Source organism: Schistocerca piceifrons, chromosome 5 (assembly GCF_021461385.2).
Source record: "Schistocerca piceifrons isolate TAMUIC-IGC-003096 chromosome 5, iqSchPice1.1, whole genome shotgun sequence".
In the NCBI taxonomy this organism is placed as follows: Eukaryota; Metazoa; Arthropoda; class Insecta; order Orthoptera; family Acrididae; genus Schistocerca; species Schistocerca piceifrons.
In genome coordinates, this window is record NC_060142.1 from 566,176,608 (window position 1) to 566,248,696 (window position 72,089).

Consider the following 72,089-nt stretch of genomic DNA (forward strand, 5'->3'; position numbering starts at 1 on the left):
AGGCTGGCAATGGCAAGGAAAGCGTTTCTGAAGAAGAGAAATTTGTTAACATCCAGTATTGATTTAAGTGTCAGGAAGTCATTTCTGAAAGTATTCGTATGGAGTGTAGCCATGTATGGAAGTGAAACATGGACGATAAATAGTTTAGACAAGAAGAGAATAGAAGCTTTCGAAATGTGGTGCTACAGAAGAATGCTGAAGATTAGATGGGTAGATCACATAACTAATGAGGAAGTATTGAATAGGATTGGGGAGAAGAGAAGTTTGTGGCACAACTTGACCAGAAGAAGGGATCGGTTGGTAGGACATGTTCTGAGGCATCAAGGGATCACCAATTTAGTATTGGAGGGCAGCGTGGGGGGTAAAAATCGTAGAGGGAGACCAAGAGATGAATACACTAAGCAGATTCAGAAGGATGTAGGTTGCAGTAGGTACTGGGAGATGAAAAAGCTTGCACAGGATAGAGTAGCATGGAGAGCTGCATCAAACCAGTCTCAGGACTGAAGACCACAACAACAACAACATGTATACGCCGGGCACTCAAACATTCAGCAGCGATAAATAATTAAACTACTGATTTCACCATACGATGAGCTATTCCACTAGTGGTAAACGATCTTATATAAGTATAGGGATGGACGTAACAGAACGACTTCTAGAAATATATATTTTAGATTTCCTGGGATGTGTCTTTCCTGGAATGGGAGGAATCCGTGGCCAACCTTCCCATTCATTGTCTAGGGCGCAGCTGCATCACTGTCTTGGTCGATTTGTAGTTGTTCCTGGCAAAGCGTAGTGCCCAATGACACATCGCTGTTCTTCTCCTTAACTATCTGTTCCTTGTCCTATCTCTCAGACTCACGCCGGGCATTGGTCTCCATATTGCCCCTTGACGGACAAGCAGTCGATTTGCGCTGCTTGTTGGATCACTGTTTCGAGCCAGCATGTTATTACTGGCAGAATGCATGTGTGATAAACCTTCCTTGTTAAATTTATAGAAATAGTCGGCTCGGCTTACGGAGTATCAATATAACAAACCAAAATTACACACGTTTTCCTCATGTATGTCTCGTCTGTAGAGCGGTAGCAGACCGTGCAGGATACGTGTCCACACACCCCGAGGACACACGATCCTTTCTCTATAGGTGGAACATGTTTCACCCACATTCTCTGTTTTATTTATCTATTTATTTATTTTACAAATATTATATACAAGGTGTAGTCATAAAATTTTTGATCGTCATCTCCAAAAAATAGAGATGTAATAAATTCATGTTTCATTGCAGGTATATGACTGCAATCCTCGCCACAGTTCCGCAGCATACCACTACAAGATATAAAAGAAAATGGCGCAGCAGACTGATAAAACGGCGTATCGTTTCGTAATTCGTTTCCTGCGTTTGAACGGTAACAATGCTACAACAATCCATGCAGAGTTGGTGGGAGATTGCAACAACACTGCACAGTCAAAGGATACAGTCATTATAGGGCGCAAACGTTTCCAGTGTGGTCAAACGGGCCTCAATGACAAAGGACGAAGTGGAACACCATTTCTGTCTTAAGAATGGCTAGAGAAGTGAAGATCCTGCTGCTCGACTATCGGCGTGCCACAATCGAGGCGTCAGTGGAAAAAGTGAAAATAAATCACGGATCAGTTGTCAGTGTCTTGTACGACATTTTGAATCATACAACAGGTCACCGCGCGCTGAATTACGTGACTATTCACATCCACTGAAAAGAATCCACCGCACCAAGTCAGCAGTGGATACGTTGCAGCTTTGTGAGGCCAGTTCAAATCACGTCTTTAGCCGCCTTATCAGCGTGGACGAATGCTAGACAAAAGAGCAAAGCAAGCCGTGGAACGAATGAAAGACTGAAAAACAAAGCGAATCATAATCATCTACATTATTATTCTGCAATTCACATTTAGGTGCCTTTCAAAGGATTCATCAAACAACATTCAACCCACTTCTCCACCTTTCCACTATCCGAACAAATGGTTCAAATGGCTCTAAGCACTATGGGACTTAACATCTGACCTCATCAGTCCCCTAGAACTTAGAACTACTTAAACCTAACTAACCTAAGGACATCACACACATCCATGCCCGAGGCAGGATTCGAACCTGCTACCGAAGCGGTCGCGCGGTTCTGGACTGTAGCGCCTAGAACCGTTCGGCAACACCACTCGGTGCTATCGAACACCGCGCGGGAAAAACGAACAATTAAATCTTTCCTTGCGAGCTCTGATTTCTGTTACTTTATTATTATAATCATTTCTCACTATGTAGGCAGGCGCCAACGGCATATTTTCGCAATCGGAGGAGACAGTTGATGATTGAAATTTCACGAGAAGATTCTACCTCAACAAAAAGCATGCCTGTGTTATAATGACCGCTATACCAATTCACGCATCATATGCGTGGTAATCTCTTCCCTATTTCGCAATCAAATACAAAACGAGCTCCCCTTCTTTAAAATCTTCGTTGTCCTCCGTCATTCCCGTCTGATGCGGGACCCCACACCGCACAGCAATATTCCAGAAGAGAGCGGAAAGGAGTGGTTTAAGCAGTCTCTTTAGTAGACCTGTTGCATTTCCTATGTCTTCTGCTAAGAAATTGTAGTCTTTGGTTTGCTTTCATCACACCATTATCTATGAGGTGGTTCCAGTGGAAGTTATTCATCACTGTAATCCCTACGTATTTAGCTGAATCTATAACCTTTTAATTTATGTGACTTATCGTGTAACCGAAATGTAGCGGATTCCTTTTAGTACTCTTGTGGATGACTTCACACTTTTCATTATTTAGAATCAATTGCCACTTTTCGGCATCATAGAAATATCTTGTCTAAATCGTTTTGGAATTTGTTTTATTCATCTGATGACTTAAAAAGACGGTATATGACAGCATCATTTGCAAACAATCTAAGAGGGCTACTCAGATTGTCTTCCGAATCGTTTAGATAGATAACGAACACTAGAGGGCACATAACACTTCCTTGGGGAACGTTAGATATCAAGTCTGTTTTACTCGATGACTTCCCATCAAGTATTAGGAACTGTGACCTTACTGACAGGAAATCACGAACGCAGTCGCATAAATGAGACAAATACTCCACAGGCACCCAGTTTAATTAGAAGTCGCTTGTGAGGAACGATGTCGAAAGTCTTCTAGAAATCTAAAACTTTGGAATGAATTTGACGTCCCCTGTCGATAGCACTCATTACTTCATGAGAATAAAGAGCTAGTTTGTTTCAAAATAAGGATATTTTCAGAATCCATGTTGGCTGTTTGTCAATGAATCGCTTTCTTCGAGGTAATTGTACGAGCACATTATAAGTTCACAAATTCTACTGCAAATCGACGTTAGTAATTTGGGTCTGTTTTTCAGCGGATTACTCCTATTGCCCTTCTTGGGTATTGGTGTGGCTTGTACAACTTTCAAGCTTTTGGATACGGATCTTCCGACGAGCGAGTGGTTGTCTATGACTGCTAAGTACGGAGCCACTGTATCAGAAAACTCTGAAAGGAACCTGACTGGCATACAATCTGGACCTTTCTTAAGTGTTTCGAACTGCTTCGCTACACAGAAGATATGTAATTCTAAGTTACTCATGTTGGCAATGGTTTTTGGTTAGAATTCTGTCATATTTACTTCCTTCTCTTTGGTGAAAGACTTTCGGAAAACTGTGTTTAGTAACTACTGTGTTATAGTGGCATTGTGATCAACATCACTACTGTTATAGAGCAGTAAAGGTGTTGATTGCGTCTGGCCCCTGGTGTACTCTACATATGACCAAAATCTTTTTGAGTTTTCTGCCAGATCAGGCGAGAGTTTCGTTGCGGAAACAATTATAAGCATCTCGCATTGGAGTTCGAGCAAAATTTCGAGCTTCTATACAATTTCGCCAATAATGGGGATTGCATCAACCCATGTGATGCTGATTTTTGTTTTTTTGTAACGGACTGCCATGGGATGGTGTTAATAGCTTATCCTGTTAAGGAGAAAAATGTCGCAGGAGCATACTACCGAAATATTCTGACGAGGGTATGAGAGGCTGTCAAGACGTCAAGACGGCGCGTCAGAGAAGCTGCCCAGTGGGTATGTTGGGGGGAGGTGGGTGGGGGGGGGTTGTTTGTGCTCCACGACAACGCCTCAGCTCATTTCGTTTGTATTAGACTCAGTAACACGTGCTGCTTCGTTTGACCACCAATTTTTACCGCATTCCTAGTTTTATCCCGACGTGACTTCTTCCTTTTTCCTGTGATGAAGAAACCACAGCGTGGCAGGCATTGCGAGAATGACGACGAGGTGATACTAAATGTGAAAATTTTCCTGAACAGCCAGAATACAGATTTCTGCAACCGAGATCTCCGCCAAGTCATCCATCGTTGAGAAAAATGGATCGCGCGAAAGGGTGAAAGTGTACAAGAGGCGAAACACCGCCGCCAGGTTTCATGATCGCAGGCAATAATTACTGTTATTCCCACCACGTGACAAGTAAAACTTCATGACTAAGCATACGTGCATGCCACTTTGAACCGCGTGCAGGAACGGGTAGTGGGTTAGAGGGAATCTTTAAATGGAAAGCTTCGGCAGGGGCGCAGGACTCTGACAGAGAACACTTGTTTCTGGAGCATTACAGCGGCGGCGTGATGGACAGGGTGGCGTTGGGCGGCCGGAGCGGTCGCGATTAATTCGCGAGCCAGGAGCCGGTGGGGCCGCGCCGCGCCGGGCCGGGCCGTTACAAATGCGCGCTCTTCTCCATCACACTAATCCCCAATTGCGCGTTACGGCGCCGGCGCTAATATTTTACGTAATTTATTTGTCTTGCGTCCGCAGTTGACTACGGCTTGTCCCTTCCGCCGAATTTATCTCCGCCGCAGTATTAAACACACAGTCAGTTTGAGCCGGTTAGCACGGCGGATCGCTGCCACTAGAGTGCAATGCATGTGCACCGTTATGTCCGCCGACCGCGGCGCTTCAGTGTAATGGCGTTTCCGCCGTGTTGGCGTGCAACAGCGTAAAATGCATTTCCGCGTTTTAGCATCCTACACACACTCCTCCGACATCTAGCTACAAATTACCTGCCCTTCAACGACTACTTTATTTTATTTCTGGCAATGTTTGAAGTACTGGGCGAGCCATATTAACCTGAACTACTTCAATTGGTCACAATTTCCTCCGAAACCTCGTGCAAACGGGAAAGTTATTTTAACGATCTCAGTAGCTCTGGTAGGACCAGAAGTTCCGCCCATTGTCCGTTATAATACCGCGGTTGATCGGCTCGTATTAGTTCGTTCATAGCCTCGTCGGTCACGGTGTGTGAAGTCTGTGAGTGTGTAGTTCGTGCCGCGCTACCCTAACGAGTAGATAAGTAATCCGTTTGCAGTCTTTTGCTGGCAATAACATGCAATACACACTTCGAGAGCTGGTTTTCATTGTGAAATCATATTGGAAGACAGACTCATCGATTACAACGCTACGGGTATTCCGGAGTGAATTCAATGCGCGCGATTTTGTCGACTGTAAGGAAGCTAGAGATAGCTAATGTCCGAATCAGTGACCGTTACTGTCGATGGTTTCATGGGTTTCTTGTTCAACGTCTACATAACTTGGTTTACAGATGGGGCATGGTACCACCATCTGTCAGGTTACGCCACCTCACAAAACAACAGATACTGGGCTGGTACAAACCCCCGTATCATCCACGAAACACCACTGCGTAATGGAAAGGTTGGAGTGTGGCGTGCGGCGTCAGCTTCCAAGATTGATGGCCCCATTTTCTTTGATACGACCTTAGACACTACAGTTTATACGGCCATCTTCAATACATTTGTTGAGCTGCTGGATGACGGCGAACTTACTGAAGGTTAGTTTCAACAAAATTGAGCAACATGGTATACGTCCAACGCTTCCACGCAACTTGTAACCAGTTTCTTTGGTGACGGAATGATCCCAAAAAAAATTGTGTCTCCTCCAATCATCTGATCTCACTCCTTGCCTGGATTTTTTCTATGGGAATTTTAAAAGCCGAGTGTATAAGAATAGAACACCGACAACAGCAGAGCTCCGTGAGGCCATTACACACGAAATAAGCGAGATGCACCTCACAGAATATCGCGGATTATGGTGAACAAAGTTCAGTTGTGCATCCTTACTGCTGGAAACGTAAATGTGTCCCATTATTAGTTCAAATGTTATGGCTTATTAAAATAGTTCACTATGGCGACACTATTACAGAAATAAACTAGTAAGAAGACTGTGCAAGAAATCGGAACAATGTATTTATCAACGAATGCAAAAGATAGAACGGTATGGACTGCTGGCCCACATTTAATGTCATCTTGTCGTTTTTCAAAGTACACCAACTGTGAACTTTACAATTACGTGGCATTCAGAAATAAATTTCTTATTCCGAGTAGAGTGCACGTTGTCTTTATTATGTGAGAGGAGTTAAAAGTGTGCGCCGGACATTTCGTAGGCAAAGCGCTACCGACCGTGTGTCCAAGCATAGTTCACGGGCATACCCAAATCTTCCAGCTGTCGCGGGCTCGCCTTCCCTCCTAACAAACTCTAGAAAGACTCTTCCACATACACCTCAGAGAGTTATGTGCTCGGGTGACGTCGCTGATAGCACACATTGTGTGAGAGGCACGACTCCCGTTTCCGTGCGGCACATGGTTTTATCTTGTCTCATATAATCATTACATGGAAATTATATGAATGGACTTCCCAAAGACGACTAGTATACCACTTCAATTCATGCCTACATTGAGGATGAATTTAATTTGGAGACCGAACTGACGGGTAATAGTTCCTACACTACCGCCAATATTGACTCGTAGCAACAGTGACACGTCAACATCATTATTCTGCCGCATAGTGACGTACACCAGCAGTTGACGCTAGCTAATACAGTGATTCGGTACACACGACATGACGTACTTTGTGTAATCCCTGAACGGTGTGATTGTATCTCTTAAGTGACGGGTGAATTATAGGTAGCGCTTCACAACAGCATCCTTTTGTTGTGCTCATGTTGTCTAGTTGTCCAGTCTCTCTTATCTCTTATACCATTTCAATGCAGCGAAGAAAACAGTACTAGTTGGAAATCTGGTATCTTATAGTTGACTGCTTTCGTTGAAAAGCTTCCACAGCTACAAAACAAAAGGAAACTTTGCTGTGTAATTGAAATTTTAATTCCGACTGGCATATACTTTTACAATATTTATTCTACAAGAATACAGATACTTAACTTTAATTTCGTTCTGGGTCTAAGAAAAACCTACGGCGGCGCCCTAGTTTTTCAAAATGTTTCAAATGGCTCTGAGCACTATGGGACTTAACAACTTAGGTCATCAGTCCCCTAGAACTTTGAACTACTTAAACGTAACTACCCTCAGGACATCACAAACATCAATGCCCGAGGCAGGATTCGAACCTGCGACCGTAGCGGTCGCGGGGTTCCAGACTGAAGCACCTAGAACCGGTCGGCCGCACTGGCCGGCTGCACTACTTTTTATTTTATTTGCTGTGCACCTATCTAATCAGCGACCTAGGTAACCACAGCGGATTACGACGTTTTATCAATGCTCTTGTTGTTATTGCTCACAGAGTGCAGGTATTTTCTCTGATATTTCAATCAGTTCTATGCAGTTACACGCCACTTCTACCAGAAAATAGCGAGAGTCGTGTTTCAGTTGTTAACGAGTTTTGAGAGGCAAGAGGGAGGCGCAAACACACAACCCACTCATCTTCAACAGACCTGAGGAGGCTGTCGCCTTAGCGTCCCCGTACAGTCCCTGAGGCACAGGGGAAATGTTTGTGTATAGAGGACGTTGGTCCATTGTCTGATGATCCCACAATACTCCACCATCTCTCTTCGCCTTTCTGGCCAAATTATTAACTTTTTTCTACGAGGCCAATTCAAGCCAATTGCTGTAGTATCAAATACCACCAATTTCACTGGAGGTCGGTATTTTTCCATGGTTACCGCGGAAGCGCGTATAGATATTATCTAACTGTAAAATAAGAAACAAAAAAACGAGGCAGGTAGGACTATATCTTCAATAATATTTCTCTTCCAGACGGGTGTCCAGCATTCAATGTGTGTGGAGATAAGGTTACTTGATGGTACGCGCTAGGTTCCAATGAGCGTATATACATCTTTGTTAGCTGAATCGGACGTTATTCAGAATTCAGTTGGCCGTTTCGTTTATTGGCGTTTGGTTACAGATCATGTAGCTGTCATAAGATTACATACGGTAATGGTACTGACTAAAACAACGTGATGTAAGTAGGCCTACATACAGAGCACGTAACAGCTGACAACGGATCACAATGACACATCATGGCAACATCTAACAGACAAAATTGTGTCACATTAAAACACGTTTATGAGCAACATTCAAAGACTTTGTAACTCTATATATCTCGTAGCTGATACATGTATGTTTATACTAACATTTTAGCTCAAAACTGTTCGTAGAAGGGAGGTTATAAATGTTTCCAGTCTACATAGGGATGACATAAGTGTGACTGAACTACTACGACATTCGGTAAATACGTACGTTTATTTATTAATTATGGCGGACGTGTAAGAATTCTACAGTTAAGAATTTCACAAACGACGAATAAAACTGAATAGCGAATTGTTAGAAAGTATATCTTTTAATAAGTTAAAGCCAAAGAATATAATATAGAAGTCGAGTCTCGAGATTAAAAAGACTCTTTCCCTGCGTTTCCGATGTGTAAGAAGTGACCAGATGTATTGAAGAGTGTCCGTGCATTCAGTGAAGCTGATCAGCGCTTATGAAGTCCAAAAACGTGTACGGTTGTATAACAAATTAAAATGTTTTATTCACGGCCAAGATTGCAAGAAAACTTGATATATTGTGTTTACAGCATTTTACACATTTATCAACTACAAATCCTTCCGTTCAATGACTCACCGCCGATCAACCATCCTTCAAAAACGCATTCAAATGAACATCGTTAAGACTTGCTTGATGCGAATTTTGCCGGCCGCGGTGGTCTCGCGGTTCTAGGCGCGCAGTCCGGAACCGTGCGACTGCTACGGTCGCAGGTTCGAATCCTGCCTCGGGCATGGATGTGTGTGATGTCCTTAGGTTAGTTAGGTTTAAGTAGTTCTAAGTTCTAGGGGACTTATGACCACAGCAGTTGAGTCCCATAGTGCTCATAGCCATTTGAACCATTTTTTGATGCGAATTTAGTGAGTTCCTTCGACGTTTCATAATAGAAGAGAAAAGATGATTTCCTCATTAAACGTCAGAGACGACGGCCCAATCGAAACAGTGGGCGACAAAAGCTGAAACTGTACAGAAGCCATTGTAGGCTGTTAGGGGATTTTGAGAGGCTTACAGATGAAGAGCATCGCTATAGATTACTTCAGTAATGAACAGATGGAAAGAAGCTACTTCAGGCTTTTTCGCCACACGCCTCGAGTAGTTGTTGGAAAACTGAGTAACCTTCGAAGTAGTCCCACATCTGACCTTTCGGTTCCAAATCCGAAGAAATTTCTGAGGGGCGACACTTCACGTCAAATGAGGAGGTTAGTGCTGAGACAGTGTATTCTCCAATTTCTAGGACCACCACATATGTGACGACGCAATAAAACTTTTGTAAAACACATTTCAATTGCCACCAAATAGCTCTTGGCAGCTTTACATTATTGTGAAACACTCGTACGTATTATTTTACCTTAACTTTAAAACGCGTATAGAAATCAAACTGTAATAGCTTCCACAACTTCGTCTAGCTATATGAGGACTTGCAGTGGCTAGCTCCAACTCATCCTCTACTCAAGTATGACCCTAATGGGAAAAATTGACTTCCAGCGTACTCTGACGTAAAGACGAGGGCTAAGAAGTGTTCATCGTTTCAAATTTAAATATTATGTAATGTGGTTAGGTATTTATTCAACTTATTACATGCGTATTTGTTTACTTTATGGGTACTTCACGATTTGAACTTTTTTACACAGTATTTTATAATTTTTAGTCAGTTAATGTGAGCACTGACTGGCATAAACTTTATAGCTAAAAATAATGTTCTAATTGATGTTCTTTCCCAGTAACATGGCAAATATTAACAAGAGGCATAAATGGCACCACTGGAAAAGCTTATTTTGCTGATGGAGTTATAAAGATGGAAAAATTATTGAACTAAATGGATGGCGTTAAAATTGTAGAAAATAAACATTACCTACACCAATTAAATCTTACGTATCTTTTCAGGACGAGATATTTTTGAAAATTCGATGTAGTATCACCTTTTCGTTTTGTAATTGCGTTGTGAATAGTTACGCGAACCAAGGAATTTTGACCTTGTCTTTCGCTTGAAATGATGAGGACACAGAATTTTTCTTTGCTGAATTAAATTCGAGATTTTTCTCATAAACTTCAACAGGTGCTTAGGTTTCTGTATCCTCGTCACCTATAAATGAGCAAGGGTGTCAGTGGCCGATTTTATGTTGAAGGTCACGCCTTTTCAATAATACACAAGTATATATAGAATATTATGTACTAGTGCAAATATTTCTTTTGTGCTGTATTATTTGTTTGAGGTACTCCTTGGACAGCGTGTAGCGGTTGGAGTGCGCCAGCAGAAGCAGAAGCCTCTACGTCACAGCAAGGGCAGACTGGATCTCCAACAGTGTCCAGAGATTTGCGGATGCCGGAACTTTTTGGACACAATAATTGCACCCTTCCCCCATCCTCAAGCGCTAGGTGGCTCCCTGTCCCTGTGCCTGTCCCTCAGTCGCTCGCTGTACTTTGGCCTCTGTCCCAATCCTCAAACACAAATCCCTGTCCGTATTTTTCCGAAGATCCTAGTGTGATTTATTAGTATGGAAGTTGTTACATCGACCAAGGACAGACCTTCTGCTAGTTACAGTAGATATGCCCATATTACATTTAGGGGATCTAAAGAGGGTGTTGTTACGTGCATGTGCTTCCGCAAGAAATCGGATCACTGCAAGGGGAAAATGGAGAAGTGTTTCACGTGTCCGAACATTCTCTGTGAACTACCTGACGACGCAGCTCTAGAAATAAAGAAGCTAATGAAGGGGGGCGAAGAAGAGTGATCCAGAAGAAAGTACCAATTTATCCGAGATATGTGTGGATGAAATGGGAAATCGCCCTAATGAAGGTTATAATTTCGTTACGGATCGCCTTACTCAGACAATATGAAGAGGGCCTTGCATTATCAGCGGAGTTAAGCACGAGGTAACCTACATGATCCCAAGAACTGTTTCACGAAGGCCTCTAAAAATTGATGGCGGCTGTAGTTTTCTTCTGGAAGATGAGAGATTAGAGGAAAGGATAATCAGTGTTCGTGGAAGCAAATGAGAAGAAATCTTAAAAACGTGTTCCCATTTTTTTTGATGGACGGAACATTTAATAGGTGCAGCAAGCAGTTTGCGCAAATCTAAGCCAACAAGGGCAAGGCTCAATAAAGAAACGAAGATTCCTCTAGTTTTATTTGCCACGCTCCCTAATAAGAAGCAAGACACCTATGTTCGCCTGCTTCGTCGGATTAAACGAACAGTTTCTCAGTGATGTCCAAGAAAAATGAATGTTCATTTTGAAGCGTATGCGATATCAGCCATTCGTCAAGATTTCGCCTCAGATGAAATAAGTGGAAGTTCCATATGAAGATAAGTTTATGAGCAAATGAAATAACTGGAAGTTCCATATAAAGATAAGTTTATGAGGCAAAGTTCAAGATCTTGGTCTAACTACGAGACTGTCAGAACGAATATTTAGGACTTCACGTCAGCATGTGTGCTGCGCTGGAACTTGTAATACCAGAGGACTTAAGTAATGGATGGGTTGATATTCATGCGGAAGCTCCTGATACCGAATGATTCTCTCGATTTTTTGACTGTTTTGTGGATACCTGATTACAGAATGAGGATATCCCCATAGCAATATGGAACAGTTATGGAAAAAGCCACTGAACGACAAATGGTGTGGAAAGAGTGGCGCAACAAAATAAATATAATTGAAAATCATTTGAAAAAGGAAGCGGAGCTCACAAACTGAATGTACAAAAAGTTGGAGATTAATCTTGAAGTGACGAATAGACTGCAAGATCAGGTTATGTCTGACAGCCATTACCCACATTCACAAAGCGGACTAAGATCTATTTACAGTGACATACTAAAAGGCCGTAAAAGCCATCGAGTCATCGCAGATTATTTGGTTAAAATTATTAATTAAAATGTACTGCAGTTCTAGCATAAAAATAATAAAGCCTGTTTAGAATGACTTTAAACACTCCAAAGTCGAAAATAATTAATTATGATTTTGACTGTCCAAATCCTCTGCATGTAGCGATGAGAATCAGCTTGTATTATTTGTAACAATTAAATATTGTTTCCGATCTCGGAACAGCTTTCTTAAACAGTTTAACGAGGAAACTAACTGGTCGCAGTTCGGTTCACTAGCGCTTAATCAGTAATGCTTGAAATTTTGCCCTGTAGTTCGACTGAGTGTGGATTTACGATCCACTCGATCTGAGTGTAATAAAAGTGAATCGTCGTGTACAACAGTGAATGGTCTCTGTAAAACCTCTTTCATAATATTTTGCTATATCTTAAATTCACTTTCCATGTCTTTATCACCTCGAACTTCTAGTGCGTTTAATAAACCATGCTGGGAGAAACATTCAGCAGATAAGTACTGTATATGATTATCAGCGACGAATCCAGACATTCCCGAATTAATGTTTGCATTTGTTTTACTTGCATATATTCCATTTACTAAGTATTTATGTTTCCTCCACCTTCCCCACGCGCGATTGTGATGTTCTAATGTTGTGCTGCTATCCTTCTTTCCCGTTCCTATCTTCTTTGAATGACAGAACGGGTGAATGCGTCTGGATATTGGGTTCTCATTGTGTCTGGTGGAGGGTACACGTCTTGTCTGCTGTTGTGGCAGTTTACTCAACTTTTGAGCAGGCTTAGAGAGAGGCAAACAGGTTTCGTTTCTTCAGGTCGAAGGTGGCTGGGTGTGGACGAGTTTTGTCTGACGGTTACCGCTACCTGTGAGGGGCCCCGCTTTGGCTAGGGTGCTGCATACTCGTCCCTGGGATTTTGGTGAAAGACGTTGGACTTGGGAGTTCGTCCGCATTAGTGAGCAGGGTAACTGAATTTACGTAAGTTTTAGCCTAGGTGAGGTCTTAAACCGTCCCTTTTGTAGCTTCAGACTTTAGAATATTTCATTCAGAACAGGAAGGGCGTAATTATTCAAATTTACTAGTAGTTTCTTTGTTCAACCATAAGCTAGGACTGTGGAAGCGTCATGTGCTAGTTATGTTTCGTTTCTGTTAATATTCGTGTATCTCAGTGTAAATGTGCATGTGCTTCGTTTCTTATATTAGTTATTCTTCTGTTTAGTTAGTTTAAGCTTTAAACAGTAATTTCCATCAGTTAGTAGGTGTGCCTTTGTTTTTTCAGTCGCAGTTGTCCGTCGTTGATTTGAAGAGCCATCGGCCTGACGACAGGTACAGCAAACATTACGTTTTTATATAAGTATGTAGCGCTTTTCTAATTGTTTATGGTAATATGAATGTCCAGTACTAGTTAAGAGAATCTCAGTGTTACTGCTGCTAAGTCTTCTCCCGCATCCCAACCTTTGTCCCATAGGATACATACTACAGCGTTTTCCCTTGTGCATATATATCTGAAGAAGTAATCAACCTAGGAACAGATAGACTGTTTGATTAATAATAGATTTAAGCCATGAATCGTATACTCTCAGCCTGCTCCACCAACCAAGGAACTAATATTTTAATGTGGACTAAATATTGATGAAGGGCGTACCCTTCCCTTATTAAATTCAAACTATTTACTGTTTACTGCTGGAGTTACTCTGAATTAACCCTACGATTCATCCAAAAATTGCACCACTAGATCATTTAATCTATTAATTTTTAATAAAATATTTGATCTTTCTAAAAATTGACAAATTGAGACGTGTTCTCAGGCTTTCGAGAATCAGTTAATGGAAGATATCTTCCGCAAAACCTGTTGTATCACTGCGAATAGGAGATGTTTCTGGCTTTCAAAACACCTTAATATAGCTTCGGATAATTTCTTAAAGAGGAACCTAATATGAAAATTATACAACTAAAAAGATCGATAGGGGAAGGGACGGAGAACTTCAAGAAATTTTATGAAGTGGTCGAAAATTTCTTATTTTGCATCAGAACCGAGTTTTTTTACGTAGAGTTTTAGATTGCAAATTTTAAAAGTGTTTTCAACTGAAGCAATCGACTCGAAATAAATAGAGAGCAATCTATCCCCGATGTATGAAAACAGCGGCGAGTTCAGTAGTTATATCGCATCATCATGATTACATTTTTATAGGAAATATTCGGAGACTTCTGTAGCAAAGTAAGTGTGTGCGGTTAATTGAATTTAAAGCAGCATGTTATTTCCAGCAGCCGCAATGCTCGACTCAGTGCAAAGCCGGGTAAACACTGGGTAATGCCGGCAGGCCCTCTCTGAAGGCTGGGGTAACGACTCGGGTAACGCGCGCTGAGCCACGATACGCCGTGCGATCCCATTACCCGGCGCATAGGTGGCCGGCCATGCAAATAACGGCACGGCGACGGACGCTGCCCTGACGAGGCGAATTAAGCCCTCTCAACGGCAACACCGGCGGCGCGCTTTGAGGGCGACGGTTACGGCCCGCCTAAATCATTTAGCGGCGGACGCGCTTTTCGCACCTGCACCAAGTCGTTCTCGTTTACCAGAAAAATCTCAAAAGTGAATCATCAAACTCGAAAAAAAGATTTACACGAATCAGTCGGAAGAGACTGTCGCTAATATGAGAACAGCGCAGGCTAGGAACATGCATTTTGTTTGTGGATGTCTGTACCTACGAGACAAGCTCTGCGCCTGCAATCTTACAAGTATCAATTTAATTTTATATGTTAGAAAGCCTACAACAGTAAAAACAATGATTTTCTCTCTTATACAATAATACTTTCTGGTATCAGTCAGTCACGATTTTCCTTTATTTATTTCTTGCACGATGCGTTTCGGGGAATGATTCCCGTTACCAAGTACGTGTTTCATGTATCACGGATATTTTGAGCGTGAGGTTTGCCATCTTTATATCTGTACATAAAGCTGAATCAGTAATTACGACATAGAGTGTCTTTATAATGTAGTAAAGGCACCAGAATAATGCAGCAGCTCGCACAACACAAACGTCATGCCAAAAAATACGAAAAAAACGGTTCAAATGGCTCTGAGCACTATGGGACTCAACTGCTGAGGTCATTAGTCCCCTAGAACTTAGAACTAGTTAAACCTAACTAACATAAGGACATCACAAACATCCATGCCCGAGGCAGGATTCGAACCTGCGACCGTAGCGGTCTTGCGGTTCCAGACTGCAGCGCCTTTAACCGCACGGCCACGTCGGCCGGCTAATACGAAAAACGCAGTTGATAATGGGATTTATTTCCCGAAACGCATCGTGCACCAAATAGATAAAGGACAATCGTGATCCGTGACAGCAAACGTTTATAACAAACAAAACCATCACAAGTTTTATTTCCATTCCTCGGTATCGTATAATAGGTGAACTTTGTTATGGATTGCCCAGGACGACCGACTGTATTATATTTTAATCCAGAAGTACATCGCAAAGATAGGGGATTTTATTAATAAATACTGCTGAACGGCCAGGCGAACTACAAACAGGGGGCTTTATTGTGTGCTAATATTTGCGACAGTGTGTTGCAGAAGCTGTATCTTGCAACGAGCTTTACAGTGAGCGGATCTGCTGCGAGATGTGATTGTCGCAGGTCCGATGTTGCGTGGCAACAGCAGCCGCCATACAACGCCGGCGCGCCACTGCCGTCGAACGAGAAACAGAAAAAAATCTAGTACTCTACATTCGTTCTACCTACCTTCTTCCGAATAGACTGATGTGTTGAAATTATTACTGAAATTATTTTGAACTATTTGAGTTCATTACAAAAAAGTTAGCGAAATATGGCGCATTGCCTGTATATTGCGTTTTATGAATATTTTAAGGATATCGATAGAGCAGTCATACTTTTCTGATTTGTAGTTGAACTTTAATGATGTGAAAGTATTTCAGCGTGTATCCTGATTTGTAAGGTAACATGCTCAACGCTTTATTTCAAGTGACAAATATTTACGTGAGTGACTCCTTGGAATTAATAGTTATTAACAGATATTTGCAAATTTTAAAGATCGCTTCGAGGGATGAATATTTTAACTTTTTACGCAGCAGATACACTTATCAGTCAGGGGAAACATCGCAACTGACCTGGGGATTTATTTTAGGCCCCTACTGCCGGTGATCGCGTCTGGAGCTGACTTACAGCCTCTGACCGTCCAGGATCGGGAAAGTGCGAAGTTAGTCCAACTTCGTAATTCCATTCAATAAATCACATTTCGATAGGGAGGCCGCCAAAACTTTCAGGCCAGCAAGTGGATGTAAGCAAACTCTAGTTTCGTAATCTTGTTCGAGTAGCTTCCATCACTAATCTGAAATCGCTTAAAGTAAATGCTTGGTTCCTTTGCAAACATCGCGGCCAATTTCCTTTCGAACAGTTGCAAAACTGAGCTACAAGTATGTCTTTAAGTGTTCTCGTCGTCGACGGAATATCGAATTATAAATGTCCTCCCTCCCTCCCCCCCCCCCCCCGGGCCACCTTGTCTGTGCTTCAGTTTGGTTTAATGTCACATGAAAACCTGAAGCAAATGTAAAACTGAAAACCAGAACTGTAATCCTCCAATAAACTTTACACCGAAACATATCTGACGCTGCGGAAATCAAATACTTAGTAACTAGAGACTTTTTGTATTAGTAAATATAATATCCTAAAACTAGTGGCTCGTTGGCTCAATGTCATCAAATCTAAAAGTATGGATTTCGTTACCCAGCCGGGTCTGGGAGTTAACTGTCTCGTCTCTCTCTTCTTCTTCCTCTGGAAATTTTTTGCTAACGAGAAACTGCCAAGCAGTACCGTGGTTCGGAATCCACGATAAATTTTACCTTTGCCTACCCTTGGCCTGGCACATAATGATGATGGGTGGTTTGTGGGGCGCTCAACTGCGCGGTTATCAGCGCCCGTGCAAATTCCCAACCTTTGAACAGTCCAAACTCGCCACTTTCATGAATGAAATGATGAGGACAACAGAAACACCCGGTCATCTCGAGGCAAGTGAAAATCCCTGACCCCGCCGGGAATCGAACTCGGGACCCCGTGCTCGGGAAGCGAGAACGCGACAGCGAGGCCACGAGTTGCAGACGGCACGTAATGAAGAACACGTCAGTCTATTCGGAACAAGGTAGGTAGAACGAACGTAGAGTACGGTCAAACAAAGACATACCACCTTCAGCAGGACCATGCGTAGTAATAAACTGCTGCCTTCAAACCAACCTTTGGGTTGAGGACAGCTTTTGCTTTAGTTTTGTACAAATTATACGTGTTAATAATGAGTGCTAGAAATGTTGGGAGCACGACGTTTTGTAAGGACACTGTGTAGTTTAGAAACCAAATGTTCTGTAACTATCCCTTCTCTGGGAGCCTACTCGTATTATGAAGAGGTACGCCTTTATCGCCATTAACTGAAACACTCGCCTGCCATATTTAATCAGATTCTTTGACAATTGAGCGTCAGAAAGATGATGTGGAGGTCAACATCGAACTCTGACGAGTCTCAACGCATCAGCAGAATACCCTTTTCGAAAGGTCAATCGCCGTTTCGAAATACAGGTCGAGGCGACTAACATGTTACTCATTATAAATATCATGTCTTCCCATCTAGAATCGTAGACGAATCTTGACCAAGCGTTCATGATGTAGAGATTGACACGTTTTCGCAACTTCATTGATCACCGAGATACACCATTAACTTCGTTTTTGTTAAACGTAACTGTGGTTGTTTGGTGACAGAATAACACACTGCAGTGTCTGGGCTAACTATTTTGCAGGTCTGACAAGAAATTTCGGAGTAAGAATACGTTGAGTATAGGGATTTGTGCGCTGCTGCCGTGTCATCTTGAATAGCGCGGTGCCCATAAGTTTACGCCACTTGCCACAGAAACAAGCACCGCCGAGGCAAATGGTGCGCCGTGTTGACGCCTGTCTCGAGGGAGACTGGAGTAAACGTAAGGGCGGCCCAACATCTAGACAGCCTCAACAACAAAAATTCCCATGAAACTTCCTGGCAGATTAACACTGTGTGCCGGATCGAGACTCGAACTCGGGACATTTGCCTTTCGCGGGCAAGTGCTCTATCATATGAGCTACCCAAGCACGACTCACGCCACGTCTTCACAGCTTTACTTCCGCCAGTACCTCGTCTTCTACCTTCAAAACTTCAGAGAGACTCTCCTGCGAAACTTGCAGAACCAGCACTCCTGGAAGAAAGGCTATTGCGGAGACATAGCTTTGCACTTGCACGCGAAAGGGTAGGAAGTTTCATATTAGCGCACACTCCGCTGCAGAGTGAAAATTTCGCTCTGGAAAAATTCCCATATTCAGTGTATGTTTACTCCATAATTTCTTGTCAAACTTTCAGAACTCTGCCTATGTAAAACTAGGTTACAAATATCCACTATTATTTCTCATATACGCAAACGACCTTTCATCCAATATACAACAAGCAGTTCAATTACTTTTTCAGATGACATTAGTATTGTAATGAGACATACATACGTACAGTAAGAAAAGAAATGTTAAATAATGCTCTTGAAAATATTGTTGAGGTTGTTTTTTCTTTTTTTTCTTTTTTTAAACGGTCTCACTCTCAACAGCAAGAGACATAACATGATCAGTTCTGCACATCTAGGAGTATTACTCCTATGGTATATGTAATACATGGTGAGGTAACAACAACTGTCGCGCGGGATTAGTCGAGCGGTCTAAGGCGCTGCAGTCATGGACTGTGCGGCTGGTCCCGGCGTAGGTTCGAGTCCTCCCTCGGGCGTGGGTGTGTGTGCTTGTTCTTAGGATAATTTAGGTTAAGTAGTGTGTAAGCTTAGGGACTGATGACCTTAGCAGTTAAGTCCCATAAGATTTCACACACATTTGAACATTTTTGCATCAACAACTGCCGAAAATTTAAACGGGAGAAAAAAAAACTGAACAACTGTGCCTAGGATTCCGTACAACCTTAGCTAGGGTGATTCAGCTGCCCCTACATCTGCCATGAGCAAAATTTTTATACGAAATTTAATGTAGTCAAATATGGTATTTGAAGCTTTTGCAGGTTGCATATCAAATCCAACGGTAGAGGCAGCTGAATAATCCTGTATAGATATTTTATCTGTCCCGGGAAATAAGAATCTCATCGATTTTTTTCTGATATCGATATGAGTCCCAGGAATTAAAAGACTTTCAAGGATGTTTTAATTTTATGTTTAAGTTTTTTGTGTAATTTCGCATACCTTATCGTAAATTTTCATTTAGTTTAATAATTCTGAAGTTATATACACATGCTATGCTAACTGGCAATTACATACGCGCTGACTTCATCTGCTCTCGTCCTTGGTACGATTATTGTTAAGATTTGACGGCAGTCTCCACAAAAGAAACCGGTACACCCAGCCGTAGGGCAAATTGTTACGTGAAATGCTTCAACGGATATTTTATCGGATACCGGAACGTCATTCCACACCATGGAAGAGCAATCCACATCCATTATATCCATTACCGGTATTACTTTGCTCTGAAACATCACAAATGCTGTACATGTCGTTGGCATAGACTATCAGGGAATGTTTGTAGTGACCCGTCCGTAATGACCTCTGGTGTCAGCGCCAGCGACGTGACGTGGTAGTAGACCTGCCTTACGCCTGCCAATGCTAGATGGCAAAAGCATCGTTTTCACAATGGCATGGGACTTGACTTTATCGCAGGTTAGCCAGTTAGCCCAACATGTCAGTAAATTATATACACAAACCTTTCTCGTCAATTACTCTACCTATTACTGAAAACCAGACCAAAATTCCTACAGCAGTTCCCGCAATTTTTGACGGACTGCGAATGCAATGTAAGTTCGTAATGGCAAAACATTTTTATGCCATATTATTACAAATTAACCATTTTCCGATTTTGTTCTTTACTTGTACTGTGAAACCATGCCCCTTGCCAAATTTCATTATTCTATGTCAATGGGAAGAACCCTACAGGTCTTCATGAGTGAGTTTGCGATTGCCAAAATATGTGACATAAATGGTCGTATCGTTTGATTGCATAATACTAACATCAACGTTGTCTTTGGTACAAAAAAGGGTGCACAGTGCTGTCACCTAAATTTTTGGTCCCTTAGCCAACGGCATAAAAGTGTGACAGAGAACACAGTTAAATTTGAAGACAAAATGAAATAGTTTCTCCTTGACAGATTCTTTTACTATGTATAAGATAGGGGGTAAGAATTATTAATCCATGTCGTAGGTGTTTCAAATACTTGTAAATAATCAGCATATGGCCACATTCATACATGAATATAAAATGACTCGTGCCACATCATTACGATTAATTGTGTACATGTTCCACAAAACCAACTTACTAACAAGAACTTAATTAAAGTGAATAATTTAAGCGCCTAATTCCGTATATAACAAAATGTCGCCAAGAGGAAGGAAGCCCCGGTCAGAAGCATTAACTCGTCCTCGCACGGACCATGAGTTCGAAGGACAACGTACACGCGGTACACGCACCGTATGAAGAAGACAGACAGTTTCTGCACGTTAGGCATGCCGGCCGCGGTGGTCTCGCGGTTCTAGGCGCGCGGTCCGGAACCGTGCAACTGCTACGGTCGCAGGTTCGAATCCTGCCTCGGGCATGGCTGTATGTGATGTCCTTAGGTTAGTTAGTAGTTCTAAGTAGTTCTAAGTTCTAGGGGACTAATGACCACAGCAGTTGAGTCCCATAGTGCTCAGAGCCACGTTAGGCATGCACGGAATGGCAGGTCCTTAGGCGACATTTCTGGCCAAGTATCTAGGGGCACGAACCTTCGCAATGCATTCAGGAAGCAGTGTCTCCAACAAGCGAGAGACAGTTGCTAAGTTACCGCAAAGGTCGTAAGTTGCAAGGTGCTCTACAATGTCTACAAAGCTGATTTCCCGAAATCGCCGCGGGTCAGTAGAAATGTGTACGCTTACGACACTGCGCTCATTACTAGGAGCAGATGGTCTGCAGCAGTCCAGAGAAGATTACAAGGCGCGTGGAACGACCCAGAATAATGGTTGGCTGAGTGGAGCATAGGAGTACAGCTTGGCAGGAAAATCGTGAGGAGTCAGAAAGAAGCCGCTGCAGAGCGTAGACGCCGTCTGCCTGCTGCTCAACAAAACTTAACCATCTCCGTAGATTGCAGATCTGGAATCTATAGAAGCCACGTAAGACCACTGGTGGATTATGCAACTCCAGTATGAGGTATGGCAGCCAAAATCTATTTAGGCAGGTCCCAGAAGCAAGAGTACGTCGATCTCTGAAGAATACACTACTGGCCATTAAAATTGCTACAACAAGAAGAAATGCAGATGATAAACGGGTATTCATTGGACAAATATATTATACTAGAACCGACATAGATTACATTTTCACGCAATTTGGGTCCATAGGTCCTGAGAAATCAGTACCCAGCACACCCAACTCCAGCCGTAATAACGGCCTTGATACACCTGCGCATTGAGTCAAACAGAGCTTGGATGACGTGTACAGGTACACCTGCCCATGCAGCTTCAACACGATACCACAGTTCATCAAGAGTAGTGACTGGCGTATTGTGACGAGCCAGTTGCTCGGCCACCATTGACCAGACGTTTTCAATTGGTGAGAGATCTGGAGAATCTTCTGGCCAGGGCAGCAGTCGAACATTTTGTGTGTCCAGAAAGGCCCGTACAGGACCTGCAACATGCGGCCGTGCATTATCCTGCTGAAATGTAGGGTTTCGCAGGGATCGAATGAAGGGTAGAACCACGGGTCGTAACACATCTGAAATGTAACGTCCACTGTTCAAAGTGCCGTCAGTGCGAACAAGAGGTGACCGAGACGTGTAACCAATCGCACGCCATACCGTCACGCCGGGTGATACGCCATTATGGCGATGACGAATACACGCTTCCAATGTGCGTTCACCGCGATGTCGCCAAACACGGATGCGACCATCATGACGCTGCAAACAGAACCTGCATTCATCCGAAAAAATGACGTTTTGCTATTCGTGTACCCAGGTTCGTCGTTGAGTACACCATCGCAGACGCTCCTGTCTGTGATGCAGCATCAAGGGTAACCGCAGCCATGGTCTCTGAGCTGATAGTCCATGCTGCTGCAAACGTCGTCGAACAGTTCGTGCAGATAGTTGTCGTCTTGCAAACGTCCCCATCTGTTGACTCAGGGATCGAGACGTGGCTGCACGATCCGTTACAGCCATGCGGATAAGATGCCTGTGATCTCGACTGCTAGTGATACGAGGCCGTTGGGATCCAGCACGGCGTTCCGTATTACCCTCCTGAACCCATCGATTCCATATTCTGCTAACAGTCATTGGATCTCGACCAACGCGAGCAGCAATGTCGCGATACGATAAACCGCATTCGCGATAGGCTACAATCCGACCTTTATCAAAGTCGGAAACGTGATGGTACGCATTTCTCCCCCTTACACGAGGCATCACAACAACGTTTCACCAGGCAACGCCGGTCAGCTGCTGTTTGTGTATGAGAAATCGGTTGGAAACTTTCCTCATGTCAGCATGTTGTAGGTGTCGCCACCGGCGCCAGTCTTGTGTGAATGCTCTGAAAAGCTAATCATTTGCATATCACAGCATCTTCTTCCTGTCGGTTAAATTTCGGGTCTGTAGCACGTCATCTTCGTGGTGTAGCAATTTTAATGGCCAGTAGTCTATATCGTGTCTCTCGGAACTCACCAGCCAACTGCCTTCATGAGGATGCCGTCGATCGATTCCAAGGTCATGCCACGAACATTCATCGTAAAAACAGTTCACAAATTACCCACTAGTTCGATGCCTGGTACGTCGAAATGAAAAAGGAGATTACTAGCGAAAGGATAGATGGTAGTGCAGCTCACAAAAGGACAAATTGGCTGAAGATGAATAAGTGCTCAACAAGAAAAACAATAGGTACAGATGTGCACAAAATCTCACCCTAGAATAGCAAGCAATACTCCGCAGTAAATCCCACACCATACACGGCCAGCGAACCTCACCCCCTAACAAGAGAGTCGTGTGGACTGAATGAGAGTCAAGCAGCACGGCGGACATTACGTTTAGAGGCCGCTTGTCGACTACGGCCTATAGAGAGGAGTATCGAGGAGGCAGGCGCCTGAGCGCCGCCCGCGAGCGTTTTACGAAACGCGCAGAAGGAGCGGGACCCGCGCGGCGCTCGCGGCCGCCGCTACCTGCCCGCCACCGGCCGCCTTTGAATTGCAAAGTGCGGCTCGGCGCGTGCCGTAAGTCTTGGCCCGCAGGCAGCCAGCGTTTGCATAACGGCTCCCCGGGGGCAGATCGCGGGGACCGCGTCTAATCTCCTTACTCCGCTCCCATTCTTACCTCGTTCAATTTCGCTGGTCCGCGTCGCCTCGCTACGTGACGTCTTCGAAAGGTCCTCATTAAACTCTTCCGTGTAGTAACAAGCAGAGTTCGCGATACCGCCTCGTAAACTGCGCCGTCATCGTGTCGAACGACCCGCTCAAGAAGCTTGTTAACTAAACGTATTACCAAACTCAGACGTGCAGAACTCACGTTAGTGGTTTTCTCGTGCTCCGTGACCAACATTATTTAGTGCCGGCCCACTTGGTCAATCTGACGAGATATCAATAATAGTAACTTTTCGCCACTATTTTAACGGTCCACGAATGGTCACAATTTCCTTGTACGAGGCGTTGTACCGCTTTGAATTTCGTTAGACCAACTCTTCCGAAAACGCGAAACCGACCTACCGGAGGACTATCTAAAGAACTGCATTCGTCATTCACCTGGCCCTCACTTCATTTTAAATACCAATTGTATTTAGCCGCTGTACAAGCGAATGAATTTAAATGTCAGATCCGTTTGGAAATGCCGTTCACTGGTCAAGCAGCCCTGGGTATCATCTTCTCACGATACCCAGGGAAATACATTCGACATGGTGTTCTGCGCCAGGCTGTACCGTTCTTCCTGCGGAACATGAAAGGATGGTTTCACTGACCATGGGACTGAAGATGGATCACGCGACGCTATCCGATATATGGAAAGGAAGTGGCTCTCACTTCTTTCTCGGAAACACCCTCTCATCACTTACGGCCAGCCACTCTTCGACTTTTTTTCGTAACGGACAATAAAACAAAAAATTAAAAATTACGAATTCTCAAAAAATCACCTTTGCAGATCTCGGAAATCCAATTTTCAAAATCAGTTTTTTCGAGTTCTAGAGCTGCGCCGTACTGCCTTACCAAACTCCGCGCACTGGCCTTGAAATCCTGCAGCTACGAAGAAAACCTACGACAGCAGACCAGACCCTGAGAGGCCACCGTCAGTTGATCATCTTGGCTCTAGTCAAGACATGTACCCGTTTCTGAATGATTGCGGCAATGAGGAGGGCATTTTGAACGTTAGGGGTTTCGGCGAATATTAAACGAAACACATGGTCCTATTTATTAATTTAAAAAAGCAATGGTGGATGTTTCTTTTAAGTTGTATAGTAACACTTTTTACAGCAAAAATTACTTCACGAGTCAGCACGGGGCCAATTCGACGAAGAAATATGTTAACCAATGACAGAACGATACTTGTAAGCACACTGAAGTATCGCCGCCCGTCCTGTGTGCCCTCAACACTTGCCTCACTGGTGAGCGCAGAGCGTGGTTCTAGAGTCGTGGCTTACATTCCGCGTTGCACGTATCGTGCAGTGTTGAGGCTGTTGCGGCAGAATGTGAATCACGGTAATTCTCAAAGTAATCAAAATTCTTACCACGACAGTTGTTTATTTTATACCACTGTTCAAGGCTCAGTATTGGTGATTTATTTAACAAGTGAAAAATCCGATATCGTGTGTCAAATGGTTCAAATGGCTCTGAGCACTATGGGACTCAACAGCTTAGGTCATCAGTCCCCTAGAACTTAGAACTACTTAAACCTAACTAACCTAAGGACATCACACACATCCATGCCCGAGGCAGGATTCGAACCTGCGACCGTAGCAGTCACGCGGTTCCGGACTGAAGTGCCTAGAACCGCACGGCCACCGCGGCCGGCAAATCGTGTGTCGTGTCGCTAGATAAACAATAAACCGCGTCACGACGGTTACAGTACAAGTGACGTCGATTACATTAAATTAAATCTCAGTGAACATTCTCAGTGACAGAGAGGCATAGCCGGCCGCGGTGGTCTAGCGGTTCTGGCGCTGCAGTCCGGAACCGCGGGACTGCTGCGGTCACAGGTTCGAATCCTGCCTCGGGCATGGGTGTGTGTGATGTCCTTAGGTTAGTTAGGTTTAAGTAGTTCTAAGTTCTAGGGGACTTATGACCTAAGATGTTGAGTCCCATAGTGCTCAGAGCCATTTGAACCATTTTTTGAACAGAGAGGCATATAATCAATCCGACTAAATACTACGGGCACCGGATATTGTACCGCTGAATCATCAAACAGCCGCGTTGCGATAGTCACGCGTACGCTCGTGAAAATAAATGGTAGTGCCACTAAACGGATTAATATAAACTGAAGAACTCTGGCACCGTCTAAACTTATAAAAACCTGCTGGAACAGCGGATTTCTTGTGTTTGTGCTCCAAGCATCTAAACCGAGTAATGAACAGTTCGACAATGGATTTCAGTACATTTCTGCTCACTACGTGGCTGAAGTGCCAGTAAATGAGTACATCGATTATTTGAAAATATTAGCTGCGAACAGTGCAGCTCAGATTTAAGGCGTTTTAATAACTCTATGTATTTGGATTTTACCAGATAACGCTTGATCTCATTGTGTGAGCGTTTACTCAATCTGTCAACAGATAAATATTACAGGATTCTATCTTTACCATCACCTGATGAAGAAATACATCCACGGTAGAGGTGACCACACAGATTTGGCACAACTTTGAAATATAGGAACATTTTGATCGCAAAGTTCTTTATTAAGCGTTACGCGCTTCAAAATTTCATCATCAGACTAAAGATTTAACTCAAACTTTAGTAAAAAGCTCAAGAAAGTGATCAGATAGTCTAAATATAATACAGATCTCATCTCATATTGGCCTAGTTGATACTGCCGTTGTCTATTCGCAGAGAACCAGTACCAAACGGAGTTCTATTCTTAGCTGACGATGGGAGTAGCCGCGAGCTACACAGTCAATACAAAGGAAGACAGACAAAAAAAAAAAAAAAAAACAGTACTAGTGCGCATACGTTCGTTGACCGTGAGATAAAAAGAATTCTCATTCAAGGGAAGGCTGGTGTATCAAACGCATCTGTCTAGCATTAAACACTAGAGTGTAGCAAATAGGCTATGCAGTACATGCGAGAAAGAGCAGGTACAGACTGAGATTCTCGTACTTGCCTAACAACAAGTGCCAAGATATTATGACAGGAAATTTCGCCTATTTCTTTCACATCCACTCTAAGAGCACAGTAAAAAATAAGTGGCCCAGACAATTCTAGCGCACCGAGTTGGAAGACTGTACTGTAGGTTAAGCCAGGAGCATAGTGCAGTCTGTGTAAACTGCTGGTTTCTCGTCTACTCATAGAATAAAGATTTTTTGTAAGTTATAGAGGGTAACAATTATTAACATAATGTCTTTCAGTCGACCCGGGTTCCCGGGTTCGATTCCCGGCGGGGTCAGGGATTTTCTCTGCCTCGTGATGGCTGGGTGTTGTGTCCTGTCCTTAGGTTAGTTAGGTTTAAGTAGTTCTAAGTTCTAGGGGACTGATGACCATAGATGTTAAGTCCCATAGTGCTCAGAGCCATTTGAACCATTTTTTTTTCTTTCAGTCGACACCAGTCTCTTTTGCAACTGGCTTATCCCCTAAGTGGTCTCGTTTAAGAAACAGCCTCGCATATTCTTGTTCATATGTAATACACGAAGTACATTTATTTGACAAATATGTAATAATATATGCAGGAGGTTGTGACTTAATATCATGAGTGCCAACGATACTGTTTTGCGAGAGAACAATCCTCGTATGTGTTTTAATCGTCCACTGGCAATAGTTTAATCAACTCTCAATGCAGCGTAAATAATTAACCCAAAATATGTATAGTAATTTGTATTGAGAGAAGTAAATGCTCTAGTGGTACTCATTCCAATATGTTTAACCTACGTAATGTGAGAGTGACACGCTAAGAGTTATGTTATTCAAGTAAATATCTTCATTTGCATAATGTTGAAAGTACTAATGCAAGATTCTGGTTTTTTAATTCAAAATTATAAGATTCCGTCAGGTCCAATGAGCCCTTTTCTCTATTAAGTGAGTACTCAATTTTTAGTACAATTTATGATTAATAATATAATATTTCATTTGCTACTGTGTGTAGATTTGAGTACTGGCATTATCTCTAAGAGTTAGCTACACAGCATACGTCAACAGTCCTGGTTTGGCTGGTGTAGTAGAAGCTCACAGCAATAAAACTAGAGCCGGCCGTTGTGGCCGAGCGGTTCTAAGCGCTACAGTCTGGAACCGCGCGACCGCTACGGTCACAGGTTCGAATCCTGCCTCGGGCATGGATGTGTGTGATGTCCTTAGGTTAGTTAGGTTTAAGTAGTTCTACGTTCTAGGGGACTGATGACCTCAGATGTTAAGTCCCATAGTGCTCAGAGCCATTTGAACCATTTTGAACCAATAAAACTAGAGAAAAGTTACAGCGTGTTTTGTATAGGTATGACACTCTCTATAAAAATAAAAACTTGATATTAAAAGAAAACGCATTGACGTTTTAAGTTAATAGTCTCTTAATGTGTGGGTCCACATCCAATTTACAGAAAGTCTCGTGAACGAAAACATAATTATATCGATTAATTGTGACCAAGACCTGCTCTAGTATCCTACTATACTCAGTCTTTCTCGTAATTTCGTCGCTTATTTACTTCCAAGAAACACAATTAAAAAGTTGTGCATTCTCTCATACTTTTTAAGGCTTCAACGCCTTTGATACATTATGTTTGTACCTACGACATTTTCTATAAACATTTAGATTGAATGTAATAATATCTTTGACAAAGTCTGTGTTTGTTTTTGGATAGGAGTCTTTAAGTCTCTGGCGATAGGGCCGAGCCGCTTAGCTGCTGACACGCATACATTTTAGAACGCTGACCATGCCATGTGTGTTTTCATCTCTGTAGTTACGGTAACGTATTTTGAAATACTGTGTGTGCTGGCACAGTGACAAAGTCCGCATAAGCGTTGCAATATTTTCTATTTTACGTATGAATTTCATGTCTGTGATAGTAAGTCATTCTTCGATAGTACAGTACGAAATGAATCTGATGATGTGTTTTTGGTATGAACTACACTGCTTGAGAAAAAAAGTACAGCACCTAGAAGACGTCAATATAACTTCGTACATGAACACACACGTCAATGACTAGAGTTGCAATTCTCTGTGCCAGGTAGAACAGCCACCAAACTGCATTAGTGTTGCTTGTGTTTAGTATCGCTACCAGACGACGTACGATACGTGAGGAGAGTGAACAGCGCCAGACGTTGAGCAATCACAACACGAAGATGCCGTGCACTCGTCTGAGACAGCGTTATCAGCTCCTGACAGCGTTTTAATGGCCAAATCTTGCAATATACACATTTTTAGGGTTTTTGGATATGACAGCGGCCGGATGTTGGATTGCCTAGGAACGTGAGGACAGGAATACTCGTCTCGTCAACATTCCGATCGACAACGTGTGACCGCCGCAAGACAGGACCGCCGTACTGTGTACCGAGAATATCGTAAGCCCTTCACATCTGCGCCAGTCAGCCGAGAAACAGTAACGGACTCCATGCAGCACAGTGTTATCCCGCACCCTTTGTCGGGGCTACCAGCAGCCTTTACCGCCCCACGCACAGGCCGCCGTTAATGCCTGGACACGAACGGCTGTCTCTGGAGTAGTGCCGTGACCGGTGAGCACGGGCTGCTGCCGGATGGCGTCTAGCGACGAATCGCTCTTCTGCGCTGCCCCAGATGGCCGTCGTCGATGAGTGTGGGAGAGGTCCCATTCTTCCAATCAACAATTTGCAGAAGCACAACGATGTTACTGCCGACGTCATAGTTATTAACGGGGAAGCTTTCTAAAACGTGAAGCTATCGTTGTGACAGCGGAAACAAATGTCTAAGAAATTACAATTACGGTATTAATCTTCAAACAACAGCAAACTTCCTTCTGCTGTGCTTGCTGACTTGAACAATGGCATTCTGGTAACCAAGTCCAAAGAGGAAAACTTACTTTCAAAAGACACTCGAAAGCACAGCAAAATTGTTGCAGAATTGCACGTCGGCCCGAATTGTGACAAGAAAAGCAGCACTGAACAATTATGTACATGGCGTATGCAATATCTGAAAACTTTCTTAATTGTTAAATGAGACACATGAATAGCTGCTCGTTTGCTTACTCTCAACAGTGTCATTAAGGGTGTTAATGCATGTCCTCGTAAGGGAAATAATAAATTTTCTTATTAATGTACTCTCATTTCTTTTATGTCACCAAGACGTCTATTCCTGTGTTGATTATTGTCTTTTGTCTTCATTCGACGCACGAGCACGATCTGTAGTAGTAGTAGTAGTGTTCTATCATGACGAGACTCTCCCCCCCCCCCCCCCCACACACACACACACACAAACCTCCTAATTTTAATTATTTAATTATGACAGCATTAGTTTATTTCGTGATTGTTACTAGCAGGATGTGTTATTAGGTCTCAAACTTGTAATTTGGTGTCGATGTGTCGTAGTCCAGTCTGGTAAAAAAAAAAAAAAAAAAACAGAAGTAAGAAGAATGTGGAAGAATTATAATTCTGTACTTAAGAGCTTGTGCGTACAATGGGCAACAACCGAACAGTATAGTCTCAGCAACATTTCTTTGCATTCAGAGACTAGATACGTGATGCAGTCTCTCTGAACTATTCTTAACAGCATTAGAAGTAAAGTTACCCAACATCGAAAATTTTTGTGCACCTACCCGAGAGCGCTTTTCTGTACCCACGAGGGTTTTAGAGCATCTTGTAATATCTTCATGTGCAGAAAAAACTCCCCTGACAACGAGAACATTACAGTAAAGCCATTATGCACCATAAAGTCTGCGAAGTATATGGCGGTTTTGCAGATATTATGCTTCCAGAACTCATAGTTCTAATTTTTCTCATTTTTCTGTGTTCTTCGTCAGGATAACCAGCTGCCAGAAGAATATCAGAAACATATTTTGAATGGTTTTATTTGATGGTGCACTCGTTTCTTTCCAAAGCTTCTTCGTCTCAGGTCTATCTACCGCCTGCATACCCCCGTCTTTTGCATAATCTGTCATTTTCATCTGCCACTCAACCCTGATTACCAGGCCAAGCAGCGGTTTAGTCCATTCCCCCTGTATACTAGTCGGACTCCTCCTTCGGTGTGCCAAATATGTTTTCAGGGTTGTGATAAATCATTTAAGGATGATAAGACGACAGACCTTTACGTTCAAAATCCTCCTCCTTTCTTCTCGAACTGAAAATATTTACGTCCGCGCCGCAATATACCCTATCATATACTTTCTATCCTTTGCAAAGTCGCAACGGGGATACAGCTCTTCCCGTCTAGCTTCGTTATTGGCGAGTATGACGTATAATGCTTTGCATAAGTCTTCAATCCTGCGTACACATCTCATCAACTTCTTACTGTGTCAAATTGTACACAAACGACAATTATGATCCACAGTTAACTAAAATACATAAGTGACTACGTTATTTCAAGATCTGCACCAATTTTCCTCCAGCTGTTATCATTGAAGCTATATCTGAACCTTTATTGAGGAACTTAATTCCAAAGCGTCTTAACTTCATAAAATAGAGAAAAACATAAATCACACCTTTTTGAACTGTAAAAGATGTCGTTCGGTTGCAGCTATAGAAAGTGGAATTATGTTTACAACCGTTTCCCGCTTTTTCAGACTAAATTAAAAACGTATTAACCTTCTGGAAAGGTTAAAAGAAAACACTTTCTACTGTTAAGTTCTCTGGGAACAAGAAACCGTTTAAATATGATTTAGCTAAGGTAAAATTCATTTAATACATTCCAGTAGCCAACACTCACTACACTATAGCTGGTTTAACATTTATAAGGAAGATATTTAAACAAATAAATACGAAACTGACAAGAGAGAATAAAATTGTAATTTTATTGTAGTAATTTAACCATTTGTAACCAAAATAAGATATTCAATTACTTCTGTTCACACAGATATATTACACACATCTGAAATATTTGCAAACGTGTGTAGACTTATATTCTGGAATGGTGGTCAGGCATGCAGTAAGCGCTAACTGAGGATGTTAGGCACGTGAGATAGTTGAAGTAGGAGCAGGCAGAGTTAGTATCGCGGTCTTTTGGTTGCTGTTCTCGGTTGGGCAAGGTGATAAATGCTTGAACGGCCTATGAGTAGCGCGTATGTAAAATTGTTGGCGTGAGGTGCACCTAGATCAGACATGGTCATTTCAGTGCAACAGTTTGCAACTTGATAATGTGCGTTCATTGTGAGTTAACATAGACTTTTGATACTGAATGTTACTATTGACCACTTGCTATTCGGATAGCGTACTAAATGTGGGGAATTTGTTCATTTGACGTTCTGGTGTACTGGACAACGCTATTGGCTCTGCTGGCTTTGATTGCACTGCGATTTTATATCGTATTTTTTTCACGTAAACGTTAGCCATTGTAAGGCCACCATTCAGTATAGCTTTTTTCTTGAGCTAAATAAAACTGAGGTGGTTGTAAGAGTACATCCTACGCCTGAAAGACTGTTTATATATCATGTTATTTAATATTTCACATTTGTGTATGTTTTGCGATTTATTCACTGACTGTTTCTTAGGCTGGGCTTTTATGATTCAAAAGATTTCATTAAGGCACAGTGCAACATTGCACAACCACACTCGTACTAGTAGTCGAGCAATTAAATTAGTAGCCTATATGATTACACGCCCGCCCGCGATGGTTGGAATGTAACAAATAAGTTTCATCAGACGACTTATTTTACTTCAAAACTATGTTACCATAAACTACCCCAGTGCATTGCAATTAGTCGGTCTCGTCTCGCATTAATCAGTTGTAGCCTGGTATGCTGCAAAACCATGTGTTCGTACTTTTGTCAAAAAAACGTTGGTGTGACACTAAGTCAAGAATTTCTGTACACCCTTTCCAGGTCGTCATGTGAGAAGAGCGTTAATTGGGTTTCGTATGGCCACTACATGTAACGCAATTTTACTTGCCCGACGGAAGAACATGTTCACTTTATGCACTACATTATTATTATTACTATTATTATTATAAATAGAAACGTTTCCTGATCTGGAAAATTATATTTCTTTGATCACAAGCCACCTTTCGCCTTCTTAGGGCATCTTCTGGTGACATCTGGATGGCACCAACATAGACACAATTACGTACGACTTTCACAGATATAATTACACATAAGATGAAAAAATGATGACATGTAGAGTTTTACATAGGAGAGTATTAGGTATACCTGTATTTTTTGCCATACAGATGTTATTACATCAAATAAAAAAGGAAACAATGTTATTTGCGGAGGTAATTTAACAAGCGATGAAAAATAATTTTGAATTTAGAGTTTCTCTTATTTGTAACTAAATTTTAATTTAAAAGAGGAGAAAAAGAAAATTGATTTTGATCATTTAATACTAATTTGTTATTCTGTATCGTATGTTTGTCTACTCTTGTTTGCAGAATGTAAAACTTCGCATTCTACATCATACGAATGGTTTTATGGTAAAAGATGATCGGCAAAAGCTGAATCATATCTCTTAATCTCCACCTTCTGTCATGTTCAGAAAAACCTAATTGCTATAGCTCTGCCTTACTGAGCAATATACAGGATGATTCAAAAAAAGTCATGTCCCATACGACAAAATATGTATTGGTGATAGACAAAGTCGTATTCAGGGCATGACAAGAATGATCATTTGAAGCAAAAACACCAGTAAACATGGGCTTTAAAATGCGTACCTTAAGAGCGGTGAGCACTACCTCATCTCCGATAGTGTGAAACAAATCTCTTCTACGATAAGCTCTTTTTAATATTCTGAGAAGCCGTAGTACGGACCAAAACAAGAAAAAGATGTCCAGTAAACAAGGGCTCTAAAGTGCATACCTTAAGAGCTATGAATACTTGTTCATATTCGCTACTGTGAAACATGTCTCTTCCACTGAAGAAGTGTTCCCAGCTCTTGAGGTATACACATTATGGCCAATGTTTATTCGTCTTTTTTTTTTGTTTCGAATGATCGTTCCTGTCATCCCTGAATGCCATTAAACCACCAATGTACATTTTGTCCTAGGGGATATTACTTTTGAAACACCCTGTATATTTCCACCAAACCCTCCTCACCCGTCCCTACCCAGTGCCAAGAGTTGCAGTATGTCTTTACTATCGAATACAAGTTTTTATATGCTATTAGTATTACTAAATGTAGTACATAGGTATGTAGCTGTGAGATTTCAATTTTTTCCGAGGTTACTGAAATACTGCCAATATATGGGATGATGCATCAGTGTTCCATTACCCGAATGTACGTTTCAACAAGAACTACAGACCATCAAATACATCGTTTTAAATAATGGCTACTGCTCTTCCCTAGTTCATAGTATACCATAAAATCACAGCACTTGTGTACGCAGGGCAAAAGGACCGAGTCAGTCGTTACAGAAACTGTTGCATCATCCCATATACTGACACAATTTCCATGTATTAAGCGGGAAGTCGGGGTTCGAGTCCCGGTCCGGCACAAATTTTTAACTTTTCACCATCGATTTCTTTTGATGTCAGATTGCGGTTAGAGTCGGCCTCTCCTTTGAAATTAATACTAAACGATAGAACTCAATTTCTTTTTCCCTCTCTTTTAAATTAAGTTGAAAGTAATAGACTGAAACTGTAAATTCAAAATTATTTTTCACCTGTTGTTAAATGTACTTCCATAAAAAATGTTGTTCCTTTTTCATTTAATGTAGTTATTTCTGCGTGAGAAAAAAATGTAATACTTGCCTATATGAACACTCTACATGTCGTCATTTTTGTATCTTTTGTATCTTATTTGTAAATAATATCTGCGCGATCCGCACGTCACTGTGTCTGCGTTTGCGACGTTCAGTTGCCACCCTAAGATGATCTACGAAGCCCAAAGTCAGTTAGTGCCCAAAGAAATATAATTTTGCACAACGTAAGAAAGTGTGCTCCCAAGCACCAACGAAAAAATTTAATTATTATTATTATTATTATTATTATTACCACCACCAGACAAGTATTAGTCATTTCCTTAAAAAGAGTGCATTAGTCGCTTTGGGGTGCTGTTGATGGTGTAGAAGAGGTATCTACATATATCGAAGACTGCTGAACATTTATTTAAATAGTTTAAATAGTCAAAATATATTCAGAGAATGTCTAAGAGCTGCGTTGACATACACACACTTCGGAGGCGTTACCGAGTATGTGACGACAGTAAAAAAAAAAAAAGGAAAAAGTAAAAAGAAAAAATACAGCAGTCTTCGAATAAGTAACAGAAATGAATGACAAGTTCGACAACTCGCTGTTAACACACAAATACAACTTGCCATGACCAAAAAAGAACAGAAATACCGCGCTTTTTGGTCGCAAGGGCATAACAGTGGTATTGCTTTATACCCACTTTTTGTTTCATGATGAAGGTGGAATAAAAAAGAATGAAACTGCTTTGTTTGGATTGGACGAACTTTATGTGGACAGTAACATGGAACTTATTCCAGACAACTCTTAACCGCACCACTTAATTTTCATCTTATGCCTTGGACAGTCTCACAAAACACAGCTTTGTTAAAGGCCGTCTGATGCTGACAGTCAGTCATTTCGCCTTGTCAGTGATATTTTACAACAAAAACATCGAGCACTAAACTTCCGTACAAAGTCACGACCAGCCTCACTCCAGCACGTTTTAGTGAGGGAGAACGAGTCGAAGAGTACGAAACGACAGCAGTACCATCGTTGTCATATTCGCGAAAACCGGGAACGAAGGAAGGCGTCACAACCCTTACCTAACAGTGGCGCCTTATTCGGAAAATATTCAATCCGCAATCGCCACATTAGTTTCTTGTCCGTTTCTGATCTCTGGTGCGTATGTGCCACTCGTCGGTATGAAACACTGCAGGAAGATGGGTCGGCGCGGCGACGTCACACAACGGCAGAAGGGAAATTTGTGGAATGTTCCTATGGGACCAAACTGCTGAGTTCATCGGTCCCTGGGCTTACACACTACTTAATCTAACTTACACTAACTTAGGCAAAGGACAACACACACACATTCATGCGCGAGGGAGGACTCGCACCTCTAACGGGGAGAGCCGCGCGAACCGCGGTAAGGCGCCTCACACCACGCGGCTACCCCGCGAGGCACGGCAGAAGGAAACTATCGTGTTAGAACGCGAATAAAGTTGCTCTATTTCTTTGTTAGTTAGTTACGTGACATTTGAACGATTCTTTTACGAAATGATGTCGAACGAGTCAGTTTAAGCATATGTATACATGATTAGTGTTGACATTAATGAACACATTAGTTTTTAGTCCTATTCACCAGCAACAGTTGAAAACAAGGTTTTCTTTTTTTTTCGGCTACCAGTTTTTACACTAAATTTCGTCGATGGAGTAGGAGTTATCTAGAGGAAAAAACTTTAGGTTTGATTTAAAACTTGCTTTGCTACCGGTTGACATTTTACATTATTCAGCAAATGATAAAAAATTTTAGTTGCTACGTACTGAACTCCTTCCGAGCCACTGATTCCTTTAATTATGGGTAAAATAGGTAATTTTTTTCGCTAGTCTTGTAGGTATCCACATAACTGTTCTTCTCAAATTGTGATGGATTTTTATTTATGACGAATTTCACTAGCGAATATATACATATAGTGAAGGTGCAGATAAAATGTCTAACTCCTTGAAGAGGTAATTACGTGACGGCTGCGGGTGAAGACTAGACGTTATCGTTACCGCTCGCTTTTGTGCAATTAATACTTTCTTTCTAAGTGATGAGCTATTCCAGAAAACATTACTGAGTTGGTGTATCAAAGCCAACAGTCCAAGGTGACTACAAGAAATGGTGTACCACTCGCAGCCACGCGATGCGGCGTACAAATAGCGGTCCGGAAAAGGTCCTCACCGACAGCGACCGGAAATGAGTGTAACGCTTTGCCAGTGACAGTCGGTTTCATACTCGTCAGGAACTGCAGCTGGTAGTGAATGCAGGTACACTTCGAGCACTTTCGGAGCTAATATTGAGAAAGGTGGTGCGTGAAACGGCCATTTACAGTCGAGTGCGCTGCAAAAGGCTATAGATCACAGCGGTACATAAAGTTGCACGTCTTCCATGGGGCAAACAGCAGAGAAACTGGACTGTAGTATCCGACGAGTGGCGATTTTGCAGCCTTTCAAACGATGAAACGCGCAGGGTGCACCGATGGCCCAATGAAACGATTAACTCGCTGTCTGTGTGTGGAGAGTGTAGTTCCTGCTGAAGGTGGTCCTGTGAAGTTTGTGAGTGTTTTTCATATCATGGCTTAGGGTCACTCACTATGGTTACGTGATCGTGAACTATGATGTTTATTTCAACATTCTATGTCATCTAGCGTTGCCCTTCCTTCTACAGGGTGACACAGAATAACGGGAATGTATGAAATAAGTAGTGGCAACCATGGGCAGCTGGCAGCACTGTGAGTTAGTGACAGCGAGTAAACAGTCCACCATTTCAGTAATCATGGATCAGTGGAACGGACAACTGCGTGTGTTAGCCATAGAAATGTTATATAAAAACAATGATAGTTTGGTAGCGGCGCAGACGGAGTTTCGACGTTTTTCTAATTTAGGACGTCACTATGCCGCTCCGTCGAAACACGCGATAAAATACTGGATTAATAACTTCGAAGAGATTCGGTCTGCCTTCGAGAAGAAACCAACAAGACGACCAAGAAGTGTGCGTTCTCCAGTGAACAATGATGTTGTACGCGAGTCTGTTTCTCCGGAGCCCACGGCGTTCAATTCGTAAGCAAGTAGCAGTGGTTGGAATGTCCCAGGAAAGCGTTAGCTTTATTCTTCATCTTGATTTAAAATTTCATACGCACAAACTACAGATGCTGCAACAATTGAAGGACAACGATTAGCGGTTACGATTAGGATTCTGTCAACAAATGATAACAAAAATAAACAATGGCGATGAATTTCTAAACAAGTTGTGGATGTCAAATGGTTCAAATGGCTCTGAGCACTATGGGACTTAACATCTGAGGTCATCAGTCCCCTAGAACTTAGAGCTAATTAAACCTAACCAACCTAAGGGCATCACACACATACATGCCCGAGGCAGGATTCGAATCTGCGACCGTAGCGGTCGCGCGGTTTCAGACTGAAGCGCCTAGGACTGCTCGGCCACTGCGGTAGGCTGTGGATGTCAGATGAGGCACATTTTCATCTCACAGGTTATGTGAATAAACTAACCAAGCGTTACTGGGCAAACACAAATCCTAATGACTTTCATGAGCGCCCTTTACACGTTAGCAAAGTGACGATATGGTGTGGTGTTTCATGACATGGCATTATCGGACCGTAGTTTTTCGCAAATGAACACGGAAACACAATAACTCAATAACTGACAATGCCAATCGTTACAAACTTTCGTTACACCTGCATTGAACAACTTTCCAAACGTTCAAGAAGCCTGATTTCAACAAGACGAAGCGACATCACATACTGCACGGCAATCAATGGCATATGTGCGAGAACTGTGTGGCAACCGTGTGATCTCACGATTCGGTAACAATGCCTGGCCCCCTAGATGGCCAGATTTATCCGTCTGTGATTTTTTGTCTTGTGGGCCTACCTCAAGAGCGAAGTCCACGCGACTCGACCAAGAACCCTGGATGAGATAAAACAGAAAATTAGGGATGCCATTCACAGTATCCCAGCGGTCAATGAGAAATCTCAACGGCAGATTTCACGAATGTATTTGTACAGGACGACGCCATTTAACGGCCGTAATTTTAAAAAAATGATAAATACCATAAATGTTTCTAAATGGCAAGAGTTGTAAGGTTTCAATTACTACGAATGCAATTTCTTTTCTTCATCACTTCTAGTTTTATTCCATTGTGGAAATGTTCCCGTTTTTCTGTGTCACCCTGTACATATTCGTGACGACGCTCCCGTCTTCCCAGTGCTGCACAGTGATGTTGTTGATTTGACGAACCTGTCGCACCTAGAGTGGCCAGCTAAATAAACCGATTGTACTCCCAAATTAGCTGTGTGGGACTGTTTGGAACAGCGGCTGAAATGCAGCAATAAACATGCCGATCATTTGGTATCCCTACGGGATCCTTCAGTGGCTCCAACCGGTGTGGCACACGTGAGGAAACTCGTGGACTCTCTTACTCGCCTAAATGAGGCTATTACCACGGCTAGAGGCGGTATTATCGTGAGATATCCCGGGATTGACTAATTTTTTGTCGGTACGATTAAAAATTGCGAATACGAGGGTGATTTGATAAGCCTGGTAAATATCTATGAAGGAATAGAAATTTTTTGTTGCGCCCTCATGGTTGGTAAGCTTGATTATTCCAAGGATCGTATAAACAATTTCCACAATGTACAGCGTACATTTCATTGCTGACAGCCGTCTGAATTGGTCAGCGTGTCAACTGCGGTAGAAAATGGAGACAACAGGCTTTCAGGTTGTTATTACACATTTTCATTCGAAGGCTTGGACTGCCGCACACTATCACTGCAGACCATTTACCAGTGGATTGATGAAATTAAAGGGCGTCGGACAAACACCAAAGACGAAGCGCGCTCCGATCGTCGAAATGAAGGCACCACAAGAGAAGCCACTGCAAAATACATGACATGGTTCTGCAAGACCGCCGAATAAAAATTCGTACGACTTCTGAGATTGTAGCCATGAGAAGTGTGCGAGTGCATAACATCCTGCACTGAGAATTCGCTATGAAGAAGCTGTGTGCGATGTGGATACCGCGTTTTCTTACAGTCGGCCAAAAGCACATCCGGCACAACATTTCAACACAATGTCCGACGATGTTTTGCGCCGATTTGTGACTGTTGATGAATCCTGGATCCATCATTACACACCTGAGTCAAAACGGTAGCCAAAACAGTGATAGCCACTGCTTTTTGGGATTACCAGGGAATAGCCCTAATAGACTACTTCGACAAAGGCAGGACCATAACTGTAGCCTACTATGCTCCATTGCTGGATCGTTCCAAGCTTGCGTTAGCTGAAAAAAAGGTTGGCACGCATAACAGTGCTCTTTCACCAGCGTAATGCACCATCCCACCTGGAGCTTCGAATTGCTTCCTCATTCACCCTGTTCACACTTAAAGTAGTACAGGAGTTTTGCTATTTGGGGAGCAAAATAACTGATGACGGTCGAAGTAGAGAGGATACAAAATGTAGACTGGCAATGGCAAGGAAAGAGTTTCTGAAGAAGAGAAATTTGTTAACATCGAGTATAGATTTAAGTGTCAGGAAGTCGTTTCTGAAAGTATTTGTATGGAGTGTAGCCATGTATAGAAGTGAAACATGGACGATAAATAGTTCAGACAAGAAGGGAATAGAAGCTTTCGAAATGTGGTGCTACAGAAGAATGCTGAAGATTAGATGGGTAGATCACATAACTAATGAGGAGGTATTGAATAGAATTGGGGAGAAGAGGAGCTTGTGGCACAACTTGACTAGAAGAAGGGATCGGTTGGTAGGACATGTTCTGAGGCATCAAGGGATCACCAATTTAGTATTGGAGGGCAGCGTGGAGGGTGAAAATCGTAGAGGGAGACCAAGAGATGAATACACTAAGCAGATTCAGAAGGATGTAGGCTGCAGTAGGTACTGGGAGATGAAGAAGCTTGCACAGGATAGAGTAGCATGGAGAGCTGCATCAAACCAGTCTCAGGACTGAAGACCACAGCAACAACAACTCACCCTGTTCAGCAGACTTAGCGCCAAGTGACTTTTTCCTGTTCCCTAACTTGAAGCTTTGGCTTTCTGGGAAGAAATTTTCATGAAATGAGGAAGTGATAGTTGCTGTTAACACTTATTTTGCAGAGTTTGACGTAACTTATTTTTCCAACGGGATGAAAAAGCTGGAAGATCCCTGCACCGCGAGCATACCTCTCAAAGGAGACTATTTCGGGAGGTAAGATGAGTTGTTTACGAAACAAACATTTTTCTTGCTTTTTTAGCGGGTTTATTAAACCACCCTCGTAAAGCTAACTTTATCCATTGCATCTTTACCTATTTTGATTCTCTTTCGCGATCACATCGCTGCTTCGGACGCCGTTCCTTCAGCGTGTGCCACTAGAAGTGAAGTCTGCTCCCGCACGCACGACGCACGGGGTGATGTGGGGCGAAGGGGGGCCCCGAGGTGAGGAGGGCGGCGGGACCCGGAAGATGAGCGGAGCGGGGCCAGAGCTGGTAGCTGGTAGGCCGAGTGCCGGCAATCGAACGATGCGCAATCGTATTGATCCCCGGCGCCGCGCCCGCCGTGCCGGCGTAGTCCGGGCTGCAGCAGCAGCCGCAGCCTCTGCCTCTGCCAGCACGTGCGGACGCGGCGCGGCCAGGCGAGCCGCAGCGACACGCCGCACCGTCTCGTTCCAGGCGCGGCCAGGCCCCGTGGTCGCCGCGTGGCTCTCAAGAGGCCCACTCTCCGTTGGTTTCGGGGTGATTGGTTGATTTGGGAAGGGGACTAACCAGCGAGGTCATCGGTCCCATCGGGTTAGGGTGGATGGCGAAGGAAGTCGGCTGTGCCCTTCCAAAGGAACCATCGCGGCATTCGCCTGAAGCGATTTAGGGAAATCACGGAAAACGTACATCAGGATGGGCGGACGCGGGTTTGAACCGTCGTCCTCCCGAATGCGAGTCCAGTGTGCTAACCACTGCACCATCTCGCTCGGTCGTTGTTTTCCGCCTGTAAAACAGTACATTGCCAATGGACTGCAACAGCAACTGTCGAATTCAAAGAGACTAAAGTTTCTCTAAAAAGCTAAACGTTAAACTCACACTTTCACGAGTGAAAGGAAAAAAGCGATGTGATTCTCTAACTTTCCTCCGACTAGATGACTGACGGTACGTTTCGCCTTTCCAGTCGAGCTGACGATTCGACTTTCGCGCAGAACATTTCGACGACTCAATGTCGTCTCCGTGGAGAAGGTGCGAGTGGAGACGGTACTTGTCCTTGCTGCGTATCTCCCGCCAGAGTGCAATGTAACTGGTATCACGCAGTGTCCAAATAACATCGCCGGGCTACATCTTATAGTGAGTCTTTCTTTTGCTCTACGTGTGTTAGTACCCCTCCAAGTTCTAATACCCGCCCTGACGGATGACACGCGAGATTTTAATAAATTGAGAGCCGTACTCCTTTTTGTTCTGAAACTGATACCAAGGATTCTCTTCGATAGACTTGTCGATATATTACACGATTGGATATCTAAGACTATGTAATGTACAACGCTACATGTTTTCTGATCACTTGACAACCAAAGAATAGAAGTTAAGTGTATCACCATGTCTACGTTGAGGTCATTAAAGACGAAACACTACCTCTGTTTCACAAGTACGACTTAGAGACTGTCAACCGCGGCACCATAAAGGGAATCATTACATTATTTGTCTGAAATAATAAAGGAAAACCACATAGTCTCTGAAGTACAAAGACTGAATGGTGATCTGAACTTCTCTTCTTAAAAACTCGTTTGCAGTGGTTTAACTTATTTCAGTCGGTAACTCTTAAGAGAGGGGAACTAGTGTCACTATACAAGTTATAATCATCGTAATGATAGCCACAGAGTGTGCGAATAAGAAACAAACCGTTTCCATCTACAAGAAATAGTGCCAAAACAGTCCTTTTTAACGCCTTTCTTTTTATACCTTTCATCTCTTATTTATTTTTTGTGCTACAGTACCACAGTGAAGAATTGGTTCGATGAATATCTTATCGCTCCCAGAATCTAACGACAGGCAGAACAGACTGGACTGTAAGTAACATAGTGTCGTTCATATCATTAGGGAGTCTACATGAATAACAACATAGCACGACCTTGTAAAGAGGGACGAGTTTTCTACTTCTGTTATGCTTCGGATACAGAACTAAGTTTGTTAAGATCTTGTCGGCGGTCTCGTTAGTGCACATAACACCGAGGGGATATGTGTTTCAAGGAACACAGCGGAGTGGTTAAGACGCCGCATTCCATTTCGGGAAGAGCGAAGTTCAAATACCCATCCGTTCACCCTGACTTAGGTTCTTCACGATTCACCCCAACCCGGTTACGGCGCATACTGAGATGATACCTTTAAAACGAATGTGGCATTATTCCTTCCCCACTCTATAGCAAACTCACATTTTTTTCGCTCTCACAGTGTCGTCGTCGTCATTGGAAGGTTTAACTGTAGTAGCTTATTCCTTCTTCCTTAACTCTGCTCCTATTCTCGAAGTATTCTGCTACTTTCGTTTTCTGCTGGCAACGTCTCTGTAGCGTGTCAGAAATGTAATTTGGTTCGACAAGTACTTACTTGACCAAACTACTGCCCCTGTAAGCTCGAAAATATCCGCAACACTTTGGTATGTATGAAGCTTAACACTAAGTAAGTTACTCATGCACTATAAATGCAACTGAATAATCTGTTACGACAGACGAAAGTACGTGTAGGGATGACATTCAAACAAGGGCGCCCATACCATACCCGGGAGCAAGGAGGGGCTGAGAACTCTACCCTCCCCCCCTTCCCAATAAATTCAGGGAAAAGAAAGAATATACTATAGTCAGCTCTTTTTCTTTCAAAAAAGTGAATTAAAAGGCGGTATTGTGCAGGTTTTTAACAGAGCTGGAACTGGAATTTTATAATGGCTACTTGCAAGTTGGCTTTCGTCTTCCAAACAATTAAAAATACTTCATAACCCCCTTCCCCTAACAATTATCATATGGGAGCTCTTGCATTCGAACTCCCATTCTCTTTTTGGCGCCAATGTTGCACACACCGTGAGGGCAACCGCACGAGCCATCACAGAGCTTCAAATTTCACAGAGGACACCTCCGCAAACCACGTCACCCTAACACCTCTGAGCAGAGGATATGAACGACACTATGTTACTTACAGTCCAGTCTATTCTACCTGTCGTTAAATTCTGAGAGCGATAAGATATACATCGAACCAATTCTTCACTGTGGTACTGGAGCACAAAAAATAAATAAGAGATGAAAGGTATAAAAAGAAAGGTGTTAAAAGGACTGTTTTGGCACTATTTCTTGTAGATGGAAACGGTTTGTTTCTTATTCGTACACTTTGCGACTATCACCACTAGTTACCCTCTCTTACAGTTACCGACTGAAATAAGTTAAACCACAGCAAACGAGTTTTTAAGAAGAGAAGTTTAAATCACCATTCAGTCTTTCTAGTTCAGAGATTGTGTGGTTTTCCTCTATTATTTCAGACAAATAATGTAATGATTCCCTTTATGGTGCCGCGGTTGACAGTCTCTTAAGTCGTACTTGTGAAACAGAGGTAGTGTTCCGTCTTTAATGACCTCAACGTAGACATGGTAATACACTTAACTATTATTCTTTGGTTGTCAAGTGATCAGAAAATACGTAGCTTTGTACATTGCATAGTCTTAGATATCCAATCGCCAAGAAGTTTACTGATTATGCACAACTAGGGAGACAAATTGTGTGTCAACACGACTCGGTTCAAAATGGTTCAAATGGCTCTGAGCACTATGGGACTGAACATCTGTGGTCATCAGTCCCCTAGAACTTGGAACTACTTAAACCTAACTAACCTAAGAACAACACACACATCCATGCCCGAGGCAGGATTCGAACCAGCGACCGTAGCGGTCACGTGGTTCCAGACTGAAGCGCCTAGAACCGCACGGCCACAACAGCCGGCAACACGACTCGGTTTATTGTTACAAAGCACTAGGAGTTGGGCGGAAGGGAGTTTATTTCCTTATGCCAGCTCTCAGCAATTTGTTCACCTGCTTCCAAATAAATTTAGCAACATAGCGACCACAGAAAACAGTACTTTGTGTGTTAGTCTTCTACACTGTTGTAAACTCATATGGCTTCGCAGATATTCAACTCTTCAGACATGACATGTACGACGATTCTATTAGTTCTTAAAAGCCAACTGTTGAATTTACACTGCATATTTCTTCGTTGTTCGCGATATTCTTCAGTAAAATTCTTACCGTGGGACATGTTGCTAAGGTTAGTGCTTCTATTATATCCTTTTACTTTTCCATTCTCTTCACCTATCAGTAGAGCGGGCTGAAGAGTTCGGAATACCAAGATACCTGGTAGTGGGGCAGGGTGAATCCAGTTTGGGATATGTCCCAGAGAGAAAGTATGTAGCCTAGTGTACGTGAATGTGTTATGTTGACGTGCATACCAACTAAAGTCGATGACCTGCTACACATATAGAGCGCCTAGAAGAAACAGGAATACAAACACAGGGAACAAAAGTTTAGTGGACGACGGTGTTATTATTATTGGAACGAAAATGAAATGGGGCTAGCCGGGGCATAGAGACAGGAGAATAAACGGAAGATTCATCAAGTCAAATTATAGAGTCCAAGACAAGGAAAGACCGAGACGACTGTCCAATTGTGATCGCGTAAACGTCACCGGGAAACCTCTCTGTAAGTCCAGCTTTACACTGGATGGTTGCGGGATCTCGGCTTTAGAAACAAAAATTTCAGATCGAAACACTTTCAACCGTCTAAATTCCCAGCTTTATTTTATTTTTGTTACCAGTTTCAGCGCTACACTACGCCATCCTACGTCCCTCTGGTCGACATGTAGGAAGAATCCCACTTCTTGAACAATCAAAATAGGAAACAGCATGCAGTCACTGGTACCCGACTGGAGCCGGCAGAGAATGATCGCAGGGATCGCTTTGTTAACAAGAAGTGCGCGCATGTGACTACGTGCAGGCTCCTAGTTTGCTTCTGCAAGAGGTGGGGTTCTTCCCACGCGTCGGTCAGGGGCCTGACGACGGCGCAGTGTAATGCTGAAAGTGGTAGGAAAAATAAAATAAAACTGGAAATTTGGACGACTGAGGTGTTTTGATTTGAAATTCTTTCACTGTAAAACAGCTGCAGCTGCAGTGCATGGTTGCGTATCGCTGGAGATCGTGATGCACAGAAAAGCCTAGAGGCAACCTTTAAACAGCAGTTAATGTCAAGGGACTGAGGATCGTAACGACCACGCATCCAGTGATTATGTCTGATGAATTAGAAACTCTTGTATGAAGTACGAGGAGCAGTCAAACAAACACTAGTTTAGTTTATATTTTAAATTATTTGTACTTCTCCTTACGGCTTACAGAAAAGCGGGTGAATTCTCAGAGATCTTTGTAGCTAGACCCTAGCGCCCAAATGCACATGGTCCAGAAAATGATGCTCCTGTAATATCTTCCATGTGGTGATGAGCTTGCAGTGGCTGCAAAATTAGGCAATGGTACTACAGATCGTGTCAAATTCAAAAAGCGACTGGTTTCGTAGTATACCAACATAAAATGCCAATGTAAACGTTGTTTATGAGCCGTGACTTATTGTTGAGTACAAATACAGTAATGAAAGAAATACACTGAGGGACAAGTATCAAAAAGCCCAGTTAATCTAAGGCAATACCTAAAACAGATCCGCATTTTACCCTTATTACAGATTTCATAGCTATGAATACTTTCTGCTCTAAAGAAGGTCTTTGGTATTTCTTTTATTTCTCTAGTTCTTTTTAATCAGCATCTTCAAAAATGTTGTACATTCGATTTTACTTTTCCGCCTTCCCACATGTCTAACAGATGAAGCGTACATGAGTCATCCGCATTGCAGAAGTGAATTTTTCCTTCTAGTTAAGTGGCAACCATTTGCTGAGAAGCAACAAACGAAGCTGCAGAAAGTTTCGCTTAGCTTTTCTGGTGCTGAAGTATCACTTATATACCAGACAATAATTCTTGCATACTGATTTAAAAACGCTCAGTATTCAGAAGAACCAAGCTTTAAATCCCCTTGAAGATGTCTCGTTTTAGGCTTTCCGTGATTTCCTTAAACTACTTGAGGGTAATCTCAAAATGATTCCTTATTCAAGACCATGCCCGTCCAGTCTGAATTTTTGCTCCATCTCTGGCCACCTCATTGTCAGTGGAACTGTTTCTGGTTCTAGAATACTTGACGGCAAATCGTATATAGGGAGTGAGCCATGGACGAAGAAAAATATTCCGAAGCCGGCACGCTACTATGAATAGAAAGTCAAGAACACATAGGCTTGGTTTTCTCTCTTCCGAACTTATTGCTTCCAAAGCAACAAAACGCTTAACCATATACCGCAAGGTATGGACATATTACTCTACCAGAAACGCATTATGTGAAGCACCCAAGTTCTGAGTTGTAGCAGTCAGCGCTGAGAAGAGCAGGAAAAAAATGATCTAATTGAACGGTAGTAGCAATAGTAAAAGAACGTATGGACCACATGTTGGCGACAGTGACAAGGAGGAGACTACTAAAAAGCGCGCAAATTGGGCTCTCTTGTCGTTCTCTTTTCCTGGCTTATGCAGGCGCACTACAACATTCAAAAACTGCCTTCACCTTTCTCAGCTTTATGAAGCCGTTTATGAAACAGATGCACTCGGGGTTTTTGACACAAGAACAAGGGAAAAACAATATTATATTTGCAGTTCGAAGTATGATGCCAGAAATATTTTTCCTTATTTATGAATCAAGTTGTGTAACAACCATATCTAAATTTTGTAAGCAAAACACTTCAAACTGAAGACTCGTTCAAACTGCGTGCCACTGTAAGAGCAAAGTGGTGGTTCAAACAAATTGTACCCTCGTAATAATATTCCGAATAGCATATAGGAGTCAGCTGATGAACACATTCTTCACAATCATTAAAGTTAGAATACTGTGTGTCACAACTTAATATGCGCTTAATAAGTAGCCCATATATTTCTGTGAGCAGCATCATCCAAAAAATTCTAAGCTGCGCCACGCGCGACCTGTCTTACGAGAGACGTTTTTCATTATTTTGTTCTCCGAAGAGGTGTACAAAGATGCTGCGAGTGCGGACGTCCGCAGGATATTCCGGGCACTTTCTCGCGCGCAGCTTCTGCATTTATGTATGGGCCTCCCGGACAAGGCCCCGAGCCGAGTTCTGAATAACGGAAAAGTTACTCGGGGCCGAGCACGACGTAACGGCCACCGCTCGCTCCCAGACACCGCCAATCCGCCTCGCCTCAGCAGATGGGGCTCCCCGTGTCAATAGCCAGGCGTTTACACAATGGAACGGCTCTCCGTTCTGACAGCAATGTTTCTCATAAATTAAAATGTGTAGCGCAAAGTAGTGACTAAATTAAACGTTTGAATGCGCTGCTCTCTCTCTCTCTCTCTCTCCAAAAGTCTAAAATATTGCAACGGCCGAAAGTTTTTTTGTCTACTAACGCGGTAGACATAATATAGGCCTAAAAACGCGTAATATCTCCCCAGTCTTTTTAAGATCTTGATTTCATCAGATCTTATATCAGTTTTGAACGCTATGAAGCAGAGTAGGTGAAATTCCACGACAAGCAATCTTATTTGGCAAAGCATCCAGTTTGAAATTCTGAAATCCTAGGTCAGGCGAAATAATTTATTGGTTTAAGTCTCAAATGGTGAAGGCACAAAAACGAATTTTCCCAACTGACTTCAACTTTCGCTCTTTGCGCAGTCTGTTTTGAACACACAAAACGACTTCGATGATGGTTTAAGAGTTCTGACACGCCTCTACGGCAGCCACAGCTGCATCTCTAATGCATGAATTCAGCTAGTTGTCCCACGCAGACTTCGTTTCACGATGTGTGACAACCTAGATGGCCAAGTTAACTGTTCATCACATGAGGTATTTTCTGGTGCACCTTCACCGCATTGGCATGAGCCCAACTGCATGAACTCACCGAAAGGTGAAATTAAACACAATCTGTTGCGTGCACAAAATTGGAAAGAAATAAGCGAGTGTTTTTGCTACGGCTATACCGCCTGAAACTAGAATTTGCTACAACCTCCCTCTCTGTCACGATATCATTGTAATTACAACGCCCCAACGGGGTTTATATTAGCATTTCTTGCAAAAAAGTGTGTAATTTCATTGTAAACAATGTCTGACCAAATTATGAAGCTACTCCACCACTATTAGGTATTAATATTATTATGTCATGTTTCCAACATTTTCGCTTTTGTACAAAATAATACTTTGTCTGCAAAACCCGCTCTAGACTGTGACGCCAACGACCAATTACTATACTCAAAAAATGGTTCAAATGGCTCTGAGCACTATGGGACTTAACATCTCTGGCCATCAGTCTCCTAGAACTTAGAACTGCTTAAACCTAACTAACCTAAGGACATCACACACATCCATACCCGAGGCAGGATTCGAACCTGCGACCGTAGCAGTCACGCGGAATTACTATACTCGCCGCGGGCACAGGAGTGGTCCCCTTCCATCTGATAGGTATCTCTCACTCGGTTATGTTCATCTTACTACATTCAACAATCGTCTTATCAGTATATGAGTAACCCACAGTGGACATTGATCGCTCCTGTCAGAACCTTTACATGGAAAAACTGGTAGAAGCCGACCTCGGGGAAGATCAGTCTCGATTCCGTAGAAATGTTGGGACACGTGCGGCAATACTGACGCTACAACTTATCTTAGAAAATAGATTAAGGAAAGACAAACCTACGTTTCTAGCATTTGTAGACGAAGTTCATTTACCGGCTAGAGCTGTGGATTTTTTGAAGTAAATAAAGGTAAAATACAGGAAGCGACAAGTTATCTGCGAATTGTAGATAACACAGATTATAGTTCAGAGACAAAGGACACGAAAGGGAGGTAATAAAAGAGAAGGAAGTGAGGCAGGGCTGTAGCCTATCCCCCATACTACTCAGCCTGTACACTGATCAAGAGTACAGGAAAACAAGGAGGAAGTTTTAAACGGAATTAAGGCTCAAGAAGGAGAAAAAAGAATCGTGAGAATATGCAATAGATCGTAATTTTGTAAGAGTATAGTCCAACTACATCATGTGATGCTGAAGGAATTAAAAAGAAATGAGACAGTAAGAGTAGTGAATGAGTTTTGCTATTTGGGTAGCACAATAACAGACGATGGCCACAACAGACACAATTAATATGCACAATGGCGACAGCGACTAAGTTTTTCTGAATAACAACAATATCATTTAGTTTAGCAAAAAGAGTCACGAATCATTTTACAGAAGTAAAATTTTAAAGAAGTCTAGACTTATATGGGAATGAAATGTGGACAATTAAGAATATAGAAAGAGGAAAATGAAAGCTTTCGGAATGCAATGCTACAGAAGAATGTTGAAGATCAGATGGGAAGATCGAGTAACTAACAAAACAGCGCAAAGCTGCTACTCTGTCTCTGAGTAAAAATTATAAGTCTGCAGTAAAAGAATGAGATGTAGTGTGGAAGCCTCTGTGGAGCATTGCGTTAACACCCGCGATTCAGTATACGCCATTGTGGTGACATTTGGGTCACAATAATAGACACGCAAGCGTACTGCGAAGCCAGGATAGGCACGTGTAGCAGGAAACCGTACCCACAATAACCGTGCAGCCAGCGGGGCGATGCCACCACACGAGGGCAAGTCTCTTGTTATGGGCGACGTGACTACATACCAGTTTCTAGTGAAACAAATGCGCTAGAGGCGCATAAACAAGTCTGAATTTCGAGGCAAGGGATCACTACTCTTCGCCGGAAACCAGCGACGTCACAGCTACGCCGAACCGCCAGACAACTGGGCACCGCCAGCAGCAGCCACGGATTCGAGACACGGCTGCACCTGCTTCCAGCACTAAGTCCTTCACGGTACTTGGTACCACAGTCACGACGACATGGCGTCGGGGCCTGTCGCCACCAGCGGCGAATTCCTAGTGGAACTCGGCGACTCGTGCCAGAGGGTGGCGAGTTGCACCCCGCGCACAGCAATCTTCGCGTGCCGTTGCAGTGACGCGACCGGAACGAGGAGCCGCCGGGCCTCCACGACACCGGGGAAAGCAGCGCGCCACTGATGTTAACGACCGTGGCCTCTGAAGGCTGTCGGCTGACCGCGGGCCGCCTTCCGTCAGCATAGCAGAGTGCCGCTCAGCTGTCAGGGCGGAAGCTGCCGCTCGCTCATCGGCACCAGCCAGGGACAACAGACAGACAGGGGATCACCTTGTAACTCCGGAAATGCATATCTTCCTATTTACATCTATAGTACTATAAATTTTTTTCCTTATTTTGTTACCTGAAGATATGACGTTTCTGTGTCTTTGTATATTGTAATTGTTTTACTATTTGTATATATATGCATTTATGGCGATGTATAATTGGTTTGTTATGTAAAGATTATTTGTATTTTTACGCTGGGTCTGGCCTAGGGAAAACTATGCTATCGAAAGATTACATCGATAGGTCGTGTGGAGAACCAAAGCGTTTAAGATCTTTGGTAGTGTCAACTCTGCCGCATGGAGCGCGAGAGCAGAGGGAGAGTCTGGCTGGAGGAGGGCAGTGGAGCAGGTGTGTTGTGTGACGCTCCCGCGAGTTGCCGCGCTTTCGGGGTTTGGCAGCATGTAATTGCGCTCGACTTGCTATGATAGTTTCTGACACGGTGTCGCGGACGGGAAGCATTAGCTGGCGCACATCTAGATCCCGTTTCGCCTGGTGACTGTCGAGAAGAAGGCGCGCCAACATCCAGCTTCTGCAACAGCGACGGCCGACAATGAGTGACTGTCGCCACCTCCTCGATCGACGGCTTCAAACCTTCAATCAACCAACAAGGAAGACTGGAAGCACATAAAGTTTTAGAACTGTATGGCAGACCTCAGTTTTTAAAATTGTTGCATCACAAAATTACAGCAACTTAGCACGAACCTTTGTTGCTCATTTTCCCAATTGCATTACCAAGCAGGGTCCCTTCCTTTTCCGAAATGAACCCGAGTGTCGTTGAAATTCAGACGCCAGCATTAAAGTAATATCATTCCATTTCACTGCTTTAATTTCAAAGTACAGTTAAAGTATTCATAGCTGGCTACAATATTTAGATTACTCAAGCACAAATTAAGAGTGCGAGTTTTGTTACCATATTTCAGCTTACCTGTGACTGCAGCTCAGCTTGGAACGTACTAAATTTTACTATTGTTAATTGTTCAGGATCATTTAATTCAAGTTCAAAATTAAATCTCTTATTTCTAAATTGCATAGATTCAAGTAGCTTTTGAAATGATTGTTGAGGTAGCCCAAGACTAACCGAATTTTACTGAATTTCGATGTGCTTCAGAAACAAATCTCACTATTAATTTCAGTCACTAAATTAACTTTCAATTTTCCGGTTTTATTAATTCTTTTGCTAAATTAAGTCAGAGTGTAGCGAAATTTATTACTTCTGACAATCTTTCAGTTTTCACACTACACGTGTCAACCTTCAGTTGCCACGCTTCTAGTGCTAATTATATGTGTAATAATCTTTCTTTTTCAGTTACTATAGTAATTGTCCATAGGACTGGCGACCGTAATTTCCCACAAATCTCAAATATCTAATTACCGCTAGTTAATTATTAACGTAACGGTCGCACATTTACTTTCTTTATTAACTTTACCCCTTTTCAAAATTAATTTCCACCAGTTTCATTTGCATTTTTCCTTTCATTTAGATGTAACCCTTTCCTCCCTCTTTACCGACAGATTAACTTCGGTGACGATTGCTTTTCCCAAATTTCCATTAGGTACACGCGGTTTAATGTTTCACTGTCATTAGGGTCGATAAGTGAGGGGGACGTTACAACCTCATTACGCCATTCACTGAAGAAAATAAAATTCATTATTAATTGTCAACAATGTTTCCTCTGGGGCTTTGACCCTACTATTCAACTCGCATCCTACAAAAAGTAGACTAAAAGGGATAGGTTGATGCCCACACCCCGGGGCCTGAATGAATACTTAATTTGGTACAGGAGTGAACAGAAAAAACCAAAAATTGTAGAGGGAGACCATGGTTTGAATACAGAAAATGGGTTCCAATGTATGTAGGCTACAATACAGAGAAAGAAAGGAGATTAAGGCTTAAAGTTCCATCAACAGTGAGGTCAGCCGAGCAGTTCTACGTTGCTAAAGTCTGGAACCGCGCGACCGCTACGGTCGCAGGTTAGAATCCTGCCTCGGGCAAGGATGTTTGTGCTGTCCTTTGGTTAGTTAGGTTTAACTAGTTCTAAGTTCTAGGGGACTGATGACCTCAGCAGTTAAGTCCCATAGTGCTCATAGCCATTTGAACCATTTTGAACAGTGAGGTCATTACAGACGGAGCAGAAGGGTAAGAACGTGGAAGAAAATCGGCTGCGACCTTTAACAGGAACCATACTGGCTTTTGCCTTGAGCGTTTTAGGGAAGTCATGGAAAACCTAAATCTGGATCACCGGACGTGTATTTGATCCCTCGTCATCCTGAATGGGTGGGAGTCCAATGTGATAATCACTGTGCCATTTCACTCGGTAGTGGAGTATAATAGTCATGTACATATGAAAACAAGCTCCTCACGACAGAATAAAGCGATGTGCTGTATGAAACGAGTCTTCAGACTAATGATTACAACAACAAAATCGAGAAGCTGCCTGAGCCGAGGGAGGAGGGGGGTGCTTAATACAACACAGCAAATTGACATGTCGACACTAATGTCTATCTTTGTGGACTAAAAAGTTACCCATGTTCGTACGTATTCAACGACTATGGCATCAATCGAGGTTCCGGTACCTGCAGTATACGACAAGGGAAGAAGTCGCGCCAACAGACACGTGCTTTGGTTTCCGTGACAGTGGATTAGTAAGAGCAACTGTAGATTTAAGTGGAACCAATTTTAAAGTTTGAGCGTTGTATTACATTTACATATTCAAATGGTTGCGGCAGAAGCTATTCAAATTTGGAGCAGTTTTCGCCATAACTCGATTATCGCCGGGTTTCAATGACTTGTGAATTATTCAGGGCGCGAAGAGCCCTCTACTTGGCTAGTCGGCGCGGGGCCTGCAAGGAGCGGCCGCATTAAGCAGAGCGCCCCGCCCGCCGCAGGACGCGGCTCTGAGTAAACACTGCGCGAGGGGCGCGGCGCAGCCTGCAGATTTCAGGCAGCGAGTCTCGTCCGCGCACTAATGGTTTACACGAGACTCTGCCAAGATTATAGAAGCGATCGAGAGACGTTTGCACAGAGAACTGTCAGGCTGGCGTTGACGGGGACGATGGAAATCCTGCATCTTAAAGCTTGTGTTCACGTTAATGGGAACACCACCTACATCCATACTCCACTCGGCATCATACGGAGCATGGCGGAGGAGACCTTCACCACTGCTAGTCATTCTCTTTCCTACTCTCCACGTAAATGGAACGAGAGAAAATCCACTTTCTATATGCCTCAGTACGAGCCTTAATTTCTTGTAGACTATCTTGTCCTCGCTGTTCTTACACGAAATATTCGTTGCTGCAGTAGGATTGTCCTGTATTCTCTTGGAAACGTCGGTTCTCTGAACTTTAACAATAGTGTTACGTGAAACCCTGGCGGGATTCTCATTTCAGCTCTCGGCCCATTCCAGAAATAAGGACAATCTCTCTAAAACTCGAGTGTTGATAGAACCCACCGACAACAAATCTAGCGGCACGCCTCTGAATTGTTTCGATGTCTTCCTTTAATCCGACGCCGGCCGGAGTGGCCGAGCGATTCTAGGCGCTTCAGTCTGAACCGCGCGACCGTTGCCGTCGAAGGTTCGAACCCTGCCTTGGGCGTGGATGTGTGTGATGTCCTTAGGTTAGTTAGGTTTAAGTAGTTCTAGGGGACTGATGACCTCAGATGTTAAGTCCCATAGTGCTCAGAGCCATTTGAACCTTTTTTTTAATCCGACCTGGTGGGGATCCCACAAACAATTGAGCACTACTAAAAGATCGGTCTCTCAGCTACTCTGTACACGGTGCCCTGAACTGATACGCAACAGCTTCCTGGAATTCGCCCAATAAACCGAAATCGACCATTCAAGTTTCCTGCAACCGACCATAAATGCTCGTTCCATTTCATGTCGCTTTACAATGTTACGCCCAAATATTTAATCGATATGGCTGCGTGAAGCAGCGCACTACTAACACCGTATTCGAACATTACGGGATAGTATCTCATACTTATCCGCATTAACTTACATTCTTCTACATTTAGAGGAAACCGCTGTTCATCACAAAATGGTCCAAATGCCTCTGAGCACTATGGGACTTAACATCTGAGGTCATCAGTCCCCTTGAACTTAGAACTACTTAAACCTAACTAACCTAAGGACATCACACACATCCATGACCGAGGCAGGATTCGAACCTACGCAAACGACAAAACACTGCCTCAGACCAAAGCGTCATCGACAAACAGTCACACATTGCTAGTAACAAGAATGGTGCTATCAAACCATCGTTAATACACTTATATGCTAACACGTGTTTCCTCAAGCATGATACATTCACGCTGTGCTTTCCGTTGGTGAGCCGAGTTGTTGCTTCAATTTTCATGGACGTGTCGACCACCGCCCCAGTCGTTTTCTAGAGGCCAGTCGTTTTCTAGAGGTACTGCGAGCAGTGTTGTTATGTGTACTCAGTTTATTAAGATCCCTCCGGCCAACTCTGCGTTCATGCACTCTGAAATGCAGGAAAGGTCGAGGATGGATCCGTCAATCCCCTACCGGAATGTCGCAATTTGCCCTTCACGGTCAAAAGCACGCACACTCATCCTCGCAAGCGAGGCATTTGCTATTTGGAGAACGGGAGATACGTTTGAGAGTTTTCATTCTCTCTAAGATTTACATTTTTGAGAGCAACTTGGGAGACTACGAACATTGTCTTAGATTCGGTTAAAAAGTGTCAGCTCTGGTTCCAAACCAAAAACTGACAAGAAAAGCAAGAAAGACAGGTGAACAACCAGAACGAAACTCAGCAATGGCAATATGGCAAAACGGAAAGCTTGCGTGAATTAAACTGTGTTTCCTACATAGCTTAAATGTTATCGTTAGCTCAAAAAATGTCTTCTGAATAGAAGTGTGATAGTCGCAACTGACGGTCGTTACAACACACTTTCTTCCCTTTAAACACTCCTTCGTCATCCTTCTGTTGCTTGACGTTGCTACACTCCTCTAATATGCCTACATGGCATGCTGCGGGGAGTGGCCAAGACAAAATCACAGGTCGGCTGCCGGTTCGTTACTGGCTGTAAGGGCAGTCTTGAGCAGCCTACTGCAGGTAAAAGTTGCGTAGTTCGAGTGAGCCACGCCAACTCATCGACCAGAGCTGGCAAACGCTGAAAGAATGTACCTTTCACGGAATATCAATGCGGGATGTAAAAAACAAATAAGCGTCCATGTGAAAAGGAGGCTTCGCGAGTGGAACTCTGCTATGACTAGGGGTGCGACACCAACAATTCACAAGCTGGCTTGGAGTCCAGGCGGCGAGTACGCTTAACATCACTGGATCGGTCATAGAAATATTATGCATAGAAATGGGATCAAAAGCTCGACTGAACAGCAGATAGCACGCCATTAAAGTGTTAACATCCTTCGGGAAAGAGTATAGTATCCTACATGATCTTTTGAGAAATCATGTGTCTTTATCCATAATGGGAGCCCTCAAATAGAATTTCAGAGACGATACACATTTAGCACATTCTGAGACGATTACACATTTAACTCAATCGTCTACTACAGTAACAAACATTATTCAGTGTAGCGATGGAGACATTTGTGAATTCATCGTTACCTGGTAAGAAAAATACCTTGGAACAAAGCACACAAGAGGAGCTCCTTGTTTAATGCTTTTAAATGGTGTCAATGAGTTTCCATAAAATTTGAAACTAATTTAGGATTAGTAACTGAATTTTACTGTCTCACAATACGTGCGAGTACTAGCCAGTCTTCACCACATTTAAAACATTTGCATTTTATTTACCGTTCCATTTATTATTTCGTCACAGCACACAATGAAAACACCATCACACTGAAGCATCTTCTTAAAGTACACTTGGTTGTATTTATTAAAAAAGGGCTACCTAACGCTGGAACAAACAGTACGAAACTGGGTTCACAAATATAAATCAAGCTAACAATTACGAAAACTTATATTTAGATTTTAAAATCACCAAAATGAAATCTTACTGCGATGTTAATTTTCAAAACTCTGATAAACTAATATGAAAACTGAAGATAAATATTGTGGGACTTAGAATGAAATCATTTGAAAGAGTGAAAGAAGAAAAAATAAGAGATCCTCGTCTGGCCAGCTCGAATTTTCAAATAAGCAAGAGAAGTATTGAGACAATGAACACTGTGTTCAAAATGAACTAATGAATAAGTTAAATGTGAGCTGCTCAGAACACGGATCCTTAAATACATCTAACATCTCATGCTGCCTGCGCTTCTTCAAAGGCGACACTTACATTTTCAAAATCCACAGTCAGCAAGAGGCGAGACCCAGGAAACAAATGCAGTAAAAATTAGCTGTACTCTGTTCTGAGTTGAAGATACAGCCCAAACTCCTATGGAGGGGCGACAAAATGATTCAAAATGGCTCTGAGCACTATGGGACTTAACATCTGAGGTCATCAGTCCCCTTGAACTTAGAACTACTGAAACCTAACTAAGGACATCACACACATCCATGCCTGAGGCAGGATTCGAACCTGCGACCGTACCGGCCGCGCGGTTCCGGACTGAAGCGCCTAGAACCGCTCGGTCACAAAGGCCGGCGCGGGGCGATAGAATGCTTGTTGCCAATACGACGAAATGTGAATAAGCCTTGTAGCTTAAAACTGGGGAGGGGGTGGAGGGGAGGGGGGAGCACTGCTACAATTTCACTGGCGTGGAGCAGAAATACACGTACTACTATATGGCATATTGGTACGAAGTCTGAGCAGTCTTGTTCTATTGGTAGGCGTAGTACACACAGTATCTAGTAGCAGGGACAATGCGCTGGATTTGACGGTCAAAATTTGTAGACATGGTATGAAGATTCTCAGGCCCTAAGGGAATCGAAAGACAGTGTTCTTGTAGACATCCAGTATGAATAGGCATTTGTCATAACTCAAGCGGGCCTTGACCCCTTGAAGGCTTAGCGCTCCTACGGCTATGAAGACCACTTGCAACAGTGGCCGTAAAGGTGCCTGTCTGTAAAACGTGCCACTGCCTACAAGTCTGACGAAATTTTATGGAAATGGACAGCGACCGCGAACTAACATCATGACAATGGGGTCAATTAGTTTCTTTGGTCAGTGTAATTATTTTACTGCAATTTTAGTCATTGGTATTCCTTTTCGCTGCAACAACGATTTCCACACTTCATCCGAAAGGTTTCTTTGGGCAGTATTCATGCTTGAGGTAATGCGTAGTTTTTAATGAACAAGGTGTGGACTGGAAGCTCAACTTGCGACGTACTGGCAATAACTAACTTGCGACCCCTGATCAGATCAGTTACCTGTACTGCGATGGCTGACCTGCGTTATGAACGGAGTATCATGAGTTTTGAGTCTTGTCACTTATTTTAAGGTACCACTTACAATACGTATATCTTTTCCTCTCGTTTCGGTCGGGCTCAGTTGCAATGGAAAATTTCGTTAACTGAACACGTGTTAGTTAGCTTTACAGCTTTCTATTTCTTTTGCCAGTCACAAACATTACAAAAATACCATTTCTACATGAGTCCACCACTAGTGTCAATGTACTACTAATTCAATAGATTTTAAATACGTCAAAAATGAGTCACAATAAAAGCAAACGTTTTCAAAGCTGTTGTCTGGGCAGCAATGGCACAACAAGCAAGGCAGCGTAACAACCTAGAAGACTAACTGTTACTAGGAACGATAATGAGTAAGAAATAATGTTCAGCGCTCAACGTTCCGTCAACGATCAGGTAGACAGAAATGAAGCGCACCATTGGATTCGATCAAGACGAGGCTGAAAATTGGCCACAGCACGGCTCGCACTTTAAACGATTCAGGGAAACTCGGTGGATGGCTGCAGAGATGAATTACAGTCTTCCTGCATGCCACTCCAGTGTTGTAGCGACAGTCACCTGACTCGGTTCACGGAATTGAGAATGCCGGGTTGGAAGACGGACATAGCGAGGGAAGAAAGAGACGAATGTTTACGCGTCAGGATAAACGAGGCTGGGAAATACGAAAAGCGACCGTTGTGCTAGTACGTGCACGTGACTCCATTACTCTACAGAAAATAGTTTGAACACACGAGGCGAGTGGGCACCTGGAAAGACAGCGTCGTTGGGCGCGGAGCTCCGCCAGAGTTGGCGCTGTGGCGGCCCGCGGGACGCCTCCGCATTAATGAGTACAAGTCCGACCGCAAGAAATTCGCCTCTTCCAGAATAACAAATTAGATCCGCTCTCCGAGGATCCTTTTAACGGCTCCCTAAAGCAGTGCGGGCCAGCGCTCATTGGGCGGCGGCTAACTTGGTAGGAGCAAAGTACCGCCCAGCGCTGCCTCAAAACGCACACTCCCGACTAAATAACACCCTACGAAAACTTCCCCAATGTTCCACAACGTCATTTTTATTCTGCAAATACGGTATTTACGTTCAAGAAGCAAATTAAAATTCATAACAAACCACAAGTTCGTATTCTTTACTTTAAACGCGAAGAAATATACACTTCACTGTAGAGAACACTATAATTATGCCGACGCTCGACATGTTGAAAAATTATTTCCTATTTTCCACATTCGTCATGAGCCCAAGTGTGTTAACCAAAAAGACCCAGGCACCAATGTGGATTTTGATATACCCAGTACTGTAACCATGGTATGGTTCAAATGGCTCTGAGCACTATGGGACTGAACATCTTAGGTCATCAGTCCCCTAGAACTTAGAACTACTTAAACCTAACTAACCTAAGGACATCACACACATCCATACCCGAGGCAGGATTCGAACCTGCGACCGTAGCAGTCCCGCGGTTCCGGACTGCAGCGCCTAGAACCGCACGGCCACCGCGGCCGGCTAACCATGGTATGCTGAAAGGACTTAAGGTGACTAATTTTAAAGACTTATCCAGAAATTTGACATGAGTGCTGTACTAAGTAAAAATGCTATTAGGCAACAGCAGGATAGTAATCAATATAAAGAACAGGAAATTTATGAAGTAAGTATGTTTCACAAGAGAGCATAAAACTGCAACTAATAATGGAAAGGCGGATAGTATAGACAAAAAGTAGACAAGTTTTCAGAATTATGTATGAATTAACTGTAGAAGCCTTTACGACGAAATACTGGCGAAGAATAAGATTTGAAATGGGGAATTTGAATACAAAATCATCAATGCAAAGAATAGAACATAAGAAAACTACATAGCCGAACAACAGGCGAAATGAGGTTACAGAATATTAAAAGGAATAAAGTAAAGAATTAATAAATTACGAGACATCGATGATTTCTTGGACAGGTTCATCTATAAGAACGAAGATGCAGAAGTTACACAAATATCTTGAATGAGATTGACGAGGTGGCTTGTTCATCGCACTGTGGATCTGTAAAGTATGCAAACAGATCTTCAGGAGTAGAGGGCTGTACTAGTGAAGTCTATAAATGAGAGGAGACGTTTGGACAGGGTATACAAGCAAACAAAGCTGTGAAAATATGAAGTGAACTGAAATGGATGGATTCAATTCTGAATTTTCAAAATCTGGAGAATGATGCAACCGCTTAGCATGCGATGCAAGTAAAAAGGCAGAAATAGGCGACCGCAACGCTGATGATCTACTGCTCCTCGGGTTTGTGTGTTCAACATGAACTGTTTATTACCAACACTCAATTCCGCATACCTAATCGCTACAAGTCTACTTGGCTGCATCCTCGCTCGAAGCTCTGGCACGCCCTTGACTATATCATCACCAGGAAATATGATAAAAAGGATGTCCTTGTCACCAGGCTGCAAGAAATATTGATGACTGTCGGACAGATAATAACCTTTTTTTCTGCTGGTTGAAGATCTCAATTGGTCACAAACCAAAAACATCCATTAATAACCTGCCCAGATGGAAATTCGACAATTCTAAACTTCAAATTAAATCCATTGCTACAGATTACAGAATCCCAAACTCAAACAAGGTGGCCACGCTTTTAGTTGGCACTGATAGTGCAAATCAGGAGTGGGCCACATTTCAGAAGGTCATTAAAGAGTCACCTAAAAAAAAATAACCGGTGTTGTGAAGGAAAAAAAGACAAGACTGGTTTGATGAAAATAATGAAGAAATTGTGCATTTCCAGAGCATTGTACCTAGGAACAAGATGTTGATATAAGAATTGCGGCTGTTCATGCAGCATTTGGACGGTTAATACACAGAGTCTTCGTGAATAAAAACCTAAAGCTGCACACCAAATTAATGGTGTTTAGAACTGTTGTCATTTCTTCGCTCTTGTATGGCTGTGAAACTTGGGACACACTATCGTCATGATATCACGAAACTTGAGCGTTTCCACCAACAAAAAATCAGATACATCTTGAACATTATGTGGGAGGAACATGTGACCCACACTGCAGTTCTCAAAAAAGCGCATCCAAGCAACACTGAGGCAACCATCATCGCTCATCAACTGAGATGGTTAGGCCATGTTCATCGCATGACTGATACACGACTTCCCCGCAAAATCCTTTATTGTGAACTCTGCTCAGCAGTAGACTTTATGGAGCCCTCTCAGGTGCTTCAAGGATCAGATAAAGCGCACCATGAAGACAACTGGCATAAACATACAAACATTGGAAGAATATGCTGTCGACCGCTTACTCTGGAGGAACACTAAATCCAACACTGCCAACTTTTGAGGGTGAGCGCCGCAGGCACGAAGACGCCAAGCAACGAGCAAGGAAGCTCCTTCAGTTACAATCCTGCCCTTCTCCAACCATTCAGTGCGATGTATGTGGACGTACGTTTTATGCCGGCACTGGTCTGTTCAGCCACCAGCAACACATCCATAAGTTGAGTTGGAATGCTCATTCTATGCAGGAAGAAGCTGTGCATACTCGGAATCGAGTGCAGTGGACTGCTACACGATACAGAAACAGTCTCAACTCAAATTACCTTTCAGAGGGTTGTAATGGGTTGTAGACTAACAGACAGAGAGAGAACGCGATTTAAAAAAAAAATAAAGTTCATTTAATTAAATGGCAGTACAGACTAGAAAAATTAACTTAAAATTACGAGCTAAGAGACCGCCGAAGCGTATAAATCTTGTTGTGGTATGCAGAATAAGCTATGTAACATAATCTTTAAATGCGGTCGAAGATGATGATTATGAGATAATGCTCCGTTTTCGTAACATCTAACGCTTTGATAATAATGCCGCTGTAAGTACACTACATGATACGGAGAAATCGATACACCTTTATATTTGAGTTAATAGACTGATACGATTTTATTTTATGCTTACGAAAAAAAGGGAACAGAAAGAAAGGAATTACAAAAAAATCCGATGATCATACAGCAAGTCAACATGTGAGCTAATTTCAAGCCAGTAAGATACATGAATAATCTTAGCATGCAGTTGAGTGGATAATTAGCGAATAATAAAGCCATTTAATCGGAAAACATGGTACTCGGCTCCCTATCATTAATGCGCCAGAGAGAGTTTATCTGTTAAGTGTCTCTGTACATAGCTATGCTAATTAATTTTAGTAGAATACGGTGAACCGTTGCGGCTTAGAAAATAAATTAGGACTGAAACATACGAGTTGTCAATCTGTTGGAGACGCACAGGACGAAAACTTCTGCGAAGAAAAAGATACAATACCGCGTGCGGGGCTTAAGCTTGTTGTCATTTGATAGATACTAGTGCGTCAACCCAGCTTAACTAATATCTTTACCGTCACATTCGTCATGCACTGACGTAAACCTTCTTTTCCAGAAAATTGTTATTGCAAATATGCTTACACGCCATTCGCCACTGATCATAAAATATCACCTTTTTCATTAGCACGTAATATCCAATGTTGAAGAGAGGTCATGTAATGTTCACTGGTTTCCATTTACCATGGGAGAAAAATCACGGAAACAGTTACAAATGAAACGTTTGCGTCTTGACTGTGACGAATATATGACAAGACGTTAAAAAATATGAAAATGCAGCTCCAGTCGTAGAATTTCTTTCCGAAATGGAAATTTCGAAATGTTCGTAACAGAGGAGGTGCCAGTCTCCCACAGAAAAGTAGGCTATATTTCCCGCATATTGCTCAAACCTTTGCAAATTATTGATACAAACATCTATAACAACAAAAGGGCAACATACTAGGAAAACAAGAAAACTGATTTTCCCTAGCATTTAACAACGACCTACACAAACAAATTTAATGTTTCTAAGGCTACGCAGCCTACACAGGAATGCAAGCATGTCAGACTCAAAACCAAACTCCGGTAAAATAAACGAGGTGTGCATTCTGATGAGAAAAACTGAATTTTCATAGAAATGAAAATGGAGGTTTATTTTGAATGTGCAAGACACATATGTTCAAGAACACCGGTAAAAATAATGTTTTGTCCATGCCTCAAAAAGAAACAATCCTTACTACCCTCATATTTCTGCAGTAGTTCAGGTTTATTTTGAATGGTCAGAGAGAGAGAGAGAGAGAGAGAGAGGAGGAGAAAAAAAAAAAAAAACCAACGTAGACAAAAATCTGTGTTTTCTTCCTGACACTTCACGTGTATTCTCTGATTTTATCTTTTCTACATCGAGAGAAACTTTGTTTGCAATTATTACTTTTAGTATTGATCCAGGATGAATGTAAATAATTCTTAATCTGACACATTTATTTCCCTTTATGACTGTAAATAATTTCTCTCAGTATTAAGACATTCCAGACATACATACAGTTTCATACGAGAATTTCCTGGTATTTAATGATCTGGGCAATAAATATTTACGAAATCTATTTAAATATTTATTGAAAAAAATTGAAGAAAACAAAGAAACGTATTTTTAATATGATTCTTGAGTTTCTCCCGGCGTATTTGATAATCAAAATATCCACGGGTGTGCTGCCGGTCTATAGTGTCCAACGGGCACAATATTTCGGCGATCATACATGTCGCCATCATCAGGTGAACGGCGGCGGCCGATTTAAATACCCTCCGCCCGCGGCGCGCTCCCTCCGCCGTCCGCGCCCCGCGCCAGGGTCGCGCGGTGGAACAGATTGCGACGGCGTCTGAGATGACGTCGGTGAGACGGCTCTGTCCGCCGTGGTCGTCACAACTATACGTTTGCTCGATTTACTCTTGATTAACCCGATCGCTGGTTCCTAAGCCTTGCTAAGATTATAGCCACAGTCACGGTTTGTGAGGTCGTCATTGGTGCGAATTTCGATGGCCTCTCTAACAACGCTGTCCCAGTATCTCAACGTCTGTACCAGAATCCTCGTGCGGTCATACTCCGTGGCGTGATTTTCCGACAAACAATGTTCAGCGACCGCCGACTTGCTCGGATACATCAGTCGAGTGTGCCTCTGGTGTTCACGGCATCGATACTCGACGGTACGCATCGTCTTACCAATATACGACTTGCCACATTGACACGGAATCTGGTACACGCCGGCCTTCCTCAAACCGAGGTCATCTTTGGCGCTCCCCACCAGTGTACGAGTTTTATTTGGAGGACAAAACACAGTTGCGACCCGGTGTTTCTTCAGAATGCGGGCGATTTTCTATGGAGACTGAAACGGAGGGTAAATTACCTTTCCTTGACGTCTTGGTCAAGAGAAGGGCTGACGGCACCCTAGGTCATGGGGTGTATCGGAAGACAACGCACACTGATCTGTATTTGCACGCAGACAGCTGCCACCACCCTTCACAGAGGAATGGGGTACTTAAAACTCTAGTACATACGAGGCGCACTATCTCTGACGCAGAGAGTCTACCCCAGGAATTGGAACATCTGAGAACTGTATTTCGAAAAAATGGGTACTCAGAGTGGCAGATTCAACGTGCTCTCCGCCCAACCACTGCAGCACAACCTGTTGAGATGGATGAAGTCACGAGGGAGGAGGTAGGCACTGCATTTATTCCATACACAGGCGCACTCTCGGGGAAAATCGCCCGCATTCTGAAGAAACACCGGGTCGCAACTGTGTTTTGTCCTCCAAATAAAACTCGTACACTGGTGGGGAGCGCCAAAGATGACCTCGGTTTGAGGAAGGCCGGCGTGTACCAGATTCCGTGTCAATGTGGCAAGTCGTATATTGGTCAGACGATGCGTACCGTCGAGGATCGATGCCGTGAACACCAGAGGCACACTCGACTAATGTATCCGAGCAAGTCGGCGGTCGCTGAACGGCGCGGACGGCGGAGGGAGCGCGCCGCGGGCGGAGGGTATTTAAATCGGCCGCCGCCGCGACCGAACACAGTTCCCTCTGAGCAGCCATAGCGTACGGATCTCCGTGCCGGCACGTTCACAGGAGCTCAGTCCGTCAGTTCACCTGATGATGGCGACATGTATGATCGCCGAAATATTGTGCCCGCTGGACACTATAGACCGGCAGCACACCCGTGGATATTTTGAGTATTTTTAATAATTCGAAAATTTGCCATACTCAGTTTCAAATTCTGTTCTGAGGCTTAAAACAAATCTCCGTTGCATTATATCCCATGGCTTGTAGCGCAATGTGTACGATGAATCTAGGCTCCATCATTTCGTTTTGTTTGTTTTAGTAATGACACAAAACCACTGTTTTTTCTATTATACAACGAGGTCTATTTATGCCGAAAAAGAATAATTTTTAAGTAGCCATACTGATCTTTTCAGATATCCAAAAGCACATATAAATTTACACAACTATTCCTCAAAAATATTTAAATGCCCAAGCAAGAAGAAATAACTAATCGAATGTCACTAGCATGAAGAAACAGCTAATCGAGGTACGCACGCAATATTCGTATTTTCTTCATAGGCAATGGTAAAAGTTTTGGAACTGTATGAATATTTAAGTTGTTGGCCAAGTCAGTAATTCTTTACGCAACTATCCCGAGTCAAACAGATTATTGAAATGTGGTTTTTAATTTATCCGTTAGAAGTGTTTGGTCAAAGTACACAACTGTAAAAACAATGGTTTTATTTGTTAAAAATAACTTTTTCTGCTGTCAATTTTGATTTTCTTTCATTTACTCTATTCACAACGCGTTTCGGAAAATGATTTCCATTCTTAACTGCGTTTTTTCCTGTATTGTGGCATTTATGCGTGAAGTTTACGTTGTATGAGTTTCTGCATTATTCTGCTGCCTTTAGGTTTCCCTGTAGCGGTCTTTTGCAGCAATTCATACATCATTGCATCACTTACAGAATTTACAGTAGGCAGTACATGTGAAAAAATAGAAACGTATTAATGTGTTTTCTTTAACAGTAGTTTCCATATACCACAACTGAAAAGTTTATAAACAAACACGCAAACAAACATTTTTCCTGTTCACAGAAATTGAAACATTTTCTTTTAACACACATCAGAAATCAGTTCGAACAAAACCCTGTCGTTGCTTTGCAGCTACTTGCGATATTGGCTCTGCCACTACAAAGTTAACTTCAAACAGAAACCTGCAGTGTAGCTTCTTCCTCAACGATTATGGAAGCAGTGATGAAAGAAAGTGTGAAATTCTCCCACTCTGTGGTCAATGAATACTAACCGACCAGTATTAGTACATTTTTTGAGCTATGTACTTAACAAAAAATACATGATACAACACTCGCATGACTGAATCGGCAAAAGCCCGCGAGTCTGACACCTGCGCAGTAAAACACAAAACGCTCATATCGTCCTCATTATTTTTCTGATCGTGTTAACGTACCATTACAAAATTGGAAAACGAAATTTCCAAGTTTTTCCTAGAATACTGTCACTCGAGAGAATACCTGTAACGTGCAACTGATGAAAAATTCTGTAGAATCCTTAATTAACTTTTTATGCTTACTAAAATTTTAGAATTTATTGTTTTTAAGGTTTGTCTCCTTTTAGGGATCAAAGACGTATAGACGCTTCGTATTGCGAATGTCAGAAGACGAGGGCATATTTTCGATGTATATTTGTTTAAAACATATCGCAGTGTAGTGGCAACATCTGGTTCTGGGCCATCGATGTTTCGTCAGACATCTCGTGCGGTTGAATGTGATACATGTGTTGTAGTGCTCTCCTGAAGACCTATATTTGACAGTAACACTTAAATTTTACATCAGTAATATCCTATTTTACCTTCCATTATGTCGATGTCTAATTCATTCTCATGTAAACGAGCGATCAACTAAGTCTTTACGACATGTGCCGTCCGAAAAGGTTTGCAAATTTCGGTTCCTTTTCTCTTGTTCTAATTTTAATCTACACCAGCTGATCTCTTCGTTACATCAATTATAGTCTCACCGATCAATTACGCTGCAATCCTACATACAATAGAATAGCCACGGACATGAAATACCTTAATTGTCCTATAGGACTCAGGTGTTATGAGCCCTGATTTACATTTTCTTCGCCGAATAATAATAATAAAAAAATCGGACGTATTATGTCGGTTGTGAAATTGCAATATCCATACACAAAACACTTTTGCTGTGATACTGACGTTATATTTCAATTAAGTATACGCTACCAAAAACGAAATAAAAATCTCGTACAGAAGTTGTTACTGCACCATCTTTCTCAACATTGCTAACTGGAATCGAGAAACATCAGAACCTAAAAGATGGGTCGTAATGAAATGCTACCTTCTGTAACGGTGCCTTCGTGTAGATGTGGCACAGTAATAGTGACAAACTCTCTCTTGTTGGCGCAAATTAGGTGCTGGCCGCTGCTAAATCCCTCAGATTAGCAAGATTAATTTCGCCATCGCAGGGGCAATTATATTGGAAATCGTGTACGAGCTGCCCTTGGGAGCTATAGTTTCCTATAGAGTCAGCACGGCAGACATTCAAGCGTCCGCGCCATTACTTGCTGGCTCACGACGTTATAAATCACGCACATACTGCCTATTCTTGTGGTCCGAATTACGAGCTACCGTCTAATTAAACAGCTGTTAATTCGACTAAACGTATTAAAAGCGCTAATTCGAATGCTATCTCGTCCCAGTTAAAACAGAATGTTAGCAAACACTGTACGTGAACGGATGTGGGCACTTCGAATGAAAGGCAACTGGGCAGTGAAAGGAATCGGCCGCAATTACACGCTCCAACGACTGAAGCAATTACGCTGGACTGCTAATTAGTCACACACGCCGAATTTTGTTAGAACGTTATGTTCGATGTTTAACTGGGCCCAAAAATAGGAGTATTTGGCAGCCTGATCATCTTAAATCATTCTGCCCCGTCAACAACCCGCAACAACAAGTGTAAACAATATTATCTCGGTAAAGGATTGCCTCTTAAGCGACCATATCATATTATGTTGTAACTTTTTCTGAATAATGCATTTCCACGAATGACAGGCTAACTTGGTACTCCGTGACTTTACATACTATTTCCAAGCTCAAGAGGTTCTGCTATTGATTCGTCCGCGCTATTAATCTATGCGGCACCCTGCTTTCTTCTTTTTCTTCTTCTTCTTCTTCCTTCTACACTGGCTCCCTTGAGTATGATGGTATTGTATGAGTACAACGAACAAGGACTACAGAATACGGAGGACCACTTGGATGGGATCTCTTCTAATGACTTCATCGTTGGCGCGACGTTGAATTATGATCTACTTTCCTTGATTGGAACACTGTTAAATTTATGACAGTAAATACAGTCTTTTTAATAATGATGGCTGACGTTTGGTGAGAAAACGGCAGAATGCTGAATTCTACAACATTAATGTACGACCTAACGAGAAGCACAAGGACGTAACGGTGAAATGGAATGGGAATGAAGATTATATCTGGAGTAGGCGAAGAAGGCTCCTTCGAAGGAGTAAAAATGTTGCAAGCTGAATTCTTCTAGCGTGGAAAGTATCTGAGACATACGGCAGAAATTGTCCTCTGCGGGTGGATTATCAATTACGAGGCCCTCTCCCATCCAAAGATGTGAAAGTCACCGAGAGAACTTGCGAATGGACTCCACAGGCGTCTAAAGAAGCACGAAATAACTAGAAAAGCGCGATAGAAACGAGAAATCCTTCAGAAAGTGCCGCAATATTGTGGAAATGTAAAGCCGGACGGCCGCTGTGGCCGAGCGGTTCTAGGCGCTACAGTCTGGAACCGCGCGACCGCTACGGTCGCAGATTCGAATCCTGCCTCGGGAATGGATGTGTGTGATGTCCTTAGGTTAGTTAGGTTTAAGTAGTTCTAAGTTCTAGGGGACTGATGACCTCACCAGTTAAGTCCCATAGTGCTCAGAGCCATTTTTTTGTGGAAATGTAACAGTCCAAATGGGTTCGGTATCAAAGAGAAAACAAGATATTACATCAATTAAGTTGTCCTCAAATAATTAATCGGTTTTGAACACCGATCCGCAGTGTTAGGCATGGCACAACTGAAGTTAGCTAGCCTTCGTTTTCCTCGGAACTGCGAATCGGATCACTCGGCCATTTACAGGGGAGGAAACCTTTCCTTTAACTGGGGGTCCGAAACAGGAAGCATCTTAGCAATTCTCACCAGGACCAACCGCGATAGAACCCTGGATCTTTGTATTTGCAGTCGACATCCGCGCGTTTGGTCAAGGTACTCCTACAAGGCGAGGCTGCCAAATCTGGCTTACTGATCTGGATACTCGCAGAAACGATCGCCACTGAAATAAAAACGTCTGCTTCGACATTCGGATGACCACGTCGTCGTTTCTGGAGAACTGCCGAGGCAAATTATTCGTATGTTACACATGATGAAGCAAAGCCTTGATATTTCTACTGCATGTACCACAAGTTCCTTTCAAATCTCACATACAAGCCCCTAAACTAAGATTAAGTTAATGTTATGGAAAAACCTAAAAAAGGAAGAGTTTATAACGTGCCGTAGGACGACGAGGTCATAAGGGATGGAGCACAAGCTCGAATTAGGGACGGAAATCGGCTATGGTCCTTCAACCTTCCCAGCATTCGCCGTAACCGATTTAGGGAAATCACGAAAAGCTTAATTCTGTATAACCAGACAGAGATTCGAACCGTCGTCTACCCGAGTGGGAGTACAGTATTCTGCCCACCGAGCAATTCGCTTGGTAGGATAATGCAGTTTAGTTTTGCTGTGATAAATTAAGATATATTATGATATGTAGTAACAAAACAAGATAAATAAGAACAACTAATTTTTAAAAAATGCAAAATTTTATAATACTGACGATCTCCTACTTATCGAATTTAAAGCTATTTACAATGTTTATAACGGTACTTACAATATAGTTTACACGAAAAAACAATTTCAAAACGGCAAGTCCGAAAATCGGAAGAATGACGTGTCCACCACTTGAACACTCACTCCCATTTTTCTCCTGCGCTCTTCATTCGTATTTTATACTTTCTTTTTGTTTGGAACATGTCCTTTGTATACGAGTAACACGCCTAATACTAAAATATCATACGTCATAAATTTCTAGCGACTGGGAATTATATGCCGCTAAAAAAAAAGTTACTTGTGCACGCTACTGAGAAAAGGCGATGCGTGAAGACAACGCTCGTGCAATATGGCCGTGAGCGATGGAGCCTTTAAAGAAGACAGAGAAGAAAATCTGCGAGAGTTTAATTATTCGACATCGACGACGCTATTTTAGTCACTGTTTTAGATGTGTAACAATGGTATAGAATTTCTACATCTACATCTACACAGATACTCTGCAAATCACACTTAAATGCCTGGCAGGGAGCTCACCGATCTACCTTCAAAATAATTCTCTATTATTCCATTCTCGAACAGCGTGAGAAAAAAACGAACACCTACAGCTTTCCGTGCGGGCTCTGATTTTCCTTATTTGACTATGATTATCGTTTCTCGCTATGGAGGTCGACGTTGCAAAATACTTTCGCATTCGGAGAAGAAACTTGGTGACTGAAATTTCGTGTGAAAATTTCGTGCCGGCCGGGGTGGCCGAGGGGTTCTAGGCGCTACAGTCTGGAACCGCGCGACCGCTACGATCGCAGGTTCGAATCCTGCCTCGGGCATGGATGTGTGTGATGTCCTTAGGTTGGTTAGGTTTAAGTGGTTCTAAGCTCTAGGGGACTGATGACCTCAGATGTTAAGTCGCATAGTGCTCAGAACCATTTTTTTGAAAATTTCGTCGCAACGTAAAACGCCTTTCTTTTAATGATGACCACCCCAAATCCTGTATCATATGAGTGACACTCTCTCCTCTATTCCTCGACAATACAAAACTTGCTGCTCTCCTTTGAACTTTCTCGACATACTACACTAATCCTATCTGGTAAGGATCCGACAACGCGCAACAGTCCTCCAAATGACGACGGGCAAAGGCAGTGTAGGCAAAGATCTATTGCACCCTGTAAATGTTTTGCCAATAAAACGCAGTCTTTGGTTAGCCTTCCCCACAACATTTTCTGTGTGTTCCATCCCAATTTAAGTTGTTCGTAATTGTAATTCCTAGGCATTCAGTTGAATTTATGGCCTTTACATCTGACTGATTTTTCGTGTAACCGAAGTTCAACGAGTTTCTTTCAGCACTCATATGGATGACCTCACACTTTTCGTTATTTAGGGTCAACTGCCAATTTTCGCACCATTCCGATATCTTTTCTAAAGCGTTTTGCAATTTGTTTTGATCTTCGGATGACTTTATTAGTCGGTAAACGACAGCGTCATCTAGAAACAACCTAAGACGGCTGCTCAGATTGTCTCCTAGATTGTTTATATAGATAAGAAACAGCAGAGTGTCTATAACACTACGTTGAGGAACGCCAGAACTTCCGTTTTACTCGATGACTTTACGTCAATTACTACGAAATGTGACCTCTCTGACAGAAAATCATGAATCCAGTCACGTTACTGAGATGATATTACATAAGCATGTAATTAGACAACAACCCGCTTGCGAGGTACGGTGTCAAAAGCCTTCTAGAAATCTAGAATTACGGAATCAATTTGAAATTCGTTGTCAATAACAGTCAATACTTCGTGCGAGTTAAGAGCTAGTTGTGTTTCAGAAGAATGATGTTTTCTAAACCCATGTTGACTGTGTGTCAATAGACTGTTCTCTTCGAGGTAATTCATAATGTTCGAACACAATATATGTTCCAAAAATCCTGCTACATATCGATGTTAATGATATGGGCCTGTAATTTAGTGGATAATTCCTACTGCCTTTCTTGAATATTTGTGTGATCTGTGCAATTTTCCAGTCTTCGGGCACGGATGTTTCGTCGAGCGAGTTGTAGTATATGATTGTTAAATATGAAACTGTTGTATGATGCAGTTTGGTCCGGAAGACTTGCTTTTATTACGCGATTTAAGTTGCTTCACTACTCCGAGGATATCTACTTGTAAGTTACTCATGTTGGTAGCTGCTATTGATTCGAATTCTGGAATATTTACTTTGCGTTTTTTCGTGAAGGAATTTCGAAAGGCTGTGTTTTGAAACATTGCTTTATCAGCATTGTCATCGATAATATTTCCATTGCTAACGCAGAGAGAGCATTGATTTTGAATTCCGCTGACATATTTTACATACTACCAGAATCTCTTTGGATTTTCTTCCAGGTGTCGAGACGAAATTTCACTGTGGGAACTATTATGAGTATCTCGCATTGAAGTCCGCGCTAAATTTCGAGCTTCCGTAAAAGATCGCTAATCTTGGGGATT